This window comes from Nicotiana sylvestris, chromosome 7 (genome assembly GCF_000393655.2).
Source record: "Nicotiana sylvestris chromosome 7, ASM39365v2, whole genome shotgun sequence".
NCBI classification, from domain to species: Eukaryota; Viridiplantae; Streptophyta; class Magnoliopsida; order Solanales; family Solanaceae; genus Nicotiana; species Nicotiana sylvestris.
This window is the reverse complement of record NC_091063.1, coordinates 49,090,820-49,162,908: the sequence shown is the minus strand read 5'-3', so window position 1 is coordinate 49,162,908 and position 72,089 is coordinate 49,090,820. Positions and strand designations below refer to the sequence as shown.

The 72,089-nt window shown below is 39.4% G+C and overlaps 1 protein-coding gene across 1 annotated transcript; it reads left to right on the top strand.

Annotated features, from left to right (window-relative positions):
- Nucleotides 1–47,189: 47,189 nt before the first annotated feature.
- On the top strand, nucleotides 47,190–48,503 carry LOC138873096 (uncharacterized). Its single transcript, XM_070151533.1, has one exon. The coding sequence runs from the start codon at nucleotides 47,190–47,192 to the stop codon at nucleotides 48,501–48,503; it is 1,314 nt and encodes a 437-aa protein (XP_070007634.1).
- Nucleotides 48,504–72,089: the final 23,586 nt, after the last annotated feature.

Sequence of the window (72,089 nt, the reverse complement as noted above, 5' to 3'; positions counted from 1 at the left end):
GAAGCTAATACGCGAAATTAGGAAAATTGCCCCAAAAAAGCTCCCCGGGCCCACGTCTTGGAATCGGGTAAAGGTTATGGATAGTGAACCCCCATTCACTCATGAGTCTAACCATACAAAAATTATCCAAATTCGATGTCATATTCCCAATCAAAACTCGAAAATTAGGCCTAAGATCTTTTCCCAAATTTTCCCCAAATTTCTCACCCCAATCCGAATTAGATGATGAATTCACGATTAGATTAATGGGTTATAAGAAAAAAGGAGTTAGGAATCATTACCCAATTGATATCTCTGAAGATCCCTCAAAATACCGCTCAAATCTGAACTCCCAAACTCTAGTTTTGATAAAAATGGCTAAACCCTCGATTTTGAAATTTTATAATCTGCCCAGGTAAATCTTTCTTCGCGAATGCGGAAGGACCATCGCGTTCACGAAGCACAACTTCGCTTGGTCAAGAATTCCTTCATCGGGAACGCGATGACCCTGTCGCAAACGCGATAGCAACCTTCTCCCTCCTATGCGAACGTGGGACTCTCTTAAAATAACCCGTTGAGCATCTGAAACACACCCGAGGCCCCTGATACCTCAACCAAACATGCCAACCAATCCTTAAACATCATTCAAACTTTGTCCTACCTTCGAAATGCTCAAAACAACATCAAAACACCAAATTAACATCGGATTCAAGCCTAAGAACTCCAAAAACTCTCAAATTCTGCTTTCGATAAAAAGTCTATCAAACCTCGTCCAAATGACCTAAAATTTTGGAAGCACGTCAAATTCAACACTACGGAGCTATTCCAACTTCCGGAATTTCATTCCGATCCCGATATCAAAATCTCACTATCGAACCGGAAACTTCAAAAATTCAACTTTCCGCATTTCAAGCCTAAATAAGCTACGGACCTCTAAAATATAATCCAAACACGCCCCTAAGTTCGAAATCACCCAACGGAGCTAACGGAACCAACGAAATTCCATTCCGAGGCCGTCTTTACATTGCTCCAACTACGGTTCAATTTCTAAAGCTTAAGCTCTCTTTTAAGGACTAAGTGTCCCAAAACACTCTGAAACTCAAAACAAATCATCTCGGAAAATCAAAATAGCAGAAACAAACATAGAAAAAGCAGTTAATAGGGGATCGGGGCGTTAATTTTTAAAATGACCGGCCGGGTCATTACAGCCAAATTTGGAATTTTTGGTCTAAATTTATAATTTTTGTGTGGGTTTCATTCCGTTAGCGTATATTGATGATAATATACTAATTTTGGTTAGATTCGGAGCATTTGGAGGACGAATTGAGAGGCAAGGGCATCTCAGGCTAGAGTTTGGCTTGGTTTGAGGTAAGTAACGCTTCCAAACTTGGTTATAAGGGTTCAAAACCCCAAACTATTTGTTCTATGATTAATATTGAGGTGAAACAAATGCCAAGTGACGGACGTATGGGCGTGCACCGTGAGAATTAAGGCTTGGATCATTCCATAGCACCGCTTAGTGACTTTTTCTTGCTGATACATGTGTAGTGATTATGTGATTAAGTTAATGAGCTGTAAATCATGCTAATTACCATATTAAAGCTGCACACTTATACTGTTAAGACCCGAGAGGTCGTTTCTTGCTGCCATATTATTAGCTTCATTGATATTCTGTACTCAATCTTGTTCATGCATATAATATCATATCTCAGTCTCAGTTATTGTTGTTTGGCACATCATATAATTGTTTCGGGCTAATTTCTTAGTATTGTGAGCTCGTGTGTGTATGACTGAGTGAGGCCGAGAGCCTGAATTTGAGTGACATTTATAGGGTCGGGCTGAATGAAGCAGATTATTAATTATGCCTTCGTTGGCTTGTTATAGCGCTTGGGCTTAAAGGAGCCCTCCGGAGTCTATACACCCCCAGTGAGCGCGAATGATACTATTGAGGGATGGATTTCCCTGGATATGGATTTGTCCGAAGTACTGATACTTAGAGATGGATTTCTCTTCAGGGTTGGATTACCCTTGTTCCTCGGTACCGGTTGACCTGAGATCAGTGTGTTTTATTTATTTCGGGATGGATTTTCCTGGGTCGGATGGCCATATGCGATACCGAGTGGTTGAGCACTTGAGAGTGGGAGCACACGGTGCATTTTCATACATTCCTAGCATTGACATGTAGAGTTTTACTGAGCGTTTTACTTCACATTGACTGGATTAATATTTTTCTTTACTGTCAAGATAAAAATATTGAATTGCTAGCATGTCTACTTTCCTGTACCATTTAAATGTGTTATAATTGCTGAGGTTTAGTTCATCACTACTTATCAGCCCATTGTTTGGACTTGTTACTTACTGAGGTGGTGTACTCACGTTACCCCCTTCACCTTGTGTGCAGATCCATGTATCTCAGGCCACGGTAGCGGCGGTTGACTGTTCCAGACGCGAAATTTACTGGAGTTAGCGAGGTAGCTGCCTGACTTTCAAAGTCCCGCCTTCCTCCTTCTTTATCTTCCTTCTAGTATATTTTGGATGTTTTAGACTATTTTGGTCTAGTTGTGTTTCGGAACAAATATAGTATTGCTCATGAATTAGTGATACCCGAGTTCAGACTTTTATTTTTCACTTTTATTTTGGTTTTGACTTTACATCTTTTATGAAATTTTAGTAAAAAATGGTATTATTTAAGCTTTAAATGAAATGTTGAACTATTTTGGAGATGTGTCGGCTGACCTAGTTTTATGATAGGCGTCATCACGATCAGGTCGGTTTTAGGGTCGTGATAGTGCTGCAACTATATAAAATAAAAAAATGTTAATGTCTTTTGACGAAGTTAAAATTTTGGACTCTTTCTTTACTCATTAGCAATTGATCATGTCCAACCATCACTAAAGCACCCCTTGTTTTCATGTGCATTTTTTTCGAATGTCTTAATTCTTTTATGGGGTATTACATTCTCCTCCACTTAAAATAAAGTTCGTCCTCGAACGTTAAACGACTCATAAAAAATAACAAAAGGAGCGTTAACACTTCGTCTTTTATTTACCTAGACTTTTCATACTTATAACTCTACATATGCGTCTCATACGCCAATTTGAATCTGTAATCTCTTGTGTCCTTGATATGACGGATGCCTCAAGCATCTTGCTCTTAGAATTTTCTTTAATAATTGTTTAATATTTGATGACTGCCTCCTTTGTACCAGAGTCCCTTCGTTCTTGAGTTGGATACTTGAAATAGGAGCTTGATACAAGATTGAAATTGCAAAGATGAAAACTCAAGCTAAAGCTAAGAGAAGAAGGAAAACTAAAGCAAATAAGATAAAAGTTTATTATTCATAACCTTCAAAATTCATTACAATGTTATATATAAAGAAAATGGAAGGAGGGACGAGTTTGAACAAAAGTATACTAAAGGGGATTAATGTGTAATATTATAAATATTAACTATAAAAGAATAGGGACCTAAGTGTTAGAACCACAACTCTGATATAAATTCCATTTGTTATTACTTCAATTTCGCAGATGCACCCTTTATAGCTGCACGCATAGCTCCCCATAAGCACAATAATTTCCTTTCTAGCATGACCAACTCTAGCTCGTATCATATCCCTCTCAATCAAATCACCCTTGTCCTCAAGGGTGTTAAATGTAAATGAGGATCACTCTTCCACCGGGATCAAACAAAATTTGGGAAGAGTCACTATAAGAAATTTTTTTGTCTTAGCTCTTCAAATGCTACAGGGTCAAAAATAAACTCTTGTATGTTGCAGCAGCCCACAAGAGACAATCCCAATTCACTTACAACCTTAACTATTCCTTTAGCAAGCATTGACTCGCTACTTCCTTTAACTATGTACTACTTCTCACCTACAGGTAGTATGACTTCAAGTGGTACCCATACACTGTTGTGTTGTAAAAGTATCCCTGGTGTAGATAAGTTAAATTTGGCTGGAACCTCACATTTCTTTGTTTGAATCTGTTGAACAAAGACTGAAGAAGAGAGTGATAGAGTGACACCTATCATTGTGTCTTTTTATTCTAAAATGCTTTCATACTGTTGAATGAAGATCTGCAAACCAAAGCATATTATTCCACATGCATCAAGATCTTGACTCACCAGTTTGCAATTTATTTCTTCCACACCCTTAGAGTTTTTAGTCGCGTCCACTGTTGACATCTAAATTTATCTCTCCTTTCTTCCAAACTATTTCTTTATGCTTCTAATATCACTAATAATGTAAGAGTAGTTATTTGATCATTTTAGCACAAACTAGACCTAAGTACTATTATTTACTTATAATCATTATTAGTATTATTAATGTTGTTGTTGTTGTTGAATGAAGATCTGCAAACCGAAGCATATTATTCCACATGCATCAAGATCTTGACTCACTAGCGTTTGCAATTTATTTCTTCCACACCCTTAGAGTTTTCAGCCGCGCCCACTGTTGACATCTAAATTTGTCTCTCCTTTCTTCCAAACTATTTCTTTAAGCTTCTAATATCACTGATAATGTAAGAGTAATTATTTGATCATTTTAGCACAAACTAGACCTAAGTACTATTATTTACTTATAATCATTATTAGTATTATTAATGTTGTTGTTGTTGTTGGTGGTGGTGGTGTTGGTGTTGTTGTTGTTGTTGTTGCTGCTGTTATTGTTCTTATTGTTCTTATTATCATCATCATCATTATTATTGGTACTATGATTATTATTATTAATAATCTCTTTTGGATGCCCTGAGGTTCTTGTTTGAAGTCATTTGTTTATCACAGAACAAGTCCCTTAATAGTAGTATTTATTGTTACCTTTCACGAAAAGTATTTTTATTTCTTTTATCTCACTAAGCAAGAATATTTTTTGCATGAAACTATATTTAATAAATCTTGCCGCACCTTATGCTTATTATTTTATTTAAACATTAGTAATTATAATTAGGCATAATAAATAAGTTAGTTGCTTGCTTATTTTTTACATTAATATTATTATTGATTATTAGAAGTCCAAAGAATTTAGAAAGAAGAAAAGAAATTCGGCCAACAAAAGGGCCAAGATTATCCTTTACAAGAAACCCATCCTAATAATTAAATGTCTTTAGACCTTATCCTCAGGTACAATTTGATTTAAGAACACCAGTGGCCCAACAAAGCTCAATTAGCTTTGAGACTATTCCATCAAAATAAAATCACTTGGCTTCTTCACGTGATGTCTTTAAGTTTTAACCAAGACGGCACAAAGTCTCCTCACTTTTCAAGATCTTTCCCTTTCCTGCCTCCTCTTCTCTGTAATTTTTTTTTAGCAGAAGGGAATCACCAAGATGGTGAAAATGAGGCTGTCATCCTTGCCACTTCAACGGCTCTTTCCAACGTTCAAATCAATTCGTCCTTTGTGGCTTAAGTTTTAAATTCCGCTTAATAGTTGAAACCCAAGAATTTCTTCTATAAATATCAGCGTTTGGGTTTGAAATGGGGAGCCGCACCTTTATCCCCTAAAAAACCTAAAAAGCTTCAGCCGCCATCTCTCGGAAGCTTACTGATTTCACTACTCTAAAAAATTTCTCTAAAATTTAGTGTTCTCATTTTGCAACCTTTCAGCTTCTATTTGGTTCTCTTTTAGCCATAGCAGATCCGTTAATTTGCTCGCTTCAACGTTCATTAGTTGTTTGTAGAAACGGGTTCGAGGTCGGAGTTCGATAGTGCATCTAAGACCCCGCCTTAGTTCGCTGCCCTGCAAAAGGTCCGTATTTTTACCTTTCCTTGGGATCTCTTCTATTTTGAAGAAGTACTATAAATTATGTTTGATTTCCTTTAAAAATGCCTTGAAAGCATATTAGCCATCCAACACTTTAATTTTTGAACTCGAATAGAGGTATAATATAATGTGCTTTCACTGAAGTTTCTTTAAATGATAAAGTTTAGTAAAGGCTCGAGTTTACGGTTATAATTTGAGAGATCATGCTCATGGATACTACCTTATTCTGGTCTAATATGTGTTTCATCAATGTATATATTTTCCTTTTGTGCTTACCCACTGGATCGAAAATGTTTTAACTTCTCACGAGCTAAATCAAGTCCAAAAAATATGAATGCTAAAATAGGTAACAAAGTAAGAATATTTCAGTCCGGTTCGTATTCCTGTTCTTGAGTAAGTTTCTATATAGGCAGAAATCATGAATTTATAGGTGCCCATATATTTTGGTCGACTCTAAGGTATTTAAGGAAGCATGATATGTATTTCTCGACTCAAATGCTAGAGTAACAGACCTGATATAGTCATGCCAAGAACATATACTTAAAGATTCTCTGTCCACATTGAGGAATAGTGTAAAACCACGTTGCTAGTTTCAAAACTTAAATTGTGTAATTGCTACTGAGCATTTGGATAAAGTATGAATGAGCTCACACATGATTACCTGCTGTACCACAATACATATCCTACTATAATATTTCCTTTTGCTATACGTATTTAGACACCGACTCTAAGAAACTCATGGTTGCCTAAATAATGCAAGGGCTTCGAATGTGTCTCTAATGTTGTATGGACTTACCTTTCTGTATTATCATTTGGAGAATACTTTTGGGGTATTTTATTTAACCTGTAACTAATCAACCTTTAAAAGGTTCTCACGACAAGCATGAATAATGAAATCAGTTAATAATAACGAAGATGTAACTGTTCACTAACAAGAATAGAAGTAAATTCATTCTGTATGTCTGCATGACTAATTCTTTTTCTTATATGCATGATTCTGTGTAGTATTAATTTAAAGTGTACTTTTAAATACCAACTCTCTCATTTCATGTTTATTTTTCCTTTGCATATGCACTTGGAGTAAAAATGGAATCTCCTCAAGCATGGAGTCATCGCATCCCCTATTCCTATAGATGCACCGGGTAGTGCAAGAAATTAAGCGAAATGCTTGAGGGCGCCTATGACTTCTTTGTTTTTCTTTGCTTTTATTATTTGTTTTATTTAGATCTTTATAATGATTGTTGATTTATTTGCATGTTTGGGTTTATTTTGATAACTAAATCTTATTTTGTTTAGTGGCCTTTATTTAGTTAACAAATCATCGATTTTGTTTTACATTAATTCTTAAGAGCTTTTAAAATCAACAATTTGGTTTAGGTTCAAAGCTGACAATGATCGGTTTATAATATTTGCCAACCTCGATTTTACAGAAATTAATTTTCGACAGCATTTGGCCATAACAACTTTACTTCCTTTTGCAACACTCAAGTTTAATTCAGGTTTTCTAAAAAAATTAGTCTTTGGAGTGCCTTTTTTGGGAACATATTTCGAACTCAACCTTTACTCATTTAGTGTACTTTATACGTGGAAAGTATAACGTGTTACTTTCTAATTATGTATAAAAATATAAATTTTTGTACTTATATTATAAAACTAGATCACAGTTTATAGTAACCTATAAATTTGGCCGGTAATCATTATTAATGGATCTTAAAGAATGCATAACACCTTCTCTTTAGGATAATTATAACTCTTACCTAGAATTTCTACGGTTAAGCAGATCATAAAAACATAGTTAACTTTTAAGTATTATTTAGCTAAAATTGATGTCCTAATTCACCGGTAAAATAATTAGGCGGCAACTCTTTGATTAATTATATGTAATGACCCGGCTGGTCATTTTGAATATTTGTACTTTGCTCGATAGTTTACGAGCATGAGTAGTTTTGTATGATGTATTATGACTTGTGTGAATCGTCAGTTTTGGTTTTTAGGTTATTCATAATTGATTTGGAAGAATGATTTTCAACCAAGAAGCTTTAAATTGAAAGAGTTGATCAAGTTTGAATTTTTAGTATTTGACCTTGGATTGGGATTTTGATGGTTCCGTTAGCTCCGTAGGGTGATTTTGGACTTAGAAGCGCGTCTGGATTGTGATTTGAAGGTTCGTAGTTGAATTTGGCTTGAAATGGCGAATGTTGGATTTTTGAAAAGTTTGACCAGGAGTGGACTGTTTGATATCGGGGTCGGAATGTGGTTCGAAAAATCAGAATAGTTTCGTTATGTCATTTGGGACTTGTGTGCAAAATTTGGGTTCATTATGGGTTGGTTTACCATTTTCGGCACGAGTTATGCAAGTTAAAAAGTTCAAAGTTTATCAAGTTTGAATTGGGGTGCGATTTGTTGTTTCGTTATTGGTTTGTGCGATTTGAGGCCTCGAGTAGGTCCGCATTGTGTTATGGGATTGGTTGGTATGTTTGGTGGAGGTCTCGGGGTCCTCGGGTGAGATTCTGTCACGACCTAAGTTCTCCCTCCGTGAACCATCGTGACGGCACAGAGTCTCTACAACTAGGTAAGCCTAACATTTTCGCGGAAAAGAAACAAAAAACATGAAAACTAACAATTTAATAGGTAAATTTAATTAAAAAGTTTAGATGTCGCTCGGCATATACAATAAACACTCTCGAACTGAACATAAATGCTTCCAAAATCTCGAATATCACGAGTCACAAGCTACAAAAGTAAATAGTGCTTCTATACTTTAGAAAACTATCAACAAAGAAAATACAAGAAGTCTTTAACTTAAGGAAGAGTAGAGAGGGACTTCTAGGCCTGCGGACGCGGCAGATATACCTCGAAATCTCTAAGATCGCCTTGCCTCACTGAAATGGCTGGGAAGAGGTACCTGGATCTGCACACGAAAAATATGTGCAGGAAAGGGCATGTACACCACAATGATATCCAGTAAGTTCCAAGCCTAACCTCGGTCGAGTAGTGATGAGATCATGTCAGGGCCCTACAGGTAATGTATAATAAGATAAAACAGTATGAAATATCACAATAAAGATAAATTGTAACAGTCAACGAAAATAAAATCACAGAAAAATAACAACTCAGTACACATAGATAGCAACAGGGGATCTCCCGGGATACCGTCCCGTAGTCCCAAACATGAATGTACAAGGGATCTCCCAGGATACCATCCCTTAGTCCCAAACGTAATATACAAGGGAATCTCCTGGAATACCGTTCTGTAGTCCCAAAAGATAAAACAGTATGAAATATCACAATAAAGATAAATTGTAACAGTCAACGAAAATGAAATCACAGAAAAATAACAACACACATAGATAGCAACAGGGAATCTCCCGGGATACCGTCCCGTAATCCCAAACATAAATGTACAAGGGATCTCTCGGGATACTATCCCTTAGTCCCAAACGTAATATACAGGGGAATCTCCTGGAATACCGCTCTGTAGTCCCAAAAGTATATATCCAGTACAGGGGGATCTTCCGGGATACCATCCCGTAGCCCAAACATAACCGTGCAGGGGGATCTCCCGGAATACCGCTCCAAAATAAATATACAACTCAATCAACATAAACAACAATTTCAACAAGGAATTCTACAGTTTAGATTAAATTCATATCAAAGAAGACATGTAATTTGGCACTAAGCTGCACAGGGTTCAAGTAGATAGTTAAGACAGTTAAGGCATGTAGGCATGCTTTCCTAGGCTTACATGATAGTTATATATACTAGTATTGCTTAATTAAAGGAAAAATAGATATTTGCTTAATAAAAATGGGGGTTTCAACAAATAGCCCGTGTACACACTCGTCACTTCACGTACACGACTGTCACGACCCAAAAACTGATCCGGTCGTGATGGCGCCTATCGTGAAACTAGGTCAGCCGACACAATTTTCGAATTAACCATTATTCAATAAAAGCCATTTTTATACCATTTATTAACCAATAATCTCATGATGGTCTAAATGAGTAGTGCGAAATAAATACACAAGCCCGACCAACATGGCCGGAAAAATCACAAGAATACATTAAGAAAGAATAAGGAGGGAGAAAAAGTAGAGCTGCGATCGCCCGGCAGCTACCTTGCTAACTCCGATTAACCTGCCACGAGCTCAGAAATACCTGAATCTGCATACAAGGTAGTGAGTAATGTGAGTATGCCAATTCAGTAAGTAATAAAAGTAAATGAAGCCCGAGCAGTAAGAAATCACGTCATAACACCACAATGGTTATAGTATGTTCCCAAAACAGGATACCATTCAAATCATTTCGTTAAATTTCCAACTTCATTAAAATCCTTTAGAAAATATCTCTCTAACTTATTCAATAGAGGTTTAATGAAATGTATATAGTGAAAGTGATGAAAATCATAATCGGCCCTTCGAGCAAAACATAGTTCGTATATAGGCAAACAGAAATTCATAACCATTTCATATCTTAAAAATATCGAAGGAAGTAACAAAGCTAAATCAGTGATTAAATTTCGAACACCTCGTAAAAACTTCAGTTTAAATGAAAATTGTTTAAAGCATTTGTTCAATGTTTTCAATAGAGGCTCGTTCTAAAGATGAGTGAAAACAGTAATTTAATCAACATATTCAACAGAAACTCACTTTAAGGAGGAGCGAAAAATTGTAAGTTCATAAACAGGCCCCTCAAGCAAAGCATCACTCGTATATACAAGTATATACATATATATAGCCCCTCGGGCAAGCTACTCAGTCACTCATGACTCAACTCTCAGCAATCAGCGCTCACACTCAACACTCACGCTCAATAACCGCTGCGGCTATATATTGTTGAATAATATATATTCAACAGAAACTCACAACCAGGCCCTTGGTCTAGCTCAGTCATCAACCTCACAATCAGGCCTTCGGCCTCTCTCAACCATCAACCTCACAAGCCACTCGGACTATCAGTAAAATAGGGCGTTCAGCTCAAAATATCATTATCAAAATTTAGTAAATAAGGCTAAGTTAAGAAATCAATAAAACACAGCATGACTGAGTACAATAATTAAGTCAAAACAGTGAGGAACAGTAGTTAAAAAGCCCCAAAAGGGTCCAAAACAGTTGGCACGAGGCCCAAATATGACATTCCGCCCAAAACATAGCAATACTTTTGAAACACAAAGATACCAAACAATTTTCAATCAAATACGCGACTTAACAGTCGTACGGAATGGACCAAGTCACAATCCCCAACGGTGCACGACCTTACGCTCGTCATCTAGCGTGTGTGTGACCTCAAAGTAGCACAACGATGTGAAATCCGGGGTTTCATGCCCTCATGACAACATTTACAATTATTACTTACCTCAATTCGGTCCAAACTCTAGCCCGCGATGTCTTTGCCCCTTGAATTGGCCTCCAATTGCTCCAAATCTAATCAAAATCAAATTCATACCGTCAAAATATGCTAAGGGAACAAAGCTCACTCGAAAATAACCAATTTACATTGAAAATCCTGAAATTGGCCAAACCCGACCCCCGGGCCCACATCTCGGAATTCGATAAAAATTACATCAATATAATCCTTATTCTCTCACGAGTTTATACATACCAAAATCATCAAAATTCGATATCAAATGCCCATTCAAATCCCCAAAAGTATTCTCAAACTTTTCTTCCATTTTCCCCCAATTTCCACTCTAATTTCTCAAATTAAATAATGAAATTCAAGACTAAATCATGGAATTAAACCATGAGTGAAGAATACTTACCCCAATAGCTCCACTGAAAATCTCCTCAAAGTTCACATTCTCCCGAGCTCTCTAATGGAATTTCGAAATTATGGACCAAACCCTCGATTTTTAAAATATAAAGCGACTGCCCAGGTATTCTTCATCGCGAAAGTGGCCTCACACTCGCGTTCGCGTAGCACAATTAGCTACTGATCAAAGATCCTCCTACGCGGACGCGAGGACCATCTCGCGAATGCGATGCACGAACAAACCCTCGCGAACGCAGAGCACAAATCCTCTCTTGCCCCCAGTTCCCCTTCACGAACGCGAATCTCCCCTCGCGAACGCGAAGGAGGAAACCAGCAATTGAACATCAGATTTTTCTACAATTCCAACAAGTCCATAACTAGTCCGTTAACCATCAGAAACTCACCCGAGGCCCACGGGACCTCAACCAAACATGCCAACATATATAATATCATTCAAACTTGTTCCAACCTTCAGATCACCCAAAACAACATCAAAACATCAAATCATCATTGGATTTAAACCTATAAATTCTAAAAAGTTCCAAATTCCGAATTCGATCAAAAAGTTTACCAAACCTCGCCGAATGACCTAAAATTTTGCACACACATCAAAAATGACACAACAGACTTACTCCAACTTTCGGAATTCCATTCTGACCCCTATATCAAAATCTCATCAACCGAAAAAACCAAAATTTCAATTTCGCCAATTCAAGCCTAAACCTTCCATGGACCTTTAAAATACATTTTGATCACGCTCCTAAGCCCCAAATCACCTTGCGGAGCTAACCAAATCACAAAAATTCCAATTCGAGATCATATATTAACAAGTCAAAACTTGGTCAAACCTTTCAAATTTCAAGCTTCAAACTGGGAACTGTTCTTCCAAATTCATAAGTCATAACTGAAACTAACGGGGCTAGTCATAACACAAATGCATAAGTGAGAACTGAAAACCAAAACCGACGATTTGAATAAGTCATAACACGTCACACGGGGCTAGTCATGCCCGAGAATTGGCGAGCAAAGTGCAAAAGCTCAAAACGACCGGTCGGGTCGTTACAACGACGCTCATATATCAAAAACAGTACCAAATCCTAAGGGGAGTTCCCCCACACAAGGTTAGGTAAGCTACTTACCTCGAACCAAGATCAAATCAATACGAAATCACGCTTTTGCCACGAGCATCCAACTCCGAGTGTCTCAAATCTAATCAAATCAAACATAACGTAAATATAGCTACAAACAACTAATTTAGCTAATGAAATCAAAGCTAAGATGAGAAAATAGAAAAATGCCCAAATATTCTCCCCGGGTCCATGTCTCGGAATCTGGTAAAGACACAAATTATGAACACCCGTTCACTCACGAGTTCACTCATACAAAAATCATCCAAAAGTGACGCCTAATTCCCACTCAAAACTCAGATTTTTGATTGGGGGACTTTTCCCCCATTTTCCAAACTTCCACCCTCAATTTCCTTAATTAGATGAAAAATACCACAATAGTAGTGTAATATGATCAAAATCGAGTAACGATTAAACCCAATAGATCTATTTCAAAATCCCTCGAAAATTGCCTTCCACCGAGCTCCAAATTGAATTTGTTTTATGAAATTTCAAACCCTCGAAATCCCTTTTTCTGCCCAGCAATTTTCGCTTCTGCGAGGGATCCAACGCACTGCGGTCCCTCACCTGCGGAAAAACCATCGCAGGTGTGGTCACAACTTAAGTCCTCAAGAATCGCTTTTGCAGTTAAAGGCCGCTTCTGCACGCCCGCTTCTGCGCCTTTTGTCCACCCTTGCAAGTGAGCTTGCGAGACTCTGACCGCTTCTGGGGTGCCAGCTGGACATTCGCTTTTGCGGCTACGGTCCAAAATGCGCAGCTGCAAAAATAACAGGTGGAGCAACTTCAGCAAGTTTGCATAAGTCCTAAACCAATCTGTTAAGCACCCGAAACACACCCGAGGCACTAGGGACCTTAACCAAGCATACCAACCAATCTAAAATACCATACGAATTTAGTCGAGCCCTCAGATCGCATCAAACAACGCTAAAATCATGAATCACCCTCCAATCCAAACTTAATGAACTTGAAATTCCAAAATTTGACCCCAAATTTGGCACATAAGTCATATTCAACACTATAGACATACTCCAACTTCTGGAATCAGATTCCGACCCCGATATCAAAAAATTCCACTACCAGCCCGAAACTCCAAATATTTAACTTTCGCCATTTTAAGCCTAAATGAGCTACGAACCTCAAAAACACAATCCAGACCCTAAGCCCAAAATCACTCAACAGAGCTAACAGAATTGACGGAATTCAATTCCGGAGAGGTCTTCATTGTTCCAACTACGGTCTAAACTCTAAAACCTATTTAGGGAATAAGTGCCCCAAAACACTTCGAAACTCAAAATAAATCATCCGGCAAATCACAATAGCAGAAAAAGACACGAGGGAAGTAGTTAATAAGGGATCAGGGCATTAATTCTTAAAACGACCGGCCGGGTCGTTACATCCTCCCCTTCTTAAAACATTTGTTCATCCTCGAACGAGCCTAGAGATACCTGAAGTGATGAACAAATAAGGATAACGGTTGCACATATCCTGCTTGGTCTCCAAGTTGCCTCCTCGACCGGCTGAACCCACCACTAAACCTTTACTGATGCAATGCTCTTTGACCTCAGATTTTGAACTTGCCTGTCCACCGGCTCCTCAACATAAGATAGATCCTTGTCCAACTAGACTTAACTGAAAACCAACACGATCACTATGATATCCGGAGCATCGAAACATGAAATTTCGGACGAACTCCTGCCAAGATGGGAGGTAAGGCATGTTCATAAGCAACCTCCCCAACACGCCGCAACACCTCAAAGGCAAAACCCGAAGCAAGACCCGCTCTCCAACCATAAATGAAACATCGCGAACCTTCCGGTTCGCATAGCTCTTTTGTCTGGACTGGGCTGTGCGAAGTCTATCCTGAATCACCTTAACCTTCTCCAAATCATCCTGAACCAAGTCTGTGCCCAATAATCTAGCCTCGCCCGGCTCAAACCAACCCACCGGGGATCTACACCACTTACCATGCAAAGCCTCATACGGTGCCATCTGAACGCTGGATTGATAACTGTTGTTGTAGGCAAACTCCGCAAGTGGCAAGAACTGATCCCAAGAATCGTGAAATCTAAATAGTGCACTCGGACTATCCGTCTGTCCGGGGGTGAAATTGTATGCTCAACTCTACCCGAGTACCCAACTCATGCTCTACGGCTCTCCAGAATCGTGATGTAAACTGCGTGCCCCGGTCAGAGATGATAGATACTGGCACGCCATGAAATCTGACAATCTCACGGATATAAACTCAAATCAGCTACTCGAAAGAATAGGTGGTCATCATAGGAAGGAAATGAGTTGACTTGGTTAGCCTATCTACAATCACCCAAACTGCATCAAACTTCCGCTGAGTTTGTGGGAGTCCAACAACGAAATCCATAGTGATCCGCTCCCATTTCCACTCCGGAATCTCTAACTTTTGAAGCAACCCACCCGGCCACTAATGCTCATACTTCACATGCTAGCAATTTAGACCCCGAGCAATATCATACTCCACTATATCCTTCTTCATTCTACGCCACTAATAATGCTGCCTTAAGTCCTGATACATCTTTGCGGCACCCAGATGAATAGAGTACCGAGAGCTGTGAGCTTCCTGAAGAATCGACTCACGCAAACTATCCACATTAGGCACACAAAACCTGCCCTGCATCCTCAATGCACCATCATCCCGGATAGTAACCTCCTTAGCATCACCGTGATGAACCGCGTCCTTAAGGACAAGTAGATAGGGGTCGCATACTGAAGCTCCCTGATACGATCATAAAGAGAAAACCGAGAGATCACACAAGCCAACACTCGACTTGGCTCAAAAATATCCAATCTCATAAACTGGCTAGATAAGGCCTGAACATCCATCGCCATGGGCCTCTCTGCTACTGGAAGATAAGTCAAACTTCCCAAACTCTCTGTCCGGCGACTCAAAGCATCGGCCACCACATTGGCCTTCCCCGAGTGGTACAAAATAGTGATATCATAATCCTTATGCAGATATAACCACCTCCTCTGACGCAAATTAAGGTCCTTCTTCTTGAACAGATGCTGCAAACTCCGGTGGTTAGTGTGATCTCACAAGGGACACCGTACAGATAGTGCCTCCAAATCTTCAAGGCATGAACAATAGCAGTTAACTCAAGGTCGTGGACATGATAGTTCTTTTCATGCACCTTAAATTGTCTGGACGTATAGGCAATCACCTTACCGTCCTGCATCAACATCGCGTTGAGGCCAACTCGTAACGCATCACAATAGATTGTAGCCCGAGCCTATAGGCAATATAAATAGGCTGTAGTCAAAGCTATTTTGAGTATTTGAAAGCTCTCCTCACATTCTTCCGTCTGCCTGGTCATAGGTTCTGTAAATGATGAGAATCCCTCAACAAATCGGCGATAGTAACCAGCCAAACCAAGAAAAGTACGGATCTTTGTAACTGAGGATGGTCTGGGCCAACTTTGTATCAAACACGACGATAAATGCGATTCACAACAAGAGAATCTCCCACAGGAGTAGAAACATACACAAGGGAACTCAAATAATCCTGAGATAAATGTTGGGCAAAATAAGAAGACATGTAATGACAGAATCAGAAGCAATAGCCTCTATACAGGCAGGAAGGGCAAAGCTGGACTCCCCCTCTAGGGCAACCTCTAACTCCCCGACCTCCACCTCTAGCTGGTTGAGCAGGTAGGGTGGCAACTGGTGCTGTAATCATAGCCTTGGAACCATATGGAGCACGCTGTGGCTGAGAAGTCTGTGGAAGTGTACCCCTCCTAAGTTTAGGGCAATCCCTCACCATATGACGAGTGTCTCCATACTCAAAACAAGCTTTGGAAGGGCGTGGCGGCTGTGACTAGCTCGGGCCAGGTCTTCTGGATTGACCACTGAATGCACCCTGTGAAGGAGGCGCACTAGATACTGGAGGTGCATAATAAGGCTCCTAAGGTCTAGGAGGAGCTGGAATACCACTGGCTGCTGGAAGAGCTGAATGAACGGGGCGACTCACATAACCCCTACCATGATGAACTGTAGCTGGGGCACGGGTACCAGAATGATGGGGTGTCTCTTGAGACCTCTTGGTCTCTCTCTCCTCCCTATCCCGAGCAAGTATGTCGTCCATTCTCCTAGCAATACTTACCACCTGCTGTGATAGGCGATATCCATCTCTAACTCCCAGGCCATGCTAGACCTGATGCTGGGAATGAGCCCCTCAATAAACCGGCAAACTCTCTCTCGAACTGTAGAAACCAAGGCCGGTGCATGTCTAGCCAAGTCAATGAAATAGACAACATACTTCAAAACAATCACAGTGCCCTAGCGCAGATGCTCAAACTCCACGCGCCATGCGTCCCTGAGGCTTTGAGTGACATACTCCCTCAAAAACATATCCGAGAACTGGGTCCATATAAGGGAAGCTGCCTCAGCCGGACTGTCTAACTCAAAAGTATGCTACCACTGATAGGCACCTCAAAGCTAGAAGGCCACTAAGAAACCTCACTCGACTCTGCTATGCCCATAGTGCGGAGGATACGGTGGCACTCCTCCAGAAATCCCTGAGCATCCTCTGACCACTGAATATAAGAGGGTCGTACCTTTTCTAAGTGAATAATCTTGCACGATAAGGAATCAAATGAAGTGGAATCTTCCTAACAGTTTCATAGGGCACTGTGATCGGTATAGACGTCTCCGTACCGATCTACAAGAAATAAACTGGCTTATGACTCACGACTCCTATGAACCTAGAGCTTTGATACCAACTTGTCACAACCCAAGTTCTCCTTCAGTGAACCGTCGTGAAGGCATCTACTCTCTACGACTAAGTAAGCCTAACATTTTCGTGGGAAAAAAAATGAAAAACATGAAAACTAACAATTTAATAGGTAAATTTAATTAAAAAGTTTAGATGTCGCTCGACATATACAATAAACACTCTCGAACTGAACATAAATGCTCCCAAAACCCGGAATATCATGAGTCACAAGCTACAGAAGTAAATAGTGCTTCTAAACTCCAAAAAACTATCAACGAAGAAAATACAATAAGTCTTTAACTTAAGGAAGAGTAGAGAGGGACTTCTAGGTCTACAAATGCGGCAGATATACCTCGAAGTCTCTAAGATCACCTCACCTCACTGAAAATATTGTTGGGAAGAGGTACTTGGATCTACACACGAAAACATGTGCAGGAAAGGGCATGAGTACACCACAACAGTACCCAGTAAGTGTCAAGCCTAACCTTGGACCAGTAGTGACGAGATCAGGTTAGGGCCCTACAGTATATATATATATAGTAAGATAAAATAGTATGAAATATTGTAGTAAATATAAATGATAACGGTCAACGAAAATGAAATCATAGAAAAACAACAACTCAGTACATAGAAATAGCAACAAGAGATTTCCTGGGATACCATCCCGTAGTCTCAAACGTAAATGTACAGGGGATCTCCCGAGATACCGTCCCGTGGTCCCAAACGTAATGGTGTAGGGGGTCTCTCGGAATACCGTTCCGTAGTACCAAAGTAAATATCCAATACGGGGGGATCTCCTGGGATACCGTCCCGTAGTCCCAGACATAAACATGCAGGGGGATCTCCCGGAATACCGTTCCGTAGTCCCAAAGTAAATATACAACTCAATCAACATAAATAACAATTTCAACAAGGAATTCTACAGTTTATATTACATTCATATCAAACAAGACAAGTAATTTGGCACTAAACATGCTGCACAAAGGCACGTAGGCATGCTTTCATAGGCTAAACAGGATAGTTACTTATACTAGTATTGCTTAATTAAAGGAAAATCTGATATATGATTAATGAAAATGGGGTTTTTCAACAAATATCCCTACGTACATATATCAAACACGACGCTCATATATCAAACTGATCAAATCCTAAGGGGAGTTCCCCCACACAAGGTTAGGCAAGCCACTTACAACCAAACTCAAATCAATCTGAAATCACGCTCTTGCCACGAGTATCAAACTCCGAGTATCCCAAATCTAATCAAATCAATTACATAACGTAAATATAGCTACAAACAACTAATTTAGCTAATAAAATATAAGCTTATATGAGAAAATAGAAAAATGCCCAAAAATCCTCCCCGGGCCCACGTCTCGGAAGTGGGTAAAAGTCACAAATTATGAACACCCGTTCACTCACGAGTTCACTCATACAAAAATTATCCAAAACCGACGCCTAATTCCCGCTCAAACCTCAGATTTTTGATTGGGGGACTTTTTCCCCATTTTGCAAACCCTTAATTAGATGAAGAATACCACAATAGATTTGGGTAATATGACCAAAATCGAGTTAGGATGGTTACCCAATAGGTCTCCTTCAAAATTCCTCAAAAAATCGCCTTCCACCGAGCTCCAAATTGAATTTGTGTTATGAAATTTAAAACCCGCAAAGTCCCCTTTTCTAAGCGATTTCCGCTTCTGCGAGGGGTCCACTGCATCTGCGGTCTCGCACTTGCGAAAAACCCATCGCAGATGCGGTCAGAACTTAAGTCCTCAAGAATCGCTTCTGCGGTCAAGGGTTGCTTCTGCACGCCCGCTTCTATGCCTTTTATCCGCTCCTGCGAGTGTGCTTATGCGAGACTCTAACTGCTTTTGCGGTCCCAGCTAGGCAGGCCCAATTCTGCTTCTGCGGTTCCGCACCTGCGATCCAAAATGCGCAGGTGCGAAAATAACAGGTGCAACAACTTCAGCAAGTTTGCATAAGTCCCAATCCGATCCGTTAAGCACCCGAAACACACCCGAGATCCTCGGGACCTCAACCAAATATACCAACCAATCCTAAAATATCATACAAACTTAGTCAAGCCCTTATATCGCATCAAACAATGCTAAAATCACGAATCACCCTCCAATCCAAACTTAATGAACTTGAAATTTCAAAATTTTATAACCGATGCCAAAATCGACCAAACCACGTCCGATTGAATCCAAATTTTGCACACAAGTCATATTCTATACCTACTCTAACTTACGGAATTAGATTCCGACCCCGATATCAAAAAATACCACTACCGACCCGAAACTCCAAAAATTCAACTTTCGCCATTTCAAGTCTAAATGAGCTACGAATCTCAAAAACACAATCCGAACATGCCCTTAAGCTGAAAATCACCCAACGGAGCTAACGGAATCAACGGAATTCCATTCTGGAGCCATTTTCACAATGTTCCGACTACGGTTCAATCTCTAAGACTTAAGCTCTCATTTAGGGTCTAAGTGTCCCAAAACACTCCGAAACTCAAAATGAATCATCCCGGTGAATCGCAATAGCAGAAAAAGGCACGGGGGAAGTAGATAATAGAGGATCAGGGTATTAATTCTCAAAACGACCGGCCAGGTCATTACAAATTCGGATGATTGACGGACCAATTTTTGGAATTAGAGATGTGCTGAAGTTTCTGGTGTTTGAGCATTTCGTTTCCTCTTTTACGGCCACGAAGATAGTGGTGATTTATTCCACGTGTTTGCATAATAAGGCCAACGTTCGCGGAGCTTTGAGATACCCAGGTCATTATGGACGTGAGAAGGATCACACATTCATATAGAGGAGTGGTTAGTTGGGGCATCAGGCTTTAAGCGTATGCGATTGCATAGTTGTGCCCGTGTTCGCTTAGTCATTGAGCTCGCATAAGTGTTGCCGCTTTCACGTAGACCATTTTCGGTGGTAGTATATTTTGTTTTTCCCGAACGTGAAGGGTTCCCATGTTCGCATAATAGGATGCCTCGGCAGAAGTATAAAGTACTCCATTTCGAGGGTTTCGGCCATTTTTGCATTTTTGGAGCTATGGAGTCGGATTAGGGCAATTCTTGAAGTAATTTTTACCATGTGGTAAGTGTTCTCTACTCATTTTTGATTTTATATCATGAATCTATCTTCATTTTTGGCATTTAATTGAGGGTTCCAAAAGAGAAAATTGGGTGTTTTAGCCTAAAGTTCATAATGTAAATTTTCGAGTTTTGAACATTGATTTGGAGTCGGATTTGAGTGAAATGGTTGGACTCGTAATTAAATGGTTTGTTGGATTATGTGAGTTTATCGGGTTCTGAGGTGCGGGCCCAGGTTGGACGTTTGGGATGATTTTTGGACTTTGATTAAAGATTCGACCTTTTTTCGATTGGGTTTGTTTCCTTTGGAATTATTTGATGTATTTGAGTTACTTTTGGCTAGTTTCGAGCCGTTCGGAGGTCGATATGTGCGTGATGGCATCTTTGGGGCATCGTTGGGCTTGCTCGGTATAGGATTTGGCTTGTTTGAGGTAAGTAACACATCAAAATTTGGTGCTGAGGGTATGAAACCCTGAATTACGTGTTATGTATTTGGTGCTGAGGTGACGCACATACTAGGTGACGGGCATGTGAGCGTATACCGTATGAATCGTGGCTCCGTTATTTTTGTGGTACTCTATGTAGTTATCTATAACCATGAAATCTTATCCGTAACCATAAAATCTCTACGTACTGAAGTAATTGAGCTATTAATCATACTAGAGATCATGTTTAGGCTATATGTTGGTACTGTTGGGACCCATAATGGTCATTCCTTGCTATTGACTTATTTATTTTATTGAAATTTCTTACTCAGTCATATTCATTTATTACGTATCATATCTCAATCTCTGTTGTTATTTATTGATACATCATATCATCATTATCGGGCTAGTTTCATGACATTGTGAGTCTGTGAGAGAGAGACTGGAGAGATTGATGACTGAGTGAGGCCGAAGTCCTGATTGTGAGGATATTGATACTATAGCACGTGAGTTATCCATGCAAATTCTAATATTGATACTATAGCACGTGAGTTATCCGTGCAGCACGTGAGTTGTCCATGCAAATTCTGATATTGATACTATAGCACGTGAGTTGTCCGTACAACATGTGAGTTGTCCGTGCGGATTATAACGCTTAGGCTGAAGGTGCCCCTCCAGAGTCTGCACATACCCCCAGTTAGCGCGGTTAATTATATTGTGGGACGATCTTCCCTGAACATGGATCTTATTCGAAGCATTTATATACATGGGGATGGATCTTCTTCACGTCATGGATTTTTTTACCCTTCTCAGTAGTGAACCATTTTTGGTTAGTTGATGTATATACTCCGTAATGGATCTTCCCTGGGCCGGATTGGCTATATACAGTACTTAGTGATTGAGCATGATGAATGAAAAGTGTGAGACAGTGAGATTGAGTACTCTAAGAGTGTGAGTACATGAGTCCATCTCTGATATACATGACATTGACATCCACACATGACATACATGCATAGGGATGCATTTTCCTCATATTGTACGGTATCACGTCATTCATGACTTCTCAGACATATTGATATATGTGCATAAAGAGGTATTTTACACTTGATATCTGGAAAGAAAATGAAACATCTTATTTATTGTGGAAAGAATTTTTGGGAAGAATTTACAGTTTTCAAACATATTCATATTTTCGATGATTTCGGTAAAGGATTTGGGTTTTCGCTGATATACTTGAAAAGTGGAACTATTTTTCGGGAACTATGAAAAGCTGAGCATTTTATCTCTGAGTTGCTTCTTTTATTACTTGTTTTACTTTGTTATGAACTGTTGTTGGCTATTGGTGTTGGACCCGATCTTTGTTCTAGCTCGTTACTACTTTTAACCTAAGGTTAGGTTTGTTACTTATTGAGTACATGGGGTGGGTTGTACTCATACTACACTTCTGCATCTTGTGTGCAGATATTGGCTGTTGATGTTGTTATGTTCGATGGGAGATGGATTTGAAGATGTACCTATGTTCTAGTTGTAGCTGCCTCTTGTTCATAGTAACCTTAGATTCATAAAACTCTGTTTATATACTTTTCAAACAGATGATGTGTTTACTTCATACTAGCTTTGCAATCTCTATTCTTAGAAGCTCATGATTTGTACTACCAGTTCTTGAGGAAGGTATAACATTTGGATATTTTCCTTTATTTAATTGACTTATTATTTCATTAGAATTGGACAGTTGTTAATTGGCTTACCTTAGTGGGTTGGGTTAGGTGCCATCACGACTAGTTAGATTTTGAGTCGTGACAGATTGGTATCAGAGCTCTAGATTCATAGGTTCTACAAGTCATGATCAAGTGTCCATACCTATCTTCGAGAGGCTATAGGGATATATTTCCTATCTTTTTTTCCTTATCGTGCGATATTGATTCAGCTTGAAGTGTTAACTCTTTGAATTCCCTCCACGCATTCGTATATGCACATGAGCGCTCGGTATCAGTTGTGCATTACCATCTTGTAATTCCATAGATGAGGTGCGAGATGTGATTTCTATGTGTTGATGATGTGCCAGTCTAGAGGGCTTGAGGTTGGGTTTTGATTGTAGTTGGATCATGAAGATTTCAGTAGTGTGAGCACGTACTTTTGGACATTTAAGTCCGGTAGTGTCCCTATTAGTAAAACTTATGGCTCGATGAGTGGTTAGATAGCTATATAACGAGTATGATGTGACTGCAGGATGTATTCATATGGTTTGAATATGACGAGAAGAGTTTGCTTGAGATGTAGAAAGGACTATCGGGTGCTTGTTTTCTATCTTGATGTGCACATAGTCTCGAGTTATGAGTATGTTGAGGGATCTTTCATGTTTAATTGTGGAACAAATTAGATTTTCATGTCTTTTTGATGAGTTTAGACTCAGGAAGATTAGGTGATTGCGTAGTAGTTGTGGCTGTGAAACGGTATAGGGAGATGTCAGTTTGAGGCTAAGTAGGTGGGTTATATCACCTGCAGGGTAATATACGGATGTGTAATCCTTAAGATATTGTGTGGAGGCTTTCTTTTTTACCAATGGGTTATATTTGTGTGATTTGAGTTTGGATCGGTTGTAATAGTTGACTTGACCATCACAAGGATGAATGCGAGATTTGCAAATGATTTGAGGTATTAGATGGTCTGTATTACATGAGCTTATGAAGGATTTAGTAATAGTATGGCAGTAATGGGGTGTGCTAAATGTAAGTTATCAGATGTTTTATTCCATGGCTTTGAGCCAAGTGGTTTCTACCATCGATGAGTTGATTGCATGGTTATATGTTGTATTGGTTTTGGTTAGAGGTGAATCAGTTATGACTTGTAGAGGTTGAGATTGAGGATGACTCGAGTAAGGGAATTTTTGGATACGGGTTGTATTACACTCTATGGGTATATGGGAATCATGAAATGATTGAGTAGTTATTGTTGAAGGAAGTAATGTACATAGAGTAGGAATTTTCTTGGTTGTGTTAACGTGGGGTTACTTCTTTGGGTGTCGTCATTCTAATGGGGCACAAGTTGTTTGGCTCGTTTGGGGCTATGCAATTGAGATTTGGGCAAAATGGATGACTCTCGAGAATGGTTCTAAAGGATTCAAGATTTATATGTAGCAATTGAGAATTTCATATTGGCATATGGCTAGAATCTGAGATTTGCATTGGATGCTATTGGGACTCGCGGTATTTCTATATCATTATAGATTTTACATTTAATTATCAGGAAGGAGAATGAAGCGGCTTTAGATTCATGGAAGGTCTCTTTAGAATGGGTATCTCGATTGTGGTACTTTTGGGGTGCTTAAAAGGAAATACAACGGCTTATGGGCCTTAGGGCAGTAGGGTTTTGTGTTAGGATCTATGGTGGTGAGTTTCGGTTAAGGATCACAGTGTTCTAGCAAGGAGAAATGTCAATTTGAAGGCAATTCAGGAGGAACTTGGTGAATTAGGACAGCTTGGTAGTAGGTTGGATCGGTATAGTAATATGATTGGTTCTTTGGGTATTTGTGATGTGATGAGTCTCTACAGTTGTTTTTTGGCAATAATCTTGGGGCTGCGTGGCTTGGTTGAGTTAGAGAGATTCAGTTCTGATGACTTGGTTGTGTGCAAATGGGTTTCAAAGTATCCTCAAAGGTTATTTCCTACTGAGGTGTATATTTCCTACTGATTTGTGGAACATGTTGCGTATTGTGATTTTCTCCTGGATGAGATCAAATGGAAGGTTCTTGGCTAATTGAGTATGTAGTTACTTGTGACCCGGAGTGGGTTATAAGGTTCTTGTACTTTTCATATGACGGCATGGTATATGTGGTGTGTTGTGTGGGATCGAGATTTGCATGAGCAAGGTCACGGTTCAATTTGAAGGGAATGTCAAGAATTCTTAGGCAACATGGACGATTTCAGATGACCAGGTGAATGATATTACCATTTGGTATTGCTTGAGGAGAGCGTACATTTCATAAGGCAAACTGTGTTTTGATTTATGGGTACTTTATTGGTACTGCGACACTCTCCAGGTTGATCAACTGTCAATTTTCAGATATCGCCATGTGGCAAGGAAGAATTTGAGAAGCATTCCTCGTGGGATGATCGTGTATGAGAGATGTTGTAATACTCCGAAAAATTTCGAAGTATTTTAAGACCATTAAGAATATTTACAGGTGCTAATTATATTAATTCGTGTATGAACGTGACTAATAATTTGAATGATATTAATTGATCATGATAATAAATGTATGAGGTGTATTAAGAATGGTTTATGGTCTAAGAAGAAACCTAAGTCTAAGTCAAGTTGAAAATTATATGATGGGAGAAAGTTTCAAGTGACTTTGCACAAGACCTAACTTCGAACAAGCATACCTCTCATGATATGAAGAACAAGCATACCTCTCATGATATTATGTATAAGCTATTAAATGAAAGGTCTATGTGTCTAGTTTCTAATGCTTCAAACCGTTTGTCATTTGAAGATTCCTACAAGAAGTTATGACCTTTTTGCTAAAAGGTGATAGAATAGCTACGCGAGTCTGCGTAGCCCACGCACCATAACAGCGTAGCCTATGCACCATTGCGTAGGCAAATGAAGGGGAATGGAAGTCCACCCTGCATAGCCTTTATGCGTAGCCTACGGAGGAGGTTACGCAGCTTCAAGGGTCATTCTAAAGGGGCTGAAATAAGGGGTTTAGCTAGAAGACATTAGTTCTTCAAATTGGAATTGATTTCTAGAGAGAAGGAGGAGCTCTTCCACCATGGATACACTTCAAAGTAAGTTATTTTGGTATACGATTATATAACATTATTTAGTAATAACCCTAACATTATTATGGATCAAATCCATAGAAAATGAGTTAAATCTTCAAGAACACCAAAAAAGAGATAAAGTTAGATTCCTCCACCAAGAGGTATTACCCTTCACTTGAGCTTCATATATATATATATATATATATATATATATATATATATATATATATATATATATATTGGATTATGTGTAATATGTTTATGAGTTTTATTTGAAGTTATAATGGGATATTGTATGAACCCTAAGGGTGGGTCTTGAGAATGCCATTTTGGGTAAAGAAGAAGATGAATAGTGATGAATTGATATAAATACATATGTCCTGAGTTTCTAATGATGCCAATAGACTTGATAACTTAATTGATGAACGAATAGAATTGGAAATCACCATTTGGATAAGATACAAAACTATTTCTTGAAATGGATGTTCTTGAACATAGAGTTTTGTTGGAGAAGGCAATGAATAATGAATTGATGATGTTGGATAATTAACATAGTATTATTAATGACTCTAAATGAGTATTAAATCATAAGAATGGAATTGAATAGGCTAACGGGTGAGCCTAATAGATAATTTGGGATGGTTGAAGGCTTGTTGCCGAATTGTGAAGTCTAAATGGATATTTATGAACCTTTTCGTATTTGTTTTGGTGTAGTTGGGGTATCTACTGGTAGATATTGAATTGTGGGCGATATTTGGATATTTTAATCAATTAGAGCATTGTAGTACTTTTGGAGCTTGAAGTTTAAGGTAAGTTGATTAATACTTACTCTTCTTGAGGGATTTTCTCTAAAATCATAATTTAGTTATTACGTGAGTTGGTTTGTAAATTTACATCCACACTTGTGGGGACAAGCGGGAAAGATGTCACCATGTGTTTCTAAATTGTTGCTTATGGAGTGTTATGAGATTTTATAAAAGTCTTATTTTCAAAACTTCTTGACAAAATGACACTTAAGGAAATTCTTATGAGTTTTATTAAATCTTATTTGTTAATAAGAATATAAAATGCTTGAGTGCTAAATATATTTTCATGAAAAAGTTTATCTTTTGAAATTTCAACAGAGGAAGCATTTGTTGTAGCTTAAGATTGATGTTAATTGCTAAAGGCTAAATGAAAAAGGTTATTCATTTGATTTTGTTCAAATGGTTTGGATTGGCTATGAAAATCATGATTTGATAAAAATAGAGACTTTAGGCAATTATGCTATGAATCTATTTTTGAAATATCAAATATTTTGGGAGTTACTAGTTGAGACCACCGAGATTGGTTCAAATGTTGAGTTCGTTACTATGGAAGACGTGCCGGTGTAGGGACACATTCTAAGGCTACACCGATGTTTGTGGGATAAAGTCCTCCATTGTGAGGGCAAATGATCATTACTTAAATTAATGAGGTTAAGTCGACTCGTATGGCACTATGGGAAGCCACCCAGAAAAGTAAGGTCAAATACTTGTTACTAGGTCGATCACCTAGTAGTTGTTTATTATGTCGGTGTTAGTACAGTACTCCCGGTGAAAGGTAAAAGAAAACTTTTTTATATTCAGGCCTAAGGAGCTGAAAACATTTCAATGACTTAATGAGATTGAAATGGTTTTTATATGATTTCTATTAAAATCTTGGGTAGATATAGTGTCACGACCCAAAATCCACCAATCGTGATGACACCTAACCCAACCCACTAGGTAATCTAATTAACAATTATCCATTTCCATTTAACTTAATGAAACAATTGAACAATAGAATTATCTAAATCTTATACATTTCCCAAAGACTGGTAGTATAGATCACGAGCTTCTATGAATAGAGTTTACAAAGCTATTATGAAGAAAATACATCTTCTGTTTGAAAAGTACATAAATAGAATTTTATAATCTAGGTTACCGTGAACAAGAGGCATCATACAATAGGAATGCAGGTATGCCTTCCAATCCAGAAACCATCGAACAACAGCACCCGACATCTGCACGCAATGTGCAAAAGTATAGTATCAGTACAACCGACCCCATGTACTGAGTAAGTAACAGACCTAACCTTAGGTTGAAAGCAGTGACGAGCTAACACATGATCGGGTCCAATGCCAATATTTTCCACAACAGTTCGTAACAACATAAATGCAATTATAAAAGAGATATCTTAAAAGTAAAATACTTAGCTCGTTTATAGTTCCAGAAAATGGTCATACTTTTCAAATATCTCAGTGAAAGAAAATCCCAAATCTCTTACCGAAAATGCCAAAAGTACGAGTAAGCTTGAAAACTGTAATTTTCCAAATATCTTTTTCACAATAAATAACATGTTTCATTTTCTTTCCAAATAACAAGTATAAAGAAAGTGCCATACCTACATATCAATGTGTATAATGAATGATTTGATACTATATAGTATAAGGAAAAATGTATCTCTATGCATGTATGTCATGTATGCATGTAAATGCCATGTATTTCAGAGCTGAAACATGTACTTACACTCTCAGAGTACTCAATCTCATTGTCTCGCATCCTCTCTCACGAAGTTCAATACTCAACATACTAAATCACTCAGCGGTATATAATAACTGATGTGGTATATATACACACACGCTCACTGGGGTGTACAGACTCCGGAGGGGCTCCTTTAGCCCAAGCGCTATATCGTTGCGGCATGCAGCCCGACCCAATATCGCTGCAATATTGCCACGACCCTAAACCCGGACCTGGTCGTGATGGCACCTCTCGTGAAGTCAAGGCCAGCCGACATGTTCCTAATTCATTTTTAAGTAATTAAGTACTAAAACTAAGTCTTAATCATAATAATAAATCCCAAAATAAGGTAAATAATAATGTTTGTGGAAAAAGACATACCCCAGCATCGGGGTGTCACCAGTCATGAGCATCTCTAATTATACTACAAGTCTGAATGTGTCACGACCCTAAACTCGGACCCGATCATGATGGCACCTCTCGTGAAGATAAGGCCATCTGACACGTTCCCAATTCATTTTTAAGAAATTAAGTACTAAAACTAAGTCTTAATCATAATAAAAAAATCCCAAAATAAGGTAAATAATAATGTTTGCGGAAAAAGACATAGCCCGACATCGGGTTGTCACCAGTCATGAGCATCTCTAATAATACTACAAGTCTGAAAGAGTTTACTCCACTATTACATAACTAAAATAGAAAGATATAAGATAGAGGGAGAAGCACTAGGCTGCGACTCGTCGGGCAGCTACCTAGTAAATCTCTGAAATCTACTGGACAGCTCTCAACCCTCGCAAGTAGGACCTGATGCACCTGAATCTGCACATGGGGTGCAGGGAGTAAAGTGAGTACTCTAACTCAGTGAGTAATAATAATAAATGCAGACTGAGTAATAAGAAACCACGCAAAGGTACATCAACAGACTATAAAGAAGCACTAAAAGCCAGTAAAATCAATGAAGCAATAAAATATGTGAAGTCACTTTTGTTCAGTTTAAACTTCTTAAAAATACCTTTTTAACAATTAAGAAAGTATATGACAGGTAACTAGGAAAGATAAACACATAAAGAACCGCCCCTCGGGCACAATGTCAACAAATCCGCTTCTCGGGCAATATCATAGAACAACACCAACCCCTCGGGCTATATCTCACATCACAATGGGTACCTGCGCTCACTGGGGGTGTGCAGACTTCTGGAGGGGCCCCTTATGGCCCAAGCACAATATCAAGCCATCTCGTGATATAATCACATAGGCTCTCGGCCTCATATCAACAAGCCACCTCATGACGTACAAATCTCAAGCCCTCGGCCTCATAATCATAATTAGTATTTCCTCACAACATAGGCCATCGGCCTTACTTAGTCAGGATCTCATAAGCCACTCGGGCAATAGTAAAATATGATGCTCAGCCCAAATTATCATTTAAAATATCATTTAATGTATTAAACAGAGTAAACATGGCTGAGTTATGAAATAGTATAATATAACATGACTGAGTACAAGTATAAAGTCAAAACAATGAGGAAATATCAGTAAAAATCCCCTAAGGGTCCAAATAGTTGGCATGAGGCCCAAATATGGCATTCAACCCAAAATATGATGACAACAAATAGTTCTTAATCAAATATGTGGTAAAACAGTCATACGGGATGGACTAAGTCACAATCCCCAATGGTGCACGACCCTACGCTCGTCATCTAGCATGTGTGTCACCTCGATATAGCATAACGATGTGCAATCCGGGGTTTCATACTCTCAGGATAACATTTACAATCATTACTCACCTCTACCCGGTCCAAATCCCTAGCTCTCAATGCCTTTGCCCCTCGAATCGGCCTTCGGATGCTCCAAATCTAACCAAAATCAGTGCAAAACCATCAAAATATGCTAAGGGAACAAAGCTCACTCGAAAGAAATCAAATTACAACACAAATCCCGAAATTGACCAAACCTGACCCCCGAGCCCACATCTCGGATTCCAATAAAAATTACATCAATAGACTCCTTATCACTCCCTGAGTTCATTCATACCAAAAGCATCAAAATCCAACCACAAACGACCCCTCAAACCCCAATTCTAGGTCTCCAATTACAAGCCCTAGTTCTTCAATATTAGGATTAAATTCCATGATTAATTAGGTAGAATTCACATAAGAATCGAATACTAAGGTCCATAAATCTTACCTCCAAGTGTTTCCCCTTGAATACCTCTTCAATTCTCTTCAAAAATCTCCAAAATCGCTCAAAAATGGTGAAAGTTAACCCCAAAATCGCGGACCAAATGACTATTTAAACATTCTACCCAGACATCCATTCTTTGTCCGCGAACGCGGTCAACGCCTCGCATTCACGAAGCACAAATTAACTTTAACCAAAATTCCTTCATCACGATCGCGATCCCCAGCTCGCGAACGCGAAGACTTGGCTCCCTAACCCAACGCAAACACGACTCCCCTTCCGCGAACGCGAAGAACAATTCCACCTGAACTCTAGCTGCTCAACCTCTACCCGAATGCGGAGCCTCCCTCGCGAACGCGATGCACAAGATCCCAGCCCTTCATGAATGCGAAGGCTAAATCCTCAGCCTCATCTGCTAACCCTTCGCGAACGCGAGGTCCTACTCGCGAATGCGAAGGTCATTTCTCTGCAACACTGACAAGTAGTTTTCTGCATTTTTCCAACACATGAAATAGTCTGATTGACCACCCGAAACTCACCCAAGGCCCCCCGAGACTTCAACCAAACATGCCAACATATCCCATAACATCATTCAAACTTGATCCAATCTTCGGACGCTCAAAACAACATCAAAACACCAAATTCGCATCGGATTCAAGTCTAAGAATTTCAAAATCTTCTAAATTACGCTTTTAATCAAAAACTCAACCAAACCACGTCCGAATGACTTAAAATTTTGCACACACATCCCAAATGACAAAACGGAACTACCGCAACTCCCGTAATTCCATTCTGACCCCTATATCAAAATCTCACCTATCAACCGGAAAACGCCAAAAATCTAATTTTGCCAATTCAAGCCTAAATCTACTCCGGACCTCCAAAACACATTCCGATCACACTCCTAAGTCCCAAATCATCTCCCGAAGCTGTTAGAACCATCAGAACTCACATCTGAGCCCTCTAACATACAAGTCAACATCCTGTTGACTTTTTCACTTAAGCTTCCTCAAAAGAGCGGTAACTCATGAGACGACTGGCCGGTCGTCACAAATGTGCAACCCGATCCAAATATCGCTGCGGCGCGCAGCCCGATCCATATATATATATATAACCCGATCCTATAAAGTATAATAGATACAATATGCTATGGCATGCAGTTTGATCCAAAAAATGTCACTCTCACTCAGGCCCTCGGCCTCACTCAGTCATCAATCTCTCTAGTCTCACTCATGGGCACACAATGTCATGAATCTAGCCTGACAACAATGATATGATGTATCAATAACAACAACTGAGACTAAGATATGACATGAATGCATGAATGTGACTGAGTACAAAAATATAAATGGAAATCAGTGAGATGACAACCAGAAATAACCACTATGAGTAACAATACCATCATGAAGTCTAAACATGATGTTTAGCATGATTGACAGCTCAATTACTTTATCACATGGTGAAAATACAAATATCAACAAAATAGGGCCACTATACAGGGCCATGGGAACACCAGAGTCCCAATTCATAGGGTGCACGCACACACGGCCGTCACCTAGCATGTGTGTCACCTCAATAACAATCACATAACACGTATTGTAGGGTTTTATACCCTCAGCACTAAGTTTAGAAGAGTTACTTACCTTGAACAAGCCAATTCTAATATCGAGCAAGCCAAGTGATGCTCCAAAAATGCCATTCCGCACGTTCCGAGTTTTGAACGGCTCGAAACTAACCAAAAAAACTCAAATACATCAAACAATGCTAAAGTAACCAATCCCAATAGAAAAATGTCGAATCTTTATTCAAAAGCCCAAAATCGGCAAAAAAACCCAACCCGGGCCTGAACCTCGAAACCCGACAAAACTCACAAAGTCCGTCAACCTATTTCATTACGAGTTCAACCATACTAGTTTCACTCAAATCTGACTCTGAATTGGTGTTCAAAACTCAAAAATTCATATTATGAAACTTTAGGCCAAAACCCCTAATTTCTTCTTTAAAATTCATCAACCAAAAGTTAAAATTGAAGATAGATTCACAAAGTATAACCAAAACCGAGTAGAGAACACTTATCCCAATACATATGCTGAAAATCGCCTCGAAAATTTCCCAATACTGAGCTCCCCAACTCAAAATATGTTAAATAAACAAAACCCTCGTTTTAAGTTCTGCCTCGTTTCTTATGCCAAAAGATCTCGAAACTCACTTTTGATGACTGCAATAGATTCCTTGTAAAATTCTAGTCAAGTTAGGCTCTTGAACCACTCCATTTGACCTTATATTGAAGGAGTAATATTGGTTTCAATATTTGGAAATAGTGCAGATTTTTAAATACGCAGCAGTGTCAATTTCGTAATTAATCTGAAAAAAATCTGGCAACCCATTCTTAGTAAACTGACCATAAAATCCTCATACGACGTCCAAATTTGACGATTCTTTTTGCTATGGCTCCATAATTACGATATGGATCTAGTGCTTCAATGAAAACAGAAATCGGAGCTTATTTGTTCAATGTGGTACCATTTTTATTTGAAGAAACGACGTCGGGATATAAGAAAAACGAGGGCGACACAGTCCAAACCTATCCATAACTCACCCGAGCCCCTCGACACCCTGTATGTATATACCAAAAAGTCCCATAATATAATACGGTCTTACTCAAGTCCTCAAATCATTTATAACAACATCGAAACGATGAAACACACCTCAAATCGAACTTAATGAACTTTAGAACTTTTGACTTCCAAAACTCGTGCCAAAATATATCAAATCAACTCGAAATGAACTCAAATTTTGCACACAACTCCTAATACATCATAAGGAGCTACTCGTGCCCCTAAATTACCGATCGAAGTGCAAATGCTCAAAATGACCGATCGGGTCGTTACATTCTTCCCCACTTAAACATACGTTCATCTTCGAACATGTCAAGAGTTGTTCCCAAAGACATCAAACCGCGACCACACTACCCAAGTGAATATAATTTCTCCATCCTTAATCCATAAACCACAGTATCCAATTTCCAACATCCGGAAATACTACAAGACCCTAACTTCACATATACACACTGTATATGTTTAAACAAGTTGTATCAAGCCATAAACATGACCCACGACACAATCACAAGATATACCACACGACCCAAATACTCATAGTGATAACTTTCGACTAGCTGCTCGATAACCAACTCAACACCGGTAACGAACCTCATATCAACTAAAATATTGTTATGAACCTTTGTACACTGCCAATGATGAAAGAAACACGCAGAAACTCGTAACCAATTATCATACCAACAAGTCATGGAACTCTCCCGCCCGAATGTCTAACACATCTCTCATACACGATCATCGTACAAGGAATACTTCAATAATTCTTCTGTGCCACATAGCAAAATTTGACTATCAATAGTCGATCAACCAGGAGAGTACCACAAAACCAATAAAGTATCCATAAATCAAAACACATTGCCCCTTCTAGAATGTATACTTTCATCAAGCCATACCAAATAGTTATATCATTCACCTAGTCATCTGAATCCATCCATGATGCCTAAGAATACATTGTGACCTTGCTCATGCAAATCTCAATCCCATACAACACACCGCATATACCATGCTATCGTATGAAAAGTACGAAAATCTCATAATCCACTCCGAGTCACAGCAAACTACATACTCGATCAGTTAGAAACCTTCCATTTGATCTCATCTAGGAGAAGATCACCATACATCACATGCTCCTCACGCCAGTAGAAAATATACTCATCGAGCCATGGTAGAAACCATCAAGAACTCTCAGAATCCTATTTGCACAAAACCAAACCGTCAGTACTGAATCCTTCTAACTCCGTGGACTATGAGGATGTTCGGGTCAAGGCTTGTAAGGCTCGGGATGCTTGTGACTATGACCCGACTATGCCTTGCCCTGGTGAAAAAGATGAGGATGATGAGGATGTTGTAGATTTCCTCGAGGATGAGGAATGGCATAATTCTATATACCCCACGGGAGAGAAAGGGGAGAGCATTGAAGATCGGTCCGGTAAGGATGTTATGGGTTGTGATGGCGATAGGCAGTAATAGTTTTTTTAATTTCTCTGTCATTTTTGTTTTTTTCTGGTGTCTCCGGGAGCCTTTGTAGAAAGCTTTGTTTATAAATATCAGTTGGTGTAAAAAACCTTTGTTTGTAACTATCAGTATGGTTTTTGTTTCATTTGTACCATTGTTTGTCGTGGTTAGTTTTTGAACTTTGTGTATTTTGCTACATCATACTTTTGTCGTTGTTCTTGTAGATATCAAAGTCCTTAAGTCTAGTAGCTATGGGCCGAGGGTATCCTCTTGCTCGTACAGGTCGAATGTCCCTGTACTGATCAATTAGGTTTGGACTTGGTCGAGCTTAGCTTCTTATCTGTTTAACTTTCTATTGAAATGTGGTCGAGGACTGATAGGTGTGATTCGAACTTTGTCGAATTTTAGCCTCTTTAATTCGCGACGAGGGCTTGTAAGTGTTGTTCAAGCGGGGTCGAATTTATCCTTTTACTAAGGTGCGGCCGAGGGACGATAGGTATTGTTAGAGCTAGGTCAAACTTAACCTTTTATTAATTGCGGTCGAGGGCTGATAGATGTTGTTCAAGTTGGGTCAAACTTAACCTTTATTAATCGCAGCCGAGGGCCAATAGGTGTTGTTCGAGCTGGGTCGAACTTAACCTTTTATTAATCGCAGTCGAGGGCCAATAGGTGTCGTTCGAGTTGGGTTGAACTTAACTTTTTATTAATCGCGACCGAGGGAAGATAGATGTTGTTTGAGCTGGGTCAAACTTAACCTTTGTTTAGCATGCGGTCGAGGGTCGGTAATACGTTTCTAATAAACGTAAGTTTCTTATTACTTTGATGTTGTTGATATGCTTACATGATTAGAGAAAGTTACAAATTTTGGGCATTGGCTGACATTCAGGTCCTAGTCCCAGTCTATCTTGTCCCTTCATTTCTCGACTTGGAGAGTATTGAGGAGTTAGACAATGAAAGAGAAAAAGCAATCCCTCCCTTGCATACTTCTACTCGAAGTGTTCCCTTTTTTTGCCCCGTTAAAACCTCCTTGAAAAAGCCCTAGTGGAACAAAACTCGAGCGAGAGAAAAATAGTAGGACTTGGGGACACTTCTTCCCTTAGAAGTTGAAGTATTTGAGGATGCTGATATTCCAATTGTTCGGTAATTGCTTTCCTTGCATTGTCGCTAACAGGAACGAACCCTTGTTTGCTTTGGTTGTAATTTTTCAACGGGTCATCCAGTTTGTTCCCAGCTTGCCTTCTCGTGGGTCTTTGCTCGCTTGATTTTTGTCTTTGAGAACGTAATCCCCCACTTTGAGTGTCCGTACATTTGTTTTCTTGTTGTAATAATGTTCTGCTTGTTGCTTTTGGGGCGACCATTCTTATGTACGCCATATCTCTTCGTTCATCGATTTCATCGAGTTCCTGCATTCTATTCTTATCATTACTGGTGCCGCTTTCGTTGGAGTACCTCAGGATGGGTTCTCCTACTTCCACTTGTATGATCGTTTCGGTCCCATAGACCAAAGAGTAGAGTGTCTCTCATGTGCTCGTTTTTGGAGTGGTTCTATATGCCCATAATACTTCTGGCAGTATCTCCGTCCACAGTCCCTTGGATACCTCGAGCTTTTTTTTTCATGATATTTTAGATGGACTTGTTGGAGGATTCTTCCTATCTGTTACCTGCTGGGTGATACGGGGTCGAAAATATCCTCTTAATATGCCATTTCTCAAAGAATTTGGTAGTTTTCTTTCTCGTTAACTAGGGTCCATTGCCGTAACTGATCTCCTTGGGTAGGCCAAATCGACAGATGATGTTCTTCCATATAAAGGTGATTACCTCTTGCTCGCGTATTTGAGATAACGCTCCTGCTTCCACCCATTTAGAGAAATAATCAGTTAAAACTAAAAGAACCGTACATTACCTCGCCCTTCTGGGAGGGATCCCACGATGTTCATTCCCCAATTGATGAACGGCCACGAGTGGAGGTGTTCGCCTACTTGGTGAATTATTGGGGCATACTTCTGGTATTGTTCGTATTTCTTCACAAATTTTGAGGCGTCCTTTTTCATTGTGGGCCAATAGTACCCTGCCCAAATGAGGTACATGACGAGTGCTCGATTGCCAGAGTGAGCAACACAATGGCCTTCATGGACTTCTTCTAGGACGCGCTGGGTTTGGTTTGGGCCCAAGCATTTCGCCAGAGGGCCAACGTATGTCCTCATACCAAACGAGCCGTAATAGTACAGGTGCAAAGAATATCCACTAAAATATTCTCTTTAATATCCTATCTTGAAGCTAGTCGTTATATTCTTTCAAGGATGTTCGACTTGATATTTGATGACTCCTCAACCGCAACCCTCGTTGTTTCTCATACCACCTCATCCTTGGGCAGATCTATTAGAGTCCCATAGGTGACACATGGAGACCTGTGAATACCTTACCAATGCTACCATGGCTCGAGCATTTTAGAGATAATTTTTGAACCATACAGCTATTAGTCTATAGATCACATTTCGCTGCGCCCAAAGGAAGACAACAAGCCACCAAGTAGACCTTAGACACAATATATGATCGGTCGGAAACTTTAGTATTTTTAATCGTGTGGTGACCCAACTTGCTTGTGATATTTGGGATTATTTTTAATTTGATCAGTTCGGCCGATTTCATTCAGCTGGATTTAGATTTGAAGATTTATAATTATGCTAAAGTCCATATTTAGTAGTTATTGGAACTTTTCCCACTAAACTATTTAACTGAAATCACTTCAAAAAGTTCGCAATTGAACAATCAAGCTAATCAGGTGTGAAATATGTTCCACCACCACTTTTGTGCGTGTGTATGAGTTTGTCAGGCTTCAAATCTGGGAGATGAGACCGATACCCGGTGTCTTACTTGATCGAGCGTATCAATTGAAATATGTGTTATCTAAACATATATGATTGTTAGGCCGACAAGGCCAACTGAACCCAACTGGAACTCTGGAAGCTACCCAAAATATATATAAATACATATACGAGCCGACAAGGCCATTATGCTGACATCTGACATATCTACAAGCCTTTATAAAATACAAATGTACTATGGTCGAGAAAAGGCCCCGGCCTACCCATATTGTCCAAATTATTATAGACGATCTTGTCACACTTAGTGTGGATTTCTAGTTTCCATAGCTTAACAACAGTATCCTTATCGCATGTCGTATTTGCTGGACTATTTTAGAGTTGCTTTTATGCTATCTTATGGCTGGAAATCATGGAGAGAGGGTTCTTTGCCTTATTCATTTTATATGATTTACAGTTCCATCAAATTCAAGTAAAAAATGTAACAAAATTAATTTAACTACTGCGTATGAATGTATGCACATAATGATTCTAATTCATCCAATTAAAGGATATTATAGATGTGCAATTTAGATTTACTCTCTCATCTCACTTGATGTGGTGCTATTTGAATTTCTTTTTTCGTGACACTATTTTATGTAAAATCTTACGTAATTACTAGTCCTAATTTTCTTTGTGGTATGCGGCAAGCTAAAATCTATATCCATATCTATATCTATACTATATTAAAAGCACGAAGACCTTTAACGAAATGTCGTTCGCCTTTTTTACCCTTTAAAAATAAATTTCACATTAGACAAAATAGTCATTTAATTATTTTCCCAATGTTTAGGAGTTATAAATCAACTAAATTTTGTGCATTTTATTTTCCTAATATTTAGGAGTTCCAAATCAACTAAAATTTTGCATTACAAAATATTCCTTGTTTGGACTTCTGTGATTAGGCCCAACTTATGCAATAATCATGAAAAACTAAACAAAATATTTCCTTTTTTGAGAATAAGCAAACTTAAGGCTTAGAATTAGTAGTAGATTGCTTCGTTGGCAATGAGAAATTTTATTTTTATGTCCTAATTTTGGTATAAAAATATTCAGCTTTCAAATAATTTTTTCTATCTATATTTAATTTGACCAAAGTAAGAAAAAAACAAGAAGCCCAAACAATTAATATTCTTTAATTACAATTAGTGCAAAAAATTGTTAAGCAAAAATGTAATTAAGCATGAAAACCTAATCAAAGCTAACGATATAACATTAGAGAAGCAAATGAATTTGAGTGGACTTCATTTTCTAATTTCTCATATTATTCAATGAGAATACATGGCATACCTACTTTTGAAATTCTAATTACCATTAAGTTCTAGCTTTCTAGATATTATTTTTGTATAATATTTGAAAAGTACATTGATCAATAATAAGATAAATTACTAAAAAGATATATAAGGATATAAGCAGAGAGAGGGAGAGAGAGAGGGAGGGAGGGAGAGGGAGAGGGAGAGAGAGAATGGTTGACAGTTCTATCACCACAAAGATTCAAAAGTGAAATATTAGATTAATTTTTTACTTCAATAATGCAAAACTTTTATTGGATAAAATTATAATTATAATTAAATATCTAAACTATGAATGAGCTAATATATGAAGAATTTGAATGAATAAAAAACATATTATTTTCTTTAATGCTAAGAACAATAATTAAATCTTTGAATTACTAATTAGCAAAAAATTCAAATTAATTATTTTTTAAATTTATCATAAAAGTAAATTAGTTTTCAGGTTAACAAAAATCTTAGATCTATAAATTTATCTCTATAAAAAGAGCATTTGTAGTGAAAAAGATAAACAAAATTAGTTAATGTTAGTATTAAGAATCAAATTAGTAAAATACAAACTTAAAATAATGAGGATGAAATAATGAAAGAGAAAATATATTCTATATAAGTTTTCATGAATTATTATTACTATTACTATTATTATTATTATTATTATTATTATTATTATTATTATTATTATTATTATATTAATTGCATTTATTCCAAAAAAGGCAAACTCATATAATTTTTATATATATTAAGTTAATAGTTGCAAAATAGTTATTTTTAGATTTTACATTGTCACTTATTAATTTTTTTTCTATGAGCTATAAAACCAACCTCATGATTTCTAAAGACTAAAAGATTCAGTTTTTCAAATTATTTGCTTTATCTTTGTTAATAAAAGTATTTTATGTTATTTTTGTTTTCAGTATTAGGCTATAGAAATAACAATAATTTTCATAAGATACTTCTATAGAATTCCTCATAAATCATAATAAGGTATATAAGGACTTTTATTGGCAAAATTTCTTCCCCATTGAGCTAATAAAATAGGATCATCGGTCATCATTTTCAAGAACTTGTATTTTTTTTTAATTTTAATTTATAAGTCAAAATATTTATATTAATTTTTAAAATTATGTATTCAATGATCTGGGTTCACGTGCAAAGTGCGTACCCTAAGACTAGTAATAGGAAAAGGCTGAAGGTTGTGAAATACTTACACACCAGATATGTTTACACCTAATTATATTAATCTACCATGATTAAGTGATAAATTGAGATGGAGAATAAATACTAACTAACCATGATTAAGTCAAAAAATTGTATGTCAAAGACGTGCCGTGTATCCAATGATATAGTGCAACTATTCAGTGTATAATTTTTTTTCCGTTCAGTCATTCCATCCATCCATGCAACTTGATACGGTGAAATTTCACGTTTTCTAAAAGTAAACTTGAAGCCCGAAGGTTGCAAGCCTACACATCCAAAGTTGCCATTTTGTATTAAAAATAAAGTTGTCTCATTGTCACGAGGCATGTATATTAACAGTGCGCGCGTGCCTTGTCTAGGATTCCATCTATTACACTTCCTAGTTCGTACTGAAACTTATAGCCCATTTACTCGCCTTCTGATTTACCCTATAACCTATGAACCATTGAATTCGTGGATTCACCATCTTACACCAAACATTACATTTAGTCACTTAATTACTACTGCAGAAAAGCAAATTATATGTACTTTTGTGAAGGAAAAAAATGACTCTAGCTTCTCGTTTCTTTGTCTTTTTTCCACGAAGTGACTAAAATTCTAATTCACGCAAAAGGAAAACAGAATCAAACAACATAAATGAGTCCGGAACCAAAATGTGGTTCTTTTGAACTCAAACTACACAAATAGGTGGTAAAAAAAATTACATTTTTATATATAGTGCCATAATACCTGGCGCTATACACTAACAGTAACGGCACCGTTAATGTATAGCGCCAGGTATTGTGACGCTATATTGTAAAATCTGACACGCCCAGGTATAGCGCCACAATACCTGGCACTATACATACATCATTAATGTATAGCGTCACGTATAGTGGCGCTATACATAGATATTTTATATCCCCTCCGTCTTCCATGTCGATTCATCCTCCATTTTTTAAACCTCCATCTCTTCTTGGTCCCCCACCCCAGACCCGTTTCTTCCATTTTTCTAAAAAAAAAAATTTTGGGTCCCCCTAACACATAAAACTCGAAGAACGTAGGTCCCACATTCGAGTAGAGCTTCGTGTTATTGTTGATTCACACTTTCGGAGTCAAAATTTCAATCTTTTTGCTTTCCCAAAATTCTAAATCGAGGTATTTTTAAATCGAGGTATTATTTTCCCAAATAATAATGCATATTATTTGATTTGTATGTGTTCTATTTCGGTTCGTGTTTTTTTTTCGAAACTAGCATGTTAAATTTATCCGGATTTAATATTAGTGTTTTCTAAAAAAATATAAATTAGTAAAATAAATTTGTCTGTTAATATCCTGATTTATATATATGTATTTTCATGCCGTTTTGCATTTTATTTGCAATTAAATTTATTTGTTGTTTATGGTTAGTTTAGATTATTTTTTAGCGTAGTAAAATCCAGACCTTTTTAGCATAGTAAAACGTAGACCCTTATAGCGTAGTAATATTTAGAGCCTTGTAGCGTAGTAATGTGTAGTATTTTAGCTTAGAATTCCTTTTGTTTAAGTATCTTATACTGGTTGTTGAAATGCAAACTTTGCACAATTAAGTTAATAATTGTATAAAAATCCATATATATATATATATATATATATATATATATAATTTGTACAATTAAGTTATTAAAAAATATGAATTTAAATTATAATAAAAACACATAATGAGGATTATATAGGATTATTAGGATTGGGCGGATACAGCTCGACTATGCTTTGATCACGGCCTTGATTGAGCGGTGGCGACCGGAGATGCACACTTTTCATTTGCTCATCGGCGAGGCCACCATCACACTCCAGGACGCTGAGATTTTATATGGCCTGTCCGCTGATGGCTTGCTAGTTTTACTGCCTGCGACCATGAGATATTATTCGCGGCAGGCATATTGGGATATGCTGCACATGCTCATGGGTTTCATGCCGGAGGACGAGGCGGTAGCATCTGGGTCCAGTCGTATACAGTTGGTCCCCATTAGAGACCACCTGGTGCAGATCTACCATACTATCACCGATGAGCCAGCGGAGGTGGATGTACAGCGATATACGAGGTTGTTGTTGCTTCTTCTATTTGGGGGGGTCTTGTTCCCGAACACTTCGGGGAACCTAGTGAGCCTCCATTTTCTGCATCATATTGCCCGGTTCGAGGATACAGCTTTGTACAACTGGGGTGGTGTTGTCATCTCATATCTGTACAGGCAGATGTGCCGGGCTTGCATCGGCACACGGAGAGACTTTGGTGGCTTTCTGCCGCTTCTACAGGTGACAACATATTCAAATAATATGTCCATTAGTTACAATTCTACCTAGTTATAGTTAATCTTATACTTTACGTCAACTTTGTATGTTAGGTTTGGGTCTGGGAGCAATTTCTGCAGTTTCAGCCACCTCTACCACAGCTACCGGCTAATGTAGAAATTCCGCAACTCCCTCTAGCCTGTAGGTGGGTTATGCGTCGTACTCTTTCACGAGAGTATGATGCCCATCATAATCTCCCCCTCTGCAGGGATGTGTTGGATCTGCTGGAAGACGCACAGGTGAATATCTAACTGAACTTACTTATTATAGATTAACTTAGTGTTGTGCATACTAACGGTTTGTGTTCTTATTTGATAGTTCATCTGGAAGCGGTATAGAGATGAGGTGATAGGTACCCTGCCAGCGTATTGCACGTTCGGTCGACATATTTGGAGGGCTTCTGTCCCGCTCATATGCCTCGATATTGTCTGTTGACACTTAATTTTTGACCCTATTTGAATTTATTCCCATTTTTTCCACTTATCTCGTCAATACCTCACTTTCACTTTCCCTCGCCCCCACACCGGTCCCTCATCCCACTATTCCCATATTCCCATCCCACCTTCTTTTGTCCCCTATTTTTCCTTGTCCCCTCTCACTTTATCCATTTCCAACTCACCCATGTTACACTCCAACAACAAGACAACTTTTACCTCTCCTCTTTTTTCTCATTTCTTAAGCTTCTTCAACACACACACGGTCATAGGCAGCAAGGGGAGCTCCCCAACTCTCTCCTCTACCCATTTTTTCTCCAAATACACTCACCCTCCCAAAAACGCGGACAGAGTATACCTTCGATATATACTCGATATACCGTGGGTATACATGGGCAGAACACCCCCTCCCCAACGGATCTCCTTCTTTCTTCTCAAACTAGAAAACGATGACATTTTCACCATCAAGACCAGCCTTGAAGCTCCAGTAATTCAGCCATCAAAAATCCGTTCAAAACACATCAAAACAAGCTTGAAAATAGCTCCGTTTTTTAGTCAAAACGACCTCTAAAATAGCAGCAAAAAACCTGTTGCAAACAGCCATAAAATCCACCCCTGACACCACCCAAAATGAGCCAAAAGATCTGCTGAAATTGGCTAAAAAAATCGGAACAGATGCGTTTGGATTTTCGTCGCCGGTCGAAGTCGCTAGTCCAGGTTTCCGTTTGAGTCTCCTTCTAGTCCGTATGGTTTTGCTGGGCTTTATTTCATTTTGGAGTAACGATTGTTGAGCTGTATCCATTTCATGAAGAAGGTTGTCTTCTCAGTCTATTGATAGAATATTCATATCAAAGGTTCATTTCCTTTAAATTCTTGTTTGCATTAGATGAATGTTTCAGTTTTGATTTAGATCTGTTTAAATGTTTCATTATTATTTCTTTTGTTTCTATTTTGATTTATGTGTGTTTGATTAGAATTAGTTTCTCAAGTCACTAAATAATTAGTTTCTCACCTATGTTGTTAGATTAATATGTTTTGAGAAATCCATGTTAGACTTGAACGTAAATAAGTCATTATTTTAAAGGAAGTTCTTTTTTATAAAAAAAAAACAATTTTTATGTTAGCATTTTATTCCTTAGTTGATGTTATGTTTCTAGTGTTCAATTATTTTAATTTCTTGTTTCATGAAACAATATATGGCTTTAAGTTCAAAATTATTATAGTTATCTAATAAAAACTAAAAAATGGAGCCTTACGCTAAAGAAACTATGGTATATTAGAGCCATTGGATCTTTTAAATTTAAAGTGAGATGAATGAGATTTTGGGCTTTTAGATTTAATAAGACATAGCAAGGATTATGATCCGGGCTTAAATACAAACTGGGTAAAGAATAAAAATCTACACTATATCACTTTTACCACAATAATTCCATAACTCTCGGCTTTGCAATAATCTCAAAGTAGTTTAGAAAAAATAATTGTATATTCGTAGTTTGCTTTAGGCGCGATTAATAAATTATCGTGGTTATGGGAACGGTTCCCGTGGCATAGTTGCGATACCAAATCTCCTAAATTTGGGTGTGCATTTATGTGACCCAAATCCAAATCTCAACGGAGACGGGGGTGCCTAACACCTTCCCTCGGGTCAACAGAATTCCTTACCTAGAATTTCTGGTTCGCATACTTCATTTGGAAAGTCGAATATTTTCCTCGAATTGGGATTCAAGATAAACCGGTGACTTGGGACACCAAAAGCCAAACCTTTCCCAAGTGGCGACTCTGAATTAAATAAATAATCACATTTCGAATATTGTCACTTAGATTGGAAAAACTCCCTCGCGCATTTACCCCTCGAGGCGGGCGCACAAAAAGGAGGTGTGACAGCTCTGGCGACTCTGCTGGGGAAAATAACCCAGAACGTTTGTTCAGGGTTCAGAATTCGAGCTTAGAATAATTGTTATATTTGGCTTTATTATCTGATCTTTATTACATGTTTGAGCATAACGTGCTAAATGTTGTCTTTTACCGTTTTGATATTATCTGAACTGTATATAAACTGTGCCGAAACCCTTCTTTTCTTACCTCCGGGGAGGAGCTTGCCGGTCAAGACTCCCTATTCTGTTAGTGTCACACCCTGAAATAAGAAAGAGGCCGGACAAGTTACAAAGCCAGACGATCTCGCGGGTCCCCGGTACGTAGCGCCCTCCTCGACTCGAGTTGTCCGCTCGGGTACACAGTCTAGAACACATACCCAGGATAAACCTAGTATAACAAAACCTCATGCCGAATCCCTAGTAGGAACACTTATTTTCATCACGTTGCATTTGACATAGGGGACTCAACACAGGGGTTGGGTCCGTCTAGGACAAGCAACCCAAAATGAAAAGACCATCCTGCTGCATCCCGTTTGTTTTGCGCATTTATTTGCTTCAGATCTGCATGCTGACCGGTTTCTGAAATCAAAAAAAAAATTAAAGAAAAGAAAAATAGCAGCGTAGGGAGATAACTACTTATTTTTAGAAAAATAAAACCAATGTCCAAGGAGTGTTAAAACCTCGCCGAAATTTTCTTAAAAAAAGAAAAAAAATGAAAAAAAAATTTGTCTTTTAGTTTGATTTATTAAAAAAAACATATATAATACAAAAAAAAATATTTCCTTTAAATCACTCTCAAAATCCAAAAATATTTGTTTAAAAAAAAAGGAAAATTCAAAATTCAAAAAATATTTTTTCTTTTGTAGTATCTCTTTCATAAATTCAGACTAATAGTCCAAATACTTCTTTAGAAGATTTTTCGAAATTTCAAAAAAAACAAGAGTGAAAAGAAGTTAAAAGTCAAAGAAATAATATTTCTTTAGTCGTCGTCTCTTTTCAAAAAATAATAAAAAAATAAATAATAAAAAAAATCGAAATCCAAAAATATTTTCTCCTTTTCCTTGTAAGTATTTTATTCAAAAAAGGGGTTAGTTTATTTCCTCTACGCCTGATCGGACCGAACTAAGCGGGTCTGATTCTCACCGGATGTGAGATACGTAGGCAAACTTCATCGGTTCCGACCCCGATTTTAAAAAAATCCAAAAATATTTTTTTTAAGTTCCTTCTTTAGAAATCTTTCCTTAGAAAATGCAAATAAAAGGTTTTCTTTAAACTCAAAAAAAAAGGGGTTAGTTTCTTTCTTTCAAAGGTCTTTCATACGGAAAAATGAAATAATGAAAAACCAAGGTCCAAAATACGGGCTTCCTCCATTTTCAAGTATTCTTCCCAAAAAATCCAAAAAATCAAAATCATAAACTAAAATCCCAAAAAAATACTCTTTAGAAGTCTTTCTTTTGTAAATGTCCATAAAAATTTTTGAAAAGTCCAAAAATATTTTGCTTTTCTTTATAAGTACTTTTGTAAATAAAAAACAACAAAAAATAAAAAACTTTGAAATCCAAAATGTTTTCTTAAAAGTCCCTCTTTCGTAAATTAAGAGGCAACTTCCAAAACCCAAAATATTTTTTCTTTCTTCTTTAGAAAAACAGAAAACCAATGAAAATTCAAAAAAAATATTGTCCTTGTACTTTTAAAAATTCACAGAGTTCAAATCAAAAGCAAATGATTTTTTTTTTTTAAAATCTTTCTTTCAAAAAGCAAAACAAAAATCAAAATCAAAATAAAAAATCAAAAAATCAAAACTATTCCCTTTCTTATTTTAAACCATTTCTTTCAAAAATTACAAAAAAAAAAGAGTTAGCTTATTTACTCCATTCGCAGTCTTCACGAACTACGCTTGGTCTGATTCGTGCGGGGTCGCGATACGTAGGCAATCCTCATCGGATTCGACCGTAACCTTAAGAGAAAAGCAAAAAAAGGGGAAGCAAATAAAGGAAAAACAAAAAAAACAAAAGAGCGGAAGAAAATCAAAGAAAAAAAAGAGAAAAGCAGAAAATGAGAAAAAATAGAGGGAAAAAGAAAATGAGAAAAAAAAGCAAGGAAAACAAAAGAAAAGTCAGGATGACGCATGCAACCATAGCACTTGTCTCAAACTAACCGTTTGTTGCTGTCAAATTCCAGCTTAAATTTTAGAAACGGTGGTTGGTTGTGGTACACTGGCATCGCATCAATACTTCACCAGATCGAAAGGCCGTTTGGAAATGTCTACAGAAATGACTTTGCCCGCAGTTACTACATCTGAAGATAGCCCCATCTCAGGGATCCCGGCCTCGGAGTCCTCTGCAGCGGAAAAGAATAGAATCTTGCGTCTGAGGGTGATGGAGATGTGGGATGCATGGACAAACGGAAAAGAACCCCCGAGCACCATCCCTGGATTTCCCGAGTTATTCCCAAGGTCCACGGGTACTTCTAACGTTCCAATCAGTCCCCCGAATGTCCCGTTGGGGAAGCCTACTATATCTGCTCACTATGTGGGAGGCACTTCTGAGGTTCGCCCCCAGACATTCATACCTGGGACAGCTCCAAACATCTTCACTGCTCCACCATCTGCTGCTACAACACAGCCTGCAGTCCCGAGGCCTGTGTTTGATCCATCGGCCTTTACTTACCAAACTCCTACTTACCAGCCAGAACTTCCGCAATACCCCACATATGCCTATCCTCATCCACCACCATATGAGTTTACACCAGGACAAGACAAAACCCCTAAAGTCACAGAGAAAGATGAGTGGGCAAGAAAATGAGAAGCCTTGAACAGAGCTTAAAGAACATGCAAGGTTTGAGCGGGCAAAAGAGTGTCTCTTATACAGATCTGTGTATGTTCCCACATGTACACTTGCCGTCAGGGTTCAAAACACCAAAGTTTGAAAAGTATGACGGGCACGGCGACCGCATTGCTCATCTGAAGAAGTATTGCAATCAGTTACGGGGGGTCGGTGGCAAAAAAGAATTGTTGATGGCATATTTTGGGGAGAGCCTAATCGGCATCGCCTCAGAGTGGTATATGGATCAAGACATCTCACGTTGGCATATCTGGGATGATCTTGCCCAAGACTTTGTTCGACAGTTTCAATACAACATAGACATTGCGCCGGATAGGAACTCTCTGACAAATCTAAAGAAGAAACCCTCAGAAAATTTCAGAGAGTATGCAATTAAGTGGCGCGAACAAGCTTCAAGAGTGAAACCTTCAATGGATGAGATAGAAATGGTCACTGTCTTCCTGCAAGCCCAAGCGCCCGATTACTTTCAGAATATGATGTCGGCCATAGGAAAACCTTTTGCAGAGGCCATCAAAATTGGTGACATGGTAGAACACGGTTTGAAAACAGGTAGGATTTTGAATCAGGCAGCCATCAGAGCAACCTCCCAAGCCATCCAAGGCGGGTCTGGAGGAATGGCAAATAATAGGACAAGAGAAGAAACAACCATGACAGCATCAGGGGGAAGAAGATACCGGGCCCCTAGACCTGTGTTCTCTGAAATAACCCCTCAACACTACTATCCTCATTCTGATATGGTCTATGCTCCACCACTTTATGCGGTTATGAATGCTCAACCTTTCAGCCGACCGCAACCACATGCTAACAGAAATCAACCTCCATTCCAAAGAAACCAGCCTCCTCACCAAAACCACTATAATCCTCGACCTTCCCAGAATAACTTCCGTCCTCGGGAACCACTCAGGAGACCCAACTATACACCAATCGGTGAACCCTACTCCACCCTGTTCCCTAAGCTTGTCCAGATGAATTTGCTGCAGCCCATACCCCCAAACGAGCAAAACTCGGAATCACCATCATATCAGCAGGGTGTTAGGTGTGCATACCATTCAGGGGTAGAAGGGCACGATACAAACAACTGTTGTACATTGAAACAAGCGGTAGAGAACTTGTTAGAGCAAGGGAAAATTGTGTTGAAAGATGAGGATATCCCAAATGTGACCAATAATCTGCTGTCCGCTCACAACAACGGGCCGATAATCGGGATGATTTGTGAAGACAAAGAATTTGATCCGGCGCTTAAGGCCATAATTGCTATTGCTAATGCATAAGGGAAGCCCAAGGCAACCCCGAAGCAAGAAAAAGGGGAAAAGAAGAGTAAAATCACCGAGACTGAACCGGAAAAGAAAATTGATGTATCCAAGCAGGCCTATGTGGTATGGGGGACGATCAAACCACCTCGGCTGAATGAGCCAGTGGTTATTGGACGCATACCACATAAGCCAAAGTACAGTAAAGAGGAAGATGATGAGGTGTTCACGGCTGAAGAGAGTGAGGGAATACGTGAGGCAATGAGGAAAATGCTATGCGAAACACACATGGTCCAGCCAGGAGAGGGCACTAGCACCGTTGAGGTATCATACATGGGACCAAGCGCCAAGCTTCAAAACTGGAAGGCTACGCCATTCTTGATCGGGCGGGAGTCTTAGTAGACCTGTCCTGCCACTTTTTCTGCATCGTGAGCTATCCCAGGGTGTAACTCAGATGTTTTCTTTAGTTTCCTGTTTTTAATTCCTGAATGTCAACCCTGTTATCTTCCCAATTCCAAGAAATGAAATAATATTTCATCGTTCACTTTCTTTATTTTTCAGAGTTTTGCTATGTTTTCTTTTTAGTTCTCTTCAATTCTAATAATGCAGCTTTAAATAACATGACATGCTTGCGGACTTCATGCCCAGATCCCAAGAACTCTGTCAGACTTCGAAATAATGAATCAAAAATTGAAATATAGAGAAGTTAAGAAAATTAAAAGAAAAGAATAGGAACAACTGAAGAAAATTGGTTCATGGTTTGGGAAATGTCCGTCACTGAAGCAGAGTTTGAGGACAGTGAGTGGGTCTAGACTCGTATGGAACGTTGACCTTAATTGAAACGGATGACTGCAGTTTGTCACGGGCAATTGTACCAACAAAGAATGGCCCGCGCCTATAAATTTTGAAGTAGGGCAACTGGTGTTAAGGCGTATTCTTCCTCATCACCAGGAAGCAAAAGGAAAGTTTGCTCCTAATCGGAATGGTCCATACATCATTGGAAAATATTGTCAAGAGGAGCATTGTATCTGGGTGACATCGAAAGAAATGACCCCGACACAGCTATGAATGCAGATGCAGTACTATGTCTAAATCGCTCTGGCGATGTCTTTGCACAGTTGAGATGACGAAGGCTTTCATTCCCGCTATCCAAACACCATCAATCCTTCGCAAACCCTTTGAGCCAATTACCTTTCTTTGATTACCCTCTTTGGAACCCGGAAGTACAAATAGAAAAAGAAAAGAAAGAAAAGAAAAAGAAAAAGAAAAAAAGAAAAAAGAAAAGAAAAGAAAAAGAAAAAGAAAATAAAAAAGAAAAGAAAAAGAAAAGGAGAAGAAAAGAAAAGAAAAGAAAAGAAAAGAAAAGAAAAACAAAACGGAAACAAAAACAAAACAAAAATTATTGCCTGAACTACGTTTGACTTGATTCCGAAAGGATACGTAGGCAGCCTCTCTCTGAGTTTCAGTCACACCAAGAGAAAAATCCCAATTCCTCCAAAGATTGAAACTAGAGTAGATGATATAATGGTTCGGCCATGAGACCGCCGAAAAGGTTCCAAAGTTGTAGTTCCGCCCAAATCATTTTACCCCAAAGACCTTGTCCAAGTCCTTCTGATCAATTGGCAAAGACAGGAAAGTGGAAAACGTCATTGTTGGAATCTGATACAAGTCAAATTGAGAGAAATAAAATGAGAGAGTCTTATCGGTGAAAACCTTCGGGCACCATGAGGCGATGGGAGTAGAGAAATCAAAAATGAGAGAGTCCGCTTGGTGAAAACTCGTAAAGAGCACTATCGGGCGACGGTAAGAAGAGAAATGAGAGAGGTCGATTAGCAAAAACCCGCAAAGGGCGTTCTCGTCCGAAAAGAGGATACTTCATCACTAAAAGTCCTGGCAAGGTTCTCTGCTTTGGAAACACGGATCAATAGGTTCATGAGAAGCTGGAGTTTGGTGCGGGTCAGGCATCCAGTCCAAGATGCATGTCATGTCAGTTTGAAGCCAGCATGCACCCCAGATAAGTCCTTCTTTTCCCCCGAAAGGGACGCTTCTCTTTAAACTCATATGCTTGCCTTTTGCATAGTTTTCTTTGAATCACTTTCGGTTTAACTCTGATTCCGTAACAATTACAAAGAAAAGGTGGCAGGACCGGTTTCACAGGGCCCCGCCTAGCAAGAGTCAAAGAAAATACCCAGCCTCAGTGGTGCGTCAGTCCAATCCCGACTGACCACGGTGGTTGATTGCTTCCAAAGTAAAGATGTTCGAAAGGAAAGAAAGTCAAAGGCAAAGTTCCTAAGTGCAGAATAAAGCAAAAGGACAGAGCCCACATGGGCGAGTCATCATGTAATCCTAAGGCTAAACCCGGTCAGTGTGAAAGAGATTCACCATCAAGGCCAACAAGCAGCACAGTTCTCAATGGAAATGGGGATGGGATCAAGCGATGGATATGATCAAGGCCACAAAACCAACCACCGTTTCAACTAATAAATTGTTCTTTGTTGAAAAGAGGTCTTACTCAAAACAACCGTGCAAGAAGAAGGTGTAGCCCAAAAAAAAAATGAAATGCGCGAGCGTTGAAACAGCTTTGCAGCAGGAAAACGACCAAAAAGGAAGTTTCCCCAAAATTCTTTCATGCATTTTGATAAATAAAAGGAAATATTAAAGGAAAACCAAAGAAAAGAAAGAAGACAAGAAATAAAAATGAAAATCCCAAAAGAAAAACAAATCATGGTAGCATAGGACCTCATTCCTCAACTATCCCGGTATAAACCGCGGATCTCCCTGGCATAACCCAAGGAGTTTTTTCTATCCAAATCCCAGCCAAAAATCGAGGATTTCCTGGCCAAAAGACCGTAGAGCTTTTTCTGTCTAAATATCCCGGCCAAAAAACCGAGGATCTCCCGGCCAAAAAACTACGGAGCTTTTTCTATTAAAATCCCGGCCAAAAAACCGAGGATCTCCCGGCCAAACAACCGCGGAGCTTTTTCTGTCAAAATCCCGACCAAAAAATCGTGGACTTTTCCCGGCATAACCCGTGGACCTTTTCCGACATAACCCGATGATTTTTTCCGGCATAACCCGTGGACCTTTTCCGGCATAACCCGATGATCTCCCCGGCATAACCCGATGATTTCCCTAGCATAACCCGTGGACCTTTTTCGGCATAACCCGATGATTTTTCCCGGCATAATCCATGGACCTTTTCCGGCATAACCCGATGATTTTTCCCGGCATAACCCGTTGACCTTCTCCGGCATAACCCGAGGACTCTTTCCCTTTTCCGGCATAACCCGATGACTTCCCCGGCATAACCCGAGGACTCTTGCCCTTTTCCGGCATAACCCGATGACTTTCCCGGCATAACCCGAGGACTCTTTCCCTTTTTTCGGCATAACCCGTGGACCTCCCTGGCATAACCCAGGGCCCCTTTTTCTTTCCTCCCCGGCATAACCCGAGGACCTCTTTTCTTCACGGCATAACCCGTGAACCTCCCTGGCATAACCCAGGAGCCCTTTTTCCTTTTCTCCCGGCATAACCCGGTCAGTTTTCCGGCATAACCTGGCAATCCTCCCAATTTAGGGCTCCAATCCCTAAGTTGAGCGAGTTTCCTTTAGCCGACATTAGGGCTCCAATCCCTGAGTTGAGAAATTTTTCTTTAGCCGACATTAGGGCTCCAATCCCTGAGTTGAGCAATTTTCTTTTAGCCGACATTAGGGCTCCAATCCCTGAGTTGAGCAATTCTCCTTTAGCCGACATTAGGGCTCCAATCCCTGAGTTGAGCAAGTTTCCATTAGCCAACATTAGGGCTCCAATCCCTAAGTTGAGCGATTTTATTTTAGCCGACATTAGGGCTCCAATCCCTGAGTTGAGCAAGTTTCTTTAGCCGACATTAGGGCTCCAATCCCTGATTTGAGCATTTTGCCTTTTGCACACATTAGGGCCCCAATCCCTGAGTTGCGCCTTTTAGACTTGAGGTTTCCAATCCCCTCATCAATTCTGTAGATTTTTATGGCAATTAACTCACGAAATTTTCCTAGTGAAAACTGGGGCAGAAAATTTTGTTTGTTTGTTTGTTTTGATGTTTGAGCAGGTTGCCCTCGAAACACAAGGTACAAGATGACTGATGGAATGAATCTCAGTCCAGAATAAAGAAAAAAAGAAAAGAACAAAAAAAAAGTGAATTCATAATATTGAAGTGGAGAAAGATGCTGACTGCTCAAGATACGTTTGAAGTTACAAGTTTTCGCATGTCCCGCCTTGATCCAAGCTGAGGAAAGAATCAACACCTACAGCTAACAAACATCAAGATTCAGATCGGAGTCTGCAGCAAGACCTAGCCAAGACTCAAGATCAAGCTTCAAGAGATTTATAGATAGGAATCTTGTAACTCGTAGCTGATAGGCTTAGTTAGTCTTTTTAATTTTGATTTTATGTAATAAACAGGACATCGGACCGGAACTTCGACGGAACCTCGTGCGGCTCTCAACCTCGGCACTTCATCGCCCCATTCACTTCTAAACTACACCTGACATGATTCCCTTATAACCCGGGATATGTAGACCGTCCAAAACCAGGACTCGGTTGTGCCTTTCCTTTACTTTTCTTCCTCTTTTGAATAACGATATGGTAAAAAATTAGTCACATGGTTCACTTTATCTTTGCCCGAAAACTCTTCGTGTTTCCGAGCAAAGAGGGGCAGCTGTTGACACTTAATTTTTGACCATATTTGAATTTATTCCCACTTTTTCCACTTATCTCGTCAATACCTCACTTTCACTTTCCCTCGCCCCCACACCGGTCCCTCATCCCACTATTCCCATATTCCCATCCCACCTTCTTTTGTCCCCCATTTTTCCTTGTCCCCTCTCACTTTATCCATTTCCAACTCACTCATGTTACACTCCAACAACAAGATAACTTTTACCTCTCCCCCTTTCCTCATTTCTTAAGCTTCTTCAACACACACACGGTCATAGGCAGCAAGGGGAGCTCCCCAACTCTCTCCTCTACCCATTTTATCTCCAAATACACTCACCCTCCCAAAAACGCGGACAGAGTATACCTTCGATATACACTCGATATATCGTGGGTATACACGGGCAGAACACCCCCTCCCCAACGGATCTCCTTCTTTCTTTCTTCTCAAACCAGAAAAACGATGACCTTTTCACCATCAAGACCAGCCTTGAAGCTGCAGTAATTCAGCCATCAAAAATCTGTTCAAGACACATCAAAACAAGCTTGAAAATAGCTCCATTTTTTTTAGTCAAAACGACCTCTAAAATAGCAGCAAAAAACCTGTTGCAAACAGCCATAAAATCCACCCCTAACACCACCCAAAATGAGCCAAAAGATCTGCTGAAATCGGCTAAAAGAAATCGGAACATATGTGTTTGGATTTTCGTCGTCGGTCGAAGTCGCTAGTCCGGGTTTCCGTTTGAGTCTCCTTCTAGTCCGTATGGTTTTGCTGGGCTTTATTTCGTTTTGGAGTAACGATTGTTGAGCTGTATCCATTTCATGAAGAAGGTTGTCTTCTCAGTCTATTGATAGAATATTCATATCAAAGGTTCATTTCCTTTAAATTCTTGTTTGCATTAGATGGATGTTTCAGTTTTGATTTAGATCTGTTTAAATGTTTCAAGGAAACAACAAAATGGAAAAGAATGTGCAGCGTCCCATCTCATTCATCACTAGTCCATTGGCCATAGCCATGAATTTATAGAAGAGAAGCATCTAGGTTTTATTATATGGGGAATAATGCAAAGAAGAAAAAGAGCCAAATGATAAGAGCCAGGATTGCTTGTTTGGATTATGCGGTGGGGTTTGGGGGGTTATCTACTCTCTAATTATAGAGATAATAGAATAAAATGATTAAATATATCTTCAGACCTTTATTTTTTGTACGATAACCAATCGCTATTTCTCTAACAAAATCAGAGAAGGACCAAGCTAATTGGCTAACCTAAATGATAAACATGTAGTGCTTATTAATGAAAGATTGCTGCCCTGGTTGGTAATTCAACAGTAGATGTAGGTGAAAAGCTTATCAAAGAAAAGCAAGCAGTTGCTTGATACTTGCGGCTTTACTGTCGGTGGCCTTTTCTTTTCTTGTCAAAAAAAAAGAAAAAAAGAAAATTACTACAAGAAAGTTGCCATCCCTATTTCGGCGTCAAATTTTATGCTAATGATTTTCGTAGACGACTTTTTGCCCATTGTATATTTTCCACGCCATAATAAGCACCTTACTAGTTTGGATGATTATTACGTATAGCTTCGTAATGTATTGTATTGTACTGAATCATTTGATGAATACAATAGTTGGATATTGTATCGTGTATCGTTTGATATTGTTTCATGTTGTCACGTACCAACAATATGAAGAATAAAATTTGTAATATTACGAAGAAAAATTATGGTACGGAGTAGAATTATCTATATCTACACTATATTAAAAGCACAATGGCCCTTAACGAAAGTCATTCACCTCTTTTACCCTTTAAAAATGAAGTTCACACTAGACAAAATAGTCATTTAATTATTATTTTAATTTTTAAGTATTTCAAATATACTAAATTTTATTTACCAAATTTCTCATTTGAACTATGTACAAAATTCTAATATTTAAAGCTTAAAAATCTATTCAGATTTCCCCATTTCAATTAAACACAAACGTAAAAGAAACAGATAAAATTGATCACTAACCTAAATATCTCAACTTTTATGCAAATTACCTTACTCATATAAACTAATTGACGATGGAATAATCATCAAAAGATAACGAATATTTTTGTAGGCATACTTATATGATTAAATAAGGAAATATGTATAAATATGCTACCTATATATGTCATATAGGAGCCCTACAATAAAATTAAAACGCTCATGTACAAATTGAAAATATTGAAATATCACATATGTACAGGAAAATATCAAACATCGGTAGAATGTTTTACTTTATTGAGTAATTAAATTATTAAGATTAGTAATAATTATATTTAAGAACTTATATATTTTTATTTTATAATAACTCGAGCATAATTTTTTTATATAAAATTTAATGTAATTTTTTAAAAAATTTATACTAATTAAGTGGAAGTATACGCGCATCACGCGTACCTTAAAACTAGTTATATAAAAAAGTAGGATAAAGAATTATTTAATAATAATAATAATAATAAAGGGCAAGATAAGAGAAAAAGATAAGGTAACGATGCTGCCACACCAAATCGGTCGTTACATAAAGTGACACTTTTCGTCGAATAATACGATACAATAAAATTAAATAATAATCAAAACAAACTTTGTATTTGAAGTAACAATACGATACAATACAATATATAACAACCATCCAAACAAGCTGTTAGTTTCATAATTGAATTAGATCATTTGTTTCAAAATAAATTATTTCCTTCTTTTCTGATATTCCCAAATATTTCCATCTTTTTGTCAATTATGAAAATTTTTCTTTCTCAATTAATCAAACAGCTCCTTTTGTATGCTGTTTCAAGTTATATTTGACTTCTTTCCAACTAGTATTCTCTGCAACAACAACAACAACAACAACAACAACATCCCAGTATAATTCTACAAGTGGGGTCTGGGGAGGGTAATATGTATGTAGACCTTATCCCTACCCCGAGGGGCAGAGAGACTGTTTCCAGGAGACCCTCGGCTCAAGAGAGCAACAAGAGACGATATATTAGTACTATCAATAAACTCATAATAAAATAACATAAAATACATAACATAAAATAACAGCAATATAAGAAATATAGGAAATACGAAAAGGATGGAAAGTATACTAATATCCAACAGATAAAGCCCTGCATCAGTAGCTGATCAGTAGCATCCTAAGACTAACTCCTAACTGGTTAGTCTCACTCTAGTGCACTGTAGAAATATTCACAACTTCCCCCTAACCTACAACCTTAATGCTCGACCTCCATAATTCCCTGTCAAGGGCCATGTCCTCAGTAATCCTAAGTCGTCCCATGTCCTTCCTAATCACCTCTCCCCAATACTTCTTAGGTCTCCCTCTACCTCTCCTCGTGCTCACCACAGCCAGTCGCTCATACCTCCTCACTGGTGCATCAGTGCTCCCCCTCTGAATGTGCCCGAACCATCTGAGTCTTGCTTCCCGCATCTTGTCCTCTATGGGGGCCACGCCCACCTTCTCTCGAATATCTTCATTCCCAATCTTATCCATCCTTGTATGCCCGCACATCCATCTCAGCATCCTCATCTCTGCTACTTTCATCTTCTGGATGTGTGAGTTCTTAACCGGCCAACACTCGGTCCCATACAACATAGTAGGCCTAACCACTGCTCTATATAACTTACCTTTTAGTAACAGTGGCACTTTCTTGTCACACAAGACTCCCGTCGCTAACCTCCACTTCATCCACCCCACCCTTATACAGTGTGTGACATACTCGTCGATCTCCCCGATCCCCTGAATAACTGACCCAAGGTACTTGAAACTACCCCTCTTAGGGATGACTTGAGAGTCAAGCCTCACTTCCATTCCTGCTTCCGTCGGCTCGGCCCCAAATTTGCACTCGAGGTATTCCGTCTTCGTCCTGCTCAACCTGAAACCTTTAGACTCAAGGGCATATCTCCACACGTCGTGTCTCGTCAATTAGAACTATGTCATCAGCAAATAGCATGCACCACGACACCTCCACTTGAATATGATGTGTTATGGCATCCATCACTAAGTAGTATTCTCTCTATTCTTAAAATTATTCTTATTCTTATTTTCACTACTCGCGAGTCAAAGAATTAAGTACTAGGGCTAATATCTAGTTGTTCAAATATGAAAAAATCACAATCTTTAGCACTAACAATTTAAAACTTTTATTTTAGAAAACAAACAAAATGGATGTACAATTAACTCCAAAATAGGCAAATTGCACCCCAATAAGAGGACAATGACGGGCAAATTTCGCAGACAGAATATTTTAGATTTTCATATTTTAACATGTTGGAAGACACTAAGGTGTATTTACTTCGCTATGTCAGTTTCTTTTTGCCTAACCTGTTGTAACAATCATAGACCTAATATTATTTCAAGATTATTTGATTGGGCAGCTGCCCCCTTTTTTTAAAACAAAAAGAAAATTATTTTTATTGATGAATTTCGTGGGTACAATTCTATTTGCTTCCGTAATTCTTCTTCCCGGATTGTTCTCTAATATTCGAGGCTTTAAGTAATGTATTTGGTAACGTAGGATGACACAGACTTCCTTGTGATGTATTTGATATGCATAAAAAGAAAGAACGTCTTTTAATCACTTCATGTCCTTGAAAAAAAAATATTTTTAATGTCTTTGATATCTTTGTACATATTCTATGAATTTGTGAAATTTCGAGATAACAATTGCCCGTGGATCACCTAATAAGGAATATTTATTATTTGTTCCGTCAATATAAGACGTCTCAGGAAGCAATATTTAGAAATGGCAATCCATAAGAAAACACAAGGATGAGTCTAATATAGTGCTAAAGAATGGAAGGTGGTCTTTGTGGTCAAAATTGTCATATTTCAAAGCATGATGAAGAAAAGAACAACGTGATTGACTCTTCATATCTCAGATCCTAAACTTTGTTTGCAATATAAAGAAATGTTCTCTAGTCACATTTGTTGACCACAACAAAAGAAAAAAAGGAAAAAAAGAAAAGAGGAACAGTCAATTAGGCATATCACAATCAAAGAATTAAAATACAGAAGTAAAGTCAGATTCTATTACCAACATTTATTGCCTAAGCTTTAATTTAACAATATCAGACGACATTTCTGCTGCCATGGAATTATTATGATGAAATTATTGTCGGGGAGTGATGATACTTTAGGTAGCAAGTTGGAGAACAGTTAAGCTTTTGTTTGGAAATTTTATGAGCTTGTTGTATTATTAAGTATTATACTACTTTTGGAAAAGTATATGATTATGTGAAAATCTGGCCAAAAGGCTAGTAGTTTGTGCATTAATTAGCGTTGCCTCACATAAACGGAAAACAACAACAATAAATTCAGTATAACCTTAGGGGTTTGGGGAGGATATGGTTTCTCTGTAGAAGGTAGAAAAATTACTTTCGATAGACTCTCGACTTAGTGAAGTATAGTCACATCATTGTTAAAAAGAAATACAGCAATGGATATAGTAGTGAAAAAGAAGCACTAACAACAACAAGATAATAAGATAACCGAACGAAAAAAATAATCAGTAGTACTAAAAATCTAAGTATAAGAAAGTACGAGAAGAATATTAGTACTACATGTATAGGGGAAAAAAAGACGTTCGACTATTTACTAGCTTTCTACATAAAAAGGAGAAATAAACACTACTAGAAATCCGGGTTTTAGCGACCACAAAAAGCGACCAACGTTGGTCTGTTTATTCAAAATACCGACCAAAACCTGTCTAAAAAGGCTTGGTCGCTATTTTAGTGGTCGGTTTTGTATACAGACCAAATTTGGTCGCTAATTACCGACCAAAGTTGGTCGCAAAGTTAAAAGGACCAACTGTGTAATTTAAAGCACATATCGACCAACTTTGGTCGGTAACATATTTTAATAATTTAATTTTACCGACCAAAGTTGGTCGGTGTATGTAAATTACGTTATATTATTAATTATTAAAATTTAAAGATTAGCGACCAAAGTTGGTCGGTAAATTAAAATATATATTTTTTAGAAAAATTAAAATTTAAAAATTAGCGACCAAAGTTGGTAGGTAAATGTGAAATTTGGGTAATCCTTGTTCATTAACCGACCAACTTTGGTCGGTAATTATTAATTTTTTTTTAAGAATAAGCGACCAGGTCGCTAATCAGAATAATTTTTTTAAAATTAAATACCGACCAATTTTGGTCGGTTTCCTGGGTTTTAATTTTGGCATAAAATGCCTGTTTTGGCAGCTACACCACATGTCAGCATACCAAAATTCCTGTAAGCACGTGATTTTTGCTCTGCGGACAATCACTCCAAAAAAAAAAAGAAATCAAAAAGAAATCAAAAATAATGGCTAATGGCCTCCCTGTACAATTTTTCGATTTTTGCGTGACACGTGTTGGCAGGCATTTATGGTTCTGTCCATTTTTCGTTTAATCTTATCAAACTACAAAATATGTATGTCACGTGTAATTAAACCACGATTCGGTCATTAAAAGGAAATTCAAAATATATACATGCATCTTTATTCTAGGTTGGGATTTAGCCTACTTAAATATTTTCATATGCGTGTGATAATTGTGTTACAATATTGTCTGTTTTAATTTTATTTTTATTTATTTTTATTTTAGTTCATTTAGTTTAAAACTAGAAAATAAAAGAAAGAGTGATGAAATCGGTTTGGGCCAAAAATGAAACAAAATAGGCCCAAGTCCAGGACACAGGTCCAGTCCAAACATAAGTTGCCCGGGTACGTCCCAAACGACGCCGTATCAGCGTCCCTGTGCTGAGCCGTTGATTTGATTCGAATGAACGGTCCCGATCATGCCACTCATTCAACCCCAAACGACGTCGTCTTAGGCAATTGATCTGAGTCGTCCAACCCCTTGATCCAACGGATCCAAGCCTTTCCCTAGGTCCGTCAAATTTAACCCGATCCAATCCTTACCCGGTCTCAACCCACTATCAGCCTTGAACGACGTCGTCTCTCTTCAAAGAGCAGATCCTGGCCCTTGATCTCGTATGATCCAACGGCCAGGATCTAAACTTCAAAATCATATATAAACCCCCAACTTGGTTACCCCGCCCCCTATCCAAAACACCCCCCGGCTTCATCATCTCCCTGACCAACCCTAACACCCAAACCCTAGCCGCCACCCCACTCATTCGCCTGAAAGCCGGCAACAACGATGCCGTTGGCCGTGACTTTAACACCCCTGAACCACCATGACCCCCCTCTCCAAATCCACACTCAGGTTACCTCGAATCTTCCCCGAACATCTCGAATCTTCATTCGAAGATCCGAGACCAAACCTAGATCTACACCAAACCACCTCATATTCACCCTGGTCACTCCCCTAACGTCCCTCAGGCCTTAACTAGCTTTGGTTCCGGTCAAATACAAGCATAACTTGGCAAATCCCAAATCTGAGTTCAAGAGCCCTAAAAAACCAAACCTGTTTTCGTTTGAGGTAAGTTTCCGATGTAATCGCCCTTTCTTGTGTTTTGTTTAGGTGTTATGCATATGTTTATGGTTTTGTTTAGTTTGTTTTGATTATTCTCTGTCCGTCTTCAAAGACCCTTTTGTTTGGTCGATTTCTTTTCTTGAATGATAGTTGAGTGTTATAAGATGTTTAGTCGCTTTGATTGATATTGTCGGTTAGTTAAGTCTCATAAACTGTATAATTGAATGTCCCGAGTTTTGAAATAAATTGTTACCCTGTTTAGTCTATGTTTGTTAGTCATTTAATTGTTACGTATGATAGCTTGTATAGTCGACCTGAGTAACGTCGTCAACTAATTATGTTTGTAAAGTTCCATTGTTGTCCGAACAAGGCTTGAAACACTCAGCTTGTTTCTGTTTTAAGTTTAGTTGATTAGCGACTAATTAGCATACGTTATAACTCGCGAAGTTGACTCGTCACATGTTTGACGTTAGTTTCACAGTATTAAATAACAAACGACCTAACTGGCTGATTTAGGTTAGTTTCACATCCAGTTACTGGCTGATTTTTGTGAAGGTTTGTTTGGACTGATTATAGTTTGGTTTGTTAGCTGTGGGAGGGGGGATTCGAACTGGAAAATCTGACTAAGTGTTCAGGATTGAATAAAGCTGTCAAGTGTCAATTAAAATACTATTAATGGGGAACAAAACACAAGGGCATGAGAATTAAATGAATACTTAACTAAGCCCATAACCCTTGATTAGAGTAATGAGACAGAGCATGGGGGCTGATTAAGGATTCCAAGAAAATGCCTTTAGGCATGGGAAGCTAAGGGGTATGGGCAGACTGTAATTGGCAGAATCCAGGCAGCTTAGCTGTACTGGGTTGTTGGCTTATAAATAAGCTGTTTCAGAACTTAAAAGGGGCTGGACTTTTAGTCTTCAGAGGAAAAAGAAAAACAGAAAGAAATTTTCAAAACACTTTAACTAAACACTGTCCAAAACTGCACAAGGAACTAAGTTGGTTAAGCTGTTCTGGCCAAGTCAGTTATTCTAACTGGGGCTGTTACTGTTCCATTAGGAGAAATCTGTTTGTCTTCTGCTGTGATTGTTACTATACTGAGCTTCTGTGTGTTGTGGATGGAGTTTTTAGTCTCACTGATTGTCGGAGCTGTGTTGGTTATTTGCTGAGCTTTGGTGGTTATTGAATTTCTGTTGCTATTGCATAAAACATTCTGGTTCCTTTCTCGGCTGGTTTCTTTTACTATCCTGTTTCTGGGATTATTTGTTTGTTGCTCGACCACGTGTGAACTTCATCCTTGTGGCTGGTTGTTTGTTGTCGGGTTGTTGCTGTTTAACTGTTGCTGCTGTGTTTGCTGTGTACTACTCAACTGATCCTTTCCTTCTTCTTTTGTCTTCCCAACCAGGTACACAATTAATACTACCAATGTAACTTGAAAGTTTGAGCATGAATACAAAAGAGAAGATCTGCAGATGTTTTTTTTATACATGGACTGTTATATTAAATATCATTTAATGTATAATAGTTTACATTTTCGTTTGGATACTGAAGGTAGCTTACACGCCTAGTAGATATCAATGTAGGGTGATTGAATGTTAGTTGTATATGTATGCTGTTAGGTAAAAATATTCCCAATACAGTAGGTTGTATCCCAGACTTAGTTTAATTGTGTAACACATTCTTTAATACATGCCAAACATGAAACTATCATTTACTAGTTAAGTTCATCTCCTTTTAATAAATTGCTTTGTTATAATTATTGATAAGCCACACCTTTAGAACAAAGAACATAAGTTTACGATCTCAACCTCATGGGGGTCGAGCCCAGGTCGAAACAGACCAAGCAGGCCCGCATCGGATAAACAGTGGCCCAGGTCTGGCCCATCTCGCATGAGCTAGATTTGGGCCCATAATGTTCAATCAGCTGTCCGTGCGCGTAGCCACGTTTTCCTATTCTGTAAAAGCATTTTGAATTCTGCTATAAATAACCTGCAAGCATGCAATTAACTAGGACTATCTGTGTTTTCAGTTAGTAAAGACAAACGCGACAAGAAACGTAGTGGCTATAGGATATCCTTTTAAAATAAGGACGAGATGAGTCTCTCCAAATAAAAACGCATAAGCTGCGGGGCCCTCGTTAAATGTATATATCGAAGCATTCAGTTTCCAAGGCAGGTTGTTTAGCAAATCCCACGACCCTCCCGGAATAATAACGCGATAGTCTTTTTTAAGCACGCATCTAATAATCTTATCTCCCTAAAGTCGGGTGCACATTTATGTGACCCAAATCCAAATCTCGACGGAGTCGAAATATGTCTCTATTCACGGGCACATTGATTGTGACGTGGCCCGAGATGCATTTTCATGACATTGTAAATCCTTTTAATAATGAATAAGACGAGCCTCGACAAACAAAGATGTATAAGCTGCGGGGCCCTCTAGATGTATATATATTAAAATACTTAGAATTCGGGACAGGCCGTTTAACAAATTTTATGGTTTTCCCCAAAATAACAATACGTTAGTTGCTTTAGGCGCATCTTAATAATTTAATTTCCTTAAACACGGGTGCACATTTATGTGACCCAAATCCAAATCTCAACCAAGTCGAGATATGTCAATAACCACGGGTGCATTGATGTAACGTGGTTCGAGATATATTTTCACGACGTTGCAATTCTCGTAAATATAATAATAAAAGCGGCCAAGAGTTAAAATTTGCACATAAGTTCATATTCGTATAAAATCAGATAATCAAGCCAAATATAACAGTTGAGCGACCGTGCTAGAACCACGGAACTCGGGAATGCCTAACACCTTCTCCCGGGTTAACAGAATTCCTTATCCGGATTTCTGGTACGCAGACTGTAAAATGGAGTCATTATTTTCCTCGATTCGGGATTAAAATTGGTGACTTGGGACACCCTAAATCTCCCAAGTGGCGACTCCGAAATAAATAAACCAATCCCTTTTCGATTGTCCTTTAATTGGAAAAAACTTCCTTGCCCCCTCGCGGGTGCGAAAAAAGGAGGTGTGACAGCTCTGACGACTCTGCTGGGGACTTGGAGTGTGACCCAGAACCACTGGTTCAGGGTTAAGAATTCAAGCTTAGAATAATTGTTATTATTTTGCTTTATTTATTATCTGATTTTATTATATGTTTGAGCCTATTGTGCTAAATGCTGCTTTTACCGCTTTGATACTATGTGGACTGTATACATAAACTGTGCCGAAACCCCTCTCTTCTCTCTCTTGAGGAGTGCACGCTGGTCGTGGCTTCTTTCTGTTAGTGTCATATGCCAAAATAGAACGAGGATTCGGAGGAGTTGCAAAATCGGATGGCCTTTTGGTTACCGGTACACAGCTCCCATCCTTGGCTCGAGTTGTCCGCTCGGGTAAGCCAGGTCTAGAACAAACACCTAGGTTTTACAGCTTAGTATAACATGACTTCATGCCAGATCCCTAGTAGGAACGCTTATTTGCATCACGTTGCATTTAACTTAGGGGACTCAACACAGGGGTTGGGTCCGTCTAGGACTAGCAACCTAAAATGAAAGACCATCCTGCTACATCCTGTTTGCTTTATGCATTTACTTGCTTCAGACTTGCATGCTGACCGGCTTTCGAATATCGGGAATGTTGTGAAAAAGAAAAAAAGGAGAGGAAATAACGGTTAGGGAATTAATTATTTTCGGAAAACCAATACCCAGAAAACGGTTGAAACTCTGCCGGAATTTTGAGAAAATAAACAAAAGGTGTCTTATTAATTTGTTTTATTAAAGGCCAAAGAAAGTGGAAAAGAGAAAAATGGATTTTTGTTTCATTTTGAACAGAAAAAGAAATATAGTTTGTCATGAGAAACATGGTTCAAAAAATTTGGGTTATGTTTTCCGCCCGAACTACGTCAGTTTGATTCTCGCAGGGTGCGAGATACGTAGGCAACCCACATCGGGCTCAACTTACTTTTCCAAAACTTATATAGGTACGATCCAAAAGAACAAAGTTTTAAAATAATCAAGGTGACATCATGTTTCAGAAACAACCAAATTTCGTTTTTCTAGGAAAGAAGGGTGTGTCAATTTGGTATTTGAGTCCAATAAGTCTGGATCTTTGCTTAATCACCCCAATAAACATGCAGAATGAGCATAAGTCCAAGTTTGCCAGTAACAGTTAGGAGCAAAATCCCTCTGGAGGTGCGATTATGGTGGGAGGATCTGGAAAAGTCAGAGCAAGACAAGATCAAACTGCACCTGGGAGGTCTGGCTAATTTGTTGAACGTCAGGACCCGATGCGACATCATAAAGGCTTTGGTTACATTTTGGGATCCGGCCCACAACGTATTCCACTTCTCGGATTTTGAACTCACCCCAACCTTAGAAGAAGTGGCAGGTTACATAGACGTCACTGAAGGTTTGAGACACAAATACCTGATCGCCCCAAGAGCTGTGAATTCACACAAATTCATGGATCTGTTGAAGATAAGCAAGGGAGTCCCATACGCTGAACTGGATAGAGGTTTTTCTACCCTGCAATTCATATACCAGAGGTACGGGCACATAGGAGGATTCAATGATCCAGAAAGTGGTATCTGCAGTAGAGGAAATCTGGCAAAATGGAATGAGCATAGGCGGTTCACTTTCATGGTGGCATTCTTAGGCATTGTGGTGTTTCCCCGAAAAGACAAAAATATCGATCTGAAGGTGGCTGGAATCGTCAAAGTCCTGATTACCAACGATAAAAGCATCCTAGCTCCTATGATAGTGTCGGAAATATACTGAGCCCTCACGGCTTGTAAGGCCGGGCAAATTTCTTCGAAGGGTGCAACCTGTTATTACAAATGTGGATGATCGAACACTTGTGTCGCCATCCTCAGTGTATGCGCTACATGTCTACAAACGAAGACTGCATAGAAGGTTATAACCTGAGGTTTTCAGGGTTCCGACTACCAGAAGGGTTTGAAGAATGGATATCCTATCTCCGTACCATCATTGCAGAACAAATAAATTGGACATTGGGTTGTCTTCCTGTGGAAGAAATTGTATACATGTCCGCCACTGGTCCTCATTTCCTCTTAATGGGACTAAGAGGTATTCAACCTTATGCTCCTTACAGGGTGATGAGGCAATTGGGAAGGTAACAGGTGGTGCACCCGGACGAAGATCTCAGCACTTATGCAATCAAGGTCAGCAGTGACGGCCAATTTCCTGAAAAGACAGTTCGTTGCATATGGGGAGAATGCCAATACCCGACGGCAAATACTCGGGTAGGTGATGTATCCAGAGGTGAAGTCTCACCAGCCTATCTTGCTTGGCATAATAAGAAGAACATTGCGGAGCGGCCCACCAAACGGCCTCACCTCCAAGATTTTGTTGAGTCATCACAAGAACAATGGGGCTGGCTCACAAAAGAGGAAGGTTACCGAGCTGAAATCGGGAAGCTAAAGCGTCAAGTTGAAAGGCTTGTATTTGAAAACAACGTGCAAGTCGCCTCGGAGCAGGCGAAAAGAAATAAGCTAGCTCAAGAGAACCAGACTCTGAAGGCCCGCCTTCGCCAAGCCAGTAAGAGTAACATTGACCGACATAAGCATCGCTCCGACGAAAGATTGATAGCGAGTTTGAGAAATCAGGTCATCCAAAGCCAAGAAGAATTAGAACAATCAGAAGCTTGTATAGCAAGGATGAAGGTCAAATGGGCAAAAGGTACAATGGCCCGGAGGCAGCGTCTGCAACAGGTCATAAGGGATTATGAAATGAGCATCGGGATATTAAGGGAAACGAACTCCACTCTACATGATCGGATCATCAAGCAAGCACGAGACGCTCAGGCTGACAGAAGACGTTGTTACGATGCAATGGCCTGCATAGAGAGACAAATGGAGTTGTTCCAGGATCAACTTGCCGACAATGCTTAGGCACTGGGACTAAAGAACCGACAAATCGGGCAATTGTTCATTGAAAGGGACAACATTCGAGGAAGGATCGACAAAATTGGGCATTACATCTACACGAAATGCCTAGCATGTGAGCAGATACCACGGAAGACCCTCCTTGTCTCCATTATGGGCTGCGTCCACCGGATCATGAATGAATTGAGAAGCTTGCAGAGAGACCTTACACCTAGGGCCGCGAAAGGGCCGAATGATGCCTCGTGGGCCCCTAAGTTGGAAAATTAATCTCGGGTCGAGTCCTGGTTATTTGGCTTTTGTTGCTTTCTTTTCTTTTAGTCAAATTAAGTTAAAAACTATGGAGTCTGTACTGTTACTTGAAGTAATGTGTAATAGCAAATTTTGATAATGAAATTAAGTGACTCCAAAGGAATTTTGTGTTTCTCTACTTTATGGTAGAACTACGCCTGGTCTGATTCGCGCGGGGACGTGATACGTAGGCAATCCCCATAAGATTCAACCATTTTTAATAAAGAAAGAAAGAAAATACAAAATAAAACAAAACACAGGGTTTCCCAAAGTACTTTAAAAAGGGGACAAATGAGCAAGCTGGGATGACGCATGTTGTTCGAAGCAAAGCATGTAGAAACGGTTAACTGCCTAGGAGCATTGCATCCTCTATGTGTTATGATCAAATCTGTTAAGTTCTAACGCTAACAAAGTTTGTTGTTCTCTGAATCCAGACAGTTAGTTGTTAAAGAATTCTGGCAACACACTCTTACCAAACCAGATCCAAAGGACCAGTAGCAACAAGCATGACTACTTCAGAGAATAGCAACGAGGAAGAAAGGCCGATGAGCCAGTTGCTAAAAGAAGCGATGGAAAAGATTGAAAGGATGGGACTAGAGATGAATGCGATGCAGCTGGCTCTAGCCAAAGCACAAAAGAGCCCTGAGCCACTGGGGCACATGCCGGAATACCCTCACTCCGGCCCTTCAACAAGCCTCCCGAATCCCCGTTATCATCAGGAAAGAAGCCCACATGATTCCCGAGCTCCACCACCCCATCAACCTCTCCCAACACCAAATATTCCCACTTTTGTTGGACCCACATCAGCCACCCTGCAAAGAACGACCAGTGAGCCATTGTTTCAGGCTCACGATACGCAATACTATCCCCCTGAGCCTACATTCCATGCCCTCGAACCACAGGCCTATAATCCGCACTTGGAGGTCCCGGTAGAGATTGAAAAGCCGGTAAAAGCCCATGAACAGGATGAGGTATTGAGAAAGTTCAAAAGCCTGGAGCAGTCCTTCAGGAACCTGCACGGATTGGGCAACCAAGTCAGCGTAGCTTACAAAGATCTATGCCCTTTCCCGGATGTCCAACTCCCGGCTGGGTTCAAGATGCCTAAGTTTGATTTATATGAAGGCCACGGTGATCCCATGGCACATTTGCGGGGATTCTGTAGCAAAATGAGAGGGGCAGGCGGCAAAGATGAGCTGCTAATAGCTTATTTCGGCCAAAGTCTGAGCGGATCTGCACTAGAATGGTATACCAGGCAGGATTCCAGCAGGTGGTACACTTGGGATGATCTGGCGCAGGCTTTCGCAGGTCATTTCCAGTACAATCTCGAGATAGTCCCTGACCGTCTCACATTATTAAGAACTGGGAAGAAACCCGGAGAAAGTTTTCGCGAGTTCGGGTTCCGCTGGAGAGAGCAAGCGGCCAGAGTCGATCCTCCCATGAGAGAGGGAGAGATGGTGGACTATTTCTTACAAACATTGGACACAACCTACTTTGGTCACTTGGTGACAACGGTTGGAAAATCCTTCAACGAGGTGGTCAAGATAGGGGTCATGATAGAAGAGGGTCTGAGGTCTGACAAAATCCTGAACTACTCGGCACTCAAGGCAACGACCCAGGCTATTCAGAACGGCACAGGAGGTGCGCTGAGAAGAAAGAAAGAAGAAGTTGCCACGATCGAGGCAAGCAGTTGGTCCGGGTCTGGCAGGCCACACTACAATCAACCCATACCTCACAGTACAAACTACCCATACAACCCGCCACATCCCTACTATCCATCCCAAGAACCGCATTTCACCGTCCATCAAGCCCAGACATACACCCAACCTCCGGTTCGCCCACAATGGCGTGCGCCAGCTCCCCACAATACGTACCCAGCTCCACATAATACATACCCAGCTCCACATAATACCTACCCACCACCACAAAATACCTACCCTCCACCTAGAGCATACAGGAACCCTCCAGGGACAGGTTTTCGAGAGAGTCAAGCTGCTAAAAATGATAGGCTACAGAAACATAGAGCCTTTACCGAGCTGGGAGAGTCCTATACCGCCGTATTCCACAAGTTGAGACAATTGGGTTTGGTAAGTCCTATTGAACCCAGAGAGCCGAACCCCCCACCTCAAAATGTGAACAGGACGATAAGCTGTGAATATTGCTCAGGGATGCTGGGACATGAAACTGAAAAATGTTGAGGCTGAAGCAGGCAATACAAGACCTCATTGACACTAACAAACTTGAGGTCCAGACACCGGAGGCTCCTAACATCAATCAGAACCCACTGCCAGCGCACCACGAGACACATATGATTGAGTTGGTGTATGAGGGAGGAGAGTTGAGAAAGCCCTCGCAAACAGTGATGATGATCCAGGCCGCTCCGAAAGAAGGATCGACCAGTGGAGGAGTAGGGGTACAGTCGCAGGGAGAAGGCGTCAAGCCAGTAGTAATATTGGGAAAGAGCCCGTCCGCCAAGACAAGCAAACCTGAGCCAAACCAGTTGGGGACTAAGCCCACACCCGCCGTTGTGCTGAAGGGGGTATACAGAGATCTGGTCACCATAAAGCCCGTAGTCCAGCTGCCAATGATTGATAGCAAGGCTGTGCCTTGGAAATACGAGAAGGCAGTAGTGATGTACAAAGGAAAACAGGTAGAGGAAGTTAGTTGCGAAGCGCAAGGGCTGACTCGATCAGGGCGTTGTTTTGCTCCGGTGGAGTTAAGAAGAACCAACCCAACTGCAACCAAGAAACCTGTATCTGAAGAAGAGGCTGAGGAGTTCCTAAGAAAGATGAAAGTGCAGGACTACTCCGTGGTCGAACAGTTGAGGAAGACACCGGCCCAGATCTCGCTGCTGTCATTACTGATCCATTCTGAGGAGCATCGTCGGGCCTTGATGAAGATATTGAACGAAGCTCATGTGCCCAACGAGATTTCTGTGAACCACCTGGAAACCATTGCCAACAAGATTTTCGAGGTGAACAAGGTAACATTCTCAGATGATGACCTGCCGATGGAAGGTACAGAGCATAATAAAGCTCTCTACTTAACTGTCAAATGTGAAAACTCGGTAGTTACTCGGGTATTGGTGGATAACGGTTCAAGTGCCAATATCTGCCCATTATCCACTTTGAACCAGTTGAAGGTCGACCACGGAAAGATCCGCAAGAATAGCATCTGTGTCCGTGGATTTGACGGAAACGGAACAGCCACTGTAGGGGATGTTGTACTTGAATTGACCATCGGTCCAGTCCTGTTCACCATGGAGTTCCAAGTGCTAGACGCCATAGTATCTTATAACCTTCTGTTAGGACGACCATGGATTCATGTAGCCAAAGCAGTGCCCTCCACCCTACATCAGATGGTGAAGTTCGAGTGGGAAAGACAAGAGGTCGTACTACACGGCGAGGACACGGCGTGCACCATGGGTGGCGCCATTGTACCTTTCATAGAGACCGATGATGACAAAGGTCCTTGGGTCTACCAGATTTTCGATACAGGGTCGGCAAACAAAATTGCTGAGGGAGAAAGCATCATGCGCCCTAGGGTAGCTGCCGCGACAGTCATGATAGTTTCGGAAATGCTGGGTAATGGATTTGTGCCGGGAAAGGGCCTGGGAGTCGAGCTTTAGGGGATTGTCCAACCTGTTTCCCTGCCTGAAAATCTGGAAACTTTCGGATTGGGGTTCAAACCAACCACAGCAGATGTAAAGCAAGCGCGGAAAATGAAGAAGAAAGTCTGGTATCTTCCCAAACCCGTGCCACGTCTCTCAAGATCTTTTGTTAGAGCAAGCGCCAAAGGGCCACCAGTCCCAAAGATTCTAGGACCATTGATTGGTGTGGATGGGGACCTGAATCAGAGTTTCGAGAAGCTATTCGCTGATGTCAGTATGGTAGAAGCTGGAGAAGGTTCCAGCAGAGCAGAGATACAGTTTGTGGGGCCTGAGGCCAAAACCAACAACTGGACGGTTACTCCTCTTCCTGTCCGAGGAGAGTCTTGGTAGTAGGCTTTGATTTATGTTTTGTTTGTTTTGTTTTGTTCGGATTATTCCAGGGTGTAATCCAAATTTTACTTTTGTTTTGTAAAAGTGTGAACCCTTTTATCCCGCAAGTTTAATAAAGTTCTCTTCTTTTGCCCATTTTAATTTTGTTTTGTTCTTTTTCTTTCTGAACAGTTCTCTTTTTACTGGTTCTAATGACATGGCATGCACAGCGGATCGTCGACCTAGTCTAATAAATCAATCTGAATCTGACTTAATGACACAAGAGGTCGTTTGCGACGATGAATCTGAATATGACGAAGATAAAGCCTTCGAAGAGATAAATCGAGAACTGCGCCAATTTGAAGAAAAACCCAAACCTAACCTAAATGACACTGAGGCTGTGAATCTAGGGGACGCTGATAATGTCCGAGAAACCAAAATCAGCATCCATATTGAGCCGAATGTCAGGGAAGAATTGATCAAAACCCTCATGGAATTCAAAGATGTTTTTGCATGGTCATATGATGATATGCCAGGATTAAGCACCAATTTAGTGGTTCACAAATTGCCCACTGACCCGGCATACCCTCCGGTCAAGCAAAAGCTAAGGAAATTTAAAACAGAAATGAGTGTAAAGATCAAAGAAGAGGTGATTAAGCAGTTGCAGGCGAAGGTCATTCGGGTCACTCGATATCCCGAGTGGTTGGCCAATGTGGTACCAGTTCCAAAGAAGGACGGGAAAATCAGGGTGTGCGTCGACTACCGCAACCTCAACAAAGCCAGTCCCAAGGACAACTTTCCATTACCCAACATCCATATCTTGATCGATAATTGCGCTGGGCGCGAGATCGGATCATTTGTGGATTGCTATGCGGGTTATCATCAGATCCTAATGGACGAAGAAGATGCGGAAAAGACAGCATTTATCATGCCATAGGGAACTTACTGCTATCGGGTAATGCCGTTCGGACTAAAGAATGCCGGGGTAACGTACATGCGAGCAATGACTGCTGTGTTTCACGACATGATACACAAAGAAATTGAGGTGTACGTAGATGATGTGATCATAAAGTCTTGGCGTCAGGAAGACCATATAGCAGACCTAAGGAGATTCTTCCAAAGACTCCGAAGGTATGATATCAAGCTTAACCCGGCCAAATGCGCATTCGGGGTTCCATCAGGAAAGTTGTTAGGATTCATCGTCAGTCGACGGGGGATTGAGTTAGACCCATCCAAAATCGAATCCATCCGAGATCTGCCACCGCCAAAGAACAAAACAGAGGTAATGAGTTTGCTGGGTAGACTC

What these genes read in the sequence shown, in the direction of transcription:
- LOC138873096 (XM_070151533.1), top strand. Translation starts at nt 47,190, where the DNA reads ATGAGAAGCCTTGAACAGAGCTTAAAGAACATGCAAGGTTTGAGCGGG.